At 36.5% G+C, this 72089-nt stretch overlaps 1 protein-coding gene across 1 annotated transcript; it reads right to left on the bottom strand.

Annotated features, from left to right (window-relative positions):
• Positions 1 to 27260: 27260 nt before the first annotated feature.
• LOC138310925 (uncharacterized) lies at positions 27261 to 45010 on the bottom strand. Its single transcript, XM_069252250.1, has 9 exons — positions 44783 to 45010; positions 44521 to 44690; positions 43154 to 43621; positions 40964 to 41190; positions 37213 to 37444; positions 35271 to 35390; positions 29826 to 29940; positions 28578 to 28816; positions 27261 to 28267 (listed from the first exon to the last, which is right to left on the bottom strand). Exons 1-9 carry the CDS (start codon positions 44877 to 44879, stop codon positions 28052 to 28054), a joined length of 1884 nt encoding a protein of 627 aa, XP_069108351.1. The 5' UTR covers positions 44880 to 45010; the 3' UTR covers positions 27261 to 28051.
• Positions 45011 to 72089: the final 27079 nt, after the last annotated feature.

Here is a 72089-nt window from a genome sequence, read left to right as displayed (position 1 = left end):
CTTTTGTAGACAATAAACTTTTTGTGTACCTGATTGACTAGTATAACACCTGTAATTAGACCATCATCTATAGTCTTTGCCCAAGAATTGACAATATTTAGCAGTGCAGTTTCACAGAAGTGACTATAAAAAAGGGAAAAAGTTCCACTATAAATAACGCAATATACCACAGTCTCCCAAAAAACGCACATCGCATACATGGGAGGCCGTCCTTACATGACCCTGACTATAGGTCATGGTGACATATATATGTATTGCGATAACCTTTTGTCCGTCGTCGTGCGTCGTGTTAACATTTCCTTCTGAACGCGATAAGTTGAGTAAATATAATTAATGAAACTTTGTATGAAGACTAACATTGGAAATATCTCGGACGTGTTTTAAAATCAGCTTGATTCGACGGTTATTTACGGAATAATTGCCCTTTGTACCAATAATTATTATTGTGAACGCGATAACTTGAGTAAATACAAGAATTCCACGGAAGTGGATGTGTCGCCTGCACATCATCACAAAAAATAGTTATTTACAGTTGAAAATATTGTTAATGATTAGGTGAAGTTATCAAATCACGTAACTCTTGCAAATAATGATGGATTTTGACCAGTATCGAACCATCTTAGTTCTTAAAACTTTGCATGTAGAACTATTAGATATATGTTCCTGATTCGTGAGCAAAAGACAACCATTGGCCAGTAAATGACATAACTAATTTGTATAAAATATAAGGAGACCGTTAATGCCGACAGGCATCCATCTTTGATTTTAATTTTTGAAGTGTAAATGCGTTATTTCTCAGAACAAAATATATGATTCTGAATAAAAATGTTTTAGTGGTTTATTCTATATTGACGTTATTGAAACGTAGAACTAATGATGGTAATAAAAAATGGTTTTAAACTTATTTTTCCATTCATCAGAATAAATCCATTGGTCAATGATTCCATTGATTTTGAATCGTTACTTAAAACGGTATATATTGAGCTCCTTTTTTAAAAGTAAAATCTAACTTAAGATTTATTAATATGTTAAGGAATCTGCTCGATACCCGTCTGAAAACATTTATGGATGGCTTCCCCGTCATATTGTATTGTGTGTTGTTTATGTAGCAGGGATGAAATTTATAAACTATAAATTGTATTTTGTTTTTAATATTAATGCCGTCATTCGCGCCGACCGTCCCGCGTTTTTGCATCGTGCTCGCATAAAAGAATTGTCCGTGTATCGTATCCCATATTGTGATCGTAGTGTACAGGTGTATTGCGTTGTGATGCTCGTTAGTTTCAGTGTCCTATGGTGTGATTTGTATCGGTCATAATTATGCAAGTTGTTTTGTTGGATTTCATTGTTCCGTTTCGGGTTGTCAGTTTTGGCGCGTGTTTGTTTGTCCCTAGTTATCTAGTCAGTTCCCTTTGTGGACTCATAGAAGACGGACGACTTTTATGCCAGTAAGTGTCTTATTCATTTTATGTACCATGTATCTTATATTCGAGACTTTATCTATTAGTCTCATTAAGTTTATATTGAAACTAGACTTATGTAATGTGTAATTCGTAATGTATGTATTTTAATAATTATATTTGAGTAAGATTTTGAATAACTTCAATATCATGTAATAGAATTAATTGTATTTTTGAAGTCTATGCGATATTCTCATCTGGGTAATGAGATTGTATCTATAAGTCTATTTATTATAATTTGCAGTCCCTACAATATTTGGATGGTCAGGATCATTCTACAGTTCATATCTAGATCTGTTATACGGCTCTGTGCCACACACAGGTATGCCATGTTCTATTTTATGTCTTTGTAATTTGTAAAATATGTTGAATCCAAATATTATATTCAATAGAATGTGGTAATTGTAATTGTTAAAACTCGAATGTTAAAAGTTATATGTACATGTGAATCTAGCCGATAGAAAGTTAAGTTTGTAAGAGTTGTCTCCCTTATCATGAATATTGTATGAAAGAGCTATATATACGGCTTTACTTATATTCGTTTGTATATGTTACAGGGTTTGTTGCCTCAGACAGATCTCTGATAGATCTGTGGGTAATAAAGGCAGTAGAACTCATCTGAGGAGTTGTTTGATTATTTTGAACACGATCCACCTCTACCACATTTACGTGTGTGTATTAAAAGACGACCGATAAATGGGCGCATTTTAATTCAAAATGCAAGGTATCCACACAAGGTTTCTTTTATAAAAGTAAAATAAAAAATATCTACATCATCAGAGCAAGTCCCATTGTCGCCGGGTATCCGTTCTTTTCCGGGTTTTTACGTACAATCTATGATTACGAATTCATATTCTCTACTTGTATCCCAGTAGTAAACACAATTAAACACATAATATGTCTAGTCAAAATATTCAAAATGGTTGCGTTAATAATAAATATGTAATATAAAATCAACATTTACAATCATGTTGTTTTAGTTCGTGTGTGCCTATGTCTTATCTTGATCGATGCAACCATTGTTTACATTCTATTTGGATTTTAAAGCTAATGTATGACTTGTAGTTTAGTCCTAAATGACTTTAGTTGTCGATGGGCCGTAAAATTCAAACAAACTATTAGGCAATGCCAATGAGATATTGTTCTTTTTTTTCATTGTGTTTGGAAAACATTTGCACGTCGTTATAAAGGTGTTGATGTTGGTAACATCAGAGTATTTTCGAATGACCATCTAAACGTCCATATACTTTTACAGAGAATTGAGATATAATGAACATATTTTAATGGCTGAAATAATTCAGATGTTTGTGAAGTCACAATAAATCACGTGCCGATCAAACTGATCAAAAGGCAGCATTCGAACACTACGAACATCTATCTTCTGCTAAGAATGCCTAAGTTATTCCGATTTAAACATGTTTTTTTTTGTCTCCCAGGAGAATGCATTACATAATAACATGGATGTACATTGTACACAAACAACAAACAAAAAAAAATGTCATTAGTTCGTCAATTGAAGAATCCACTAATAAAAAGTTTCTGCGAGTGCATTGATCGGATCGGGTCCTATTTGAGTGCATTATATTAATAAGGAATGAGCCCTAAGAGAACTCAACCTTTGTTAATTCCACATGTTCGGCTAAATATAGAAATCTAATATCAGGGGAGACACCGCACAGCCAGTGACTTGCCTTTTTTATATGTGTGAATGTAACTATTGGATGCATTGTTTGAAAACAAATTCTAAATGACAAATTATCTCTAAATCAAAAGTGCTATTTTAATTCTTGACTCTAATCGACAATGTGAAAGCTAAATGCAAGTATAACTTTGTTGTATAACATTCAATCGCTAACAATAGTGAAAATCGCGAAAATAATTTGGCTTTGATAGAGTCGTGATGCCTAGGAAACCTCGTGTCTAAACTCCACTAAGCTCCGTTTATACCCTATCTGATTAAAATAAAAATCCTTATTATCACTATGTTGATAAGTGCATCTGACAATATCCCATTAGGGGTCGCGTCAAGATGACCTTTGGAAATGGCCAATCAAATTCCCCCTAAGAGCACAATAAGGCTAAATGTAAATGTATACTTGGACGAAATGGCATTATCAATTGACGTAGCAATGTGTAGAAAATGTATGTGATCTGAAAAAACACGTGGTAGAAAGGTCATCCGAATATGACCCTTTATGGGATGTTCCCAGATACTCATATTTAACGTAGTGGTTATAAGAATCTATATTTTAATCAGACTGCGTTTATATCAAGGGTCAAAAGAGAGGGGAATCGGCGTTTTATGTCTAAATATATCAACCAATCACAGTAATTCACACATGTGCCGTTATAGAACTCGATGAAGGAACGGAGCAGACAGTCTTCACTAACATGCTGAAGTATTGGATGATGCGATTCATATGCAATTACATAATCAGGAGTTCGAAGTGCGCAGGCGTTATACAGTAAGCATTGTAATTTTATTCACATTTTATCAATGTATTTCAATTATAATGAAATCTGAAACTTAACAGTCACAAAATCAAATAATATACCTTGTACATTAATACGAAATAAGTTTCAACGCTACAGTAAGTTCAGTACCTTGACTAGTAGTTCCAATACCCTATGAAAGCTTCATTTTGATTTCGTTATGCATGATAACGAGAACGTTTACGGTACATTACCAAAAAGACTGAACACTTCATGCATGTGTGACCTTGATGTATAACATTCAATCGCGATGTTATTGGAAAATGACTTTTGTTCTAAGCATAAACAAGAGGTCCAAGGGCCTTAACGATCATCTGGCATTCATGGCAACAGTAAGAATTTCATTAGAATAGATATTATTTTATGGTGGCCAGATTTGATTAGGTATTGACCCAAACAATACTTGGTCTGGACCATGTCGGGATCATTTTTGACATATGTCAGCTAAACCGTAATGGTAGAACTTGAGAATCTCAAAATGCTTTTTCAGGATGGCGTCTGTGACGGCCATCTTTGATTTTGGATATACCCAAAACAAAAACACTTGGTCGAGACCATATCAGGATGATTTCAGGCAAGTTCCATCTAAATCTGAGCCCGCTCCTTTGTACTGACCATAGATGTTAATAGGACGTTAATAAATCAAACAAACAAACAAACAAACTTGGGAGTCGAACCTAGTTCATTTATATGAAATATGACTGTCTTTCCCCAATGATGTTTCACACCAAATATGGATGTAATTCACTGAAGGTTTAAGGAGGAGTAAGATTTTAAAGGCAAATTTCATCAATTTCCCCCTCTAAGCCCCGCTCCTCTTTCCCTGGTGTCGGACCTAACTCATTTATATAGAAAATAAATGATTGTCCTTCACACTAAATATGGATAAAATCAATTTAAGGGTTAAGGAGGAGTAGGATTTTAAATTTAAAATTTTCCTTTTGGGGCCTCACCTCAGCCCCTAGGGGTCGGACGACGTCGGACAAAGCATGATGACTATATGTCAACCGGACCAAATTATGTCCTTTTGTGTCTCATTTATGATGTTTGTCATTATTTGTATGTATCCATGCCATCAAATATCTTTTATAGAGAGCTCACACAACCGCCTGTGGTCTCCGTCGGCACTAGCCATTATGATATGAATAATTGAACATGGCAAATCTCCACAAACACATTGATTGTCACAGTAAGTCATGTTACCAATTGTGTTCTTGGAGGTCAGTTTGCAGAATGAAATATCCGCCTCCTGGCTACAGGTCTCCTCACTTGTGGGCGACGAGGTTCCAACCTAAAATACATTGTTTTATTAGATAATCATCCGGTTTTAGGAAAAAGTGGTCAGATAAAAAAACCTCTTAACTGACGGATGATTTTCAAGCACTTGAATGAGAATGACATTATTATGATTGTATATTTGTTTGATTCAATTAATGCCAGGGTCATGTAAGGAGGGCCTTCCATATATGCGGTGATTTGCATGTATGTAGTGTGGGTGTGTTTTATAAGACTGGAAAGACTGGAAAATAGTGTGTTTTTGGGGTGGTTAATGATTTTTTTATACTGAAAATAGCTTCTTATCCTTTTTAGTATATATATCATAATATATATTTAGTTATTGTTCGAAATTCACTTACTATTTATCTATTTCATTAATCCCATAGTAAGACTAATAGTGGGAGATTGAATAAGAATGAATGGTTATGTCCTGAGAGAGTGAGAGAAGATTTAATATTATAACAAGTTTGAAATAGCATTTTTTTATTAGCGGTATGTGTAGTGAAGTGAGAAAGAGAACGAAAGAGTATATAAATGAGAACAATACAATTCCATACTAAGATGAAAATGTATAAAATGAATATGAAAAATATTAACAATTTATGATGATGAAATGGCTGTGCCTGGGGCACGAAATAAACGACATAAACAGATGAATATTAGACATTAACAGCCACAATTTTAAAAAAAAATGCTAGTTTCACTACACTTCAGATTAAACTCCTTGCTTATTTTTTAAATTTCAAAATTCTCTTTTTTCAGTGACTTCTTTATGCTTCATGTACGTTTTGATTATGATATATACTGTATAGATACATGACGAGCCAATGCGGAGTGCAAAAAAATAATGACCCCAAATAATAACGAGAAACCATATAGTAGTATTAGACACCTCTCTGATTTATCAAGGCCAATTTGTCGCTAGTTTTAGGAAACATGTAGATGCAAAAACGCCTCTTAAAGGCCCACTGCAAGAAAACACAACACGATTATACCACAACCTTACAAACGCGCACAACGCAATTCACACACACAATACACCACATGCACGAGAGGCTACCCTTAAATGACTCTGTTAATATGACGTTAATATATGAACCAAACCAAACAATCGAGAAATTTTATAAAGTCACACATTACATAGTCTTACTGTAAGGATTGAAGTGACCAAATAAACACATTATTCCCTGAATTGATTTATGTAATAAAACTGAAGGTTCATTTCAATGTTTGGGCACGTTCGCGTTGATATTGTCAACAACTGTGTGGTATTAAGAACGACCTGCGTTATGGCAATACACATTTAATTCGTTGACGATAACTAACATTATTTGGTAAGCTAACAACATTGAGGACTCTACACACAACTATCATAATACTTCTGCCCTGCAGGTAGGGCGTTAGAATTGTACCTGCTGCCCCTATTGCATGATCGTATAAGGCGACTAAATTTAGGATCTTATCTTTTCTATTCTTCCTAACTGACTTTATCCTTCCTAATGCCTCCCTTGGCACCGCCTCACTTTTGGCCTTTAGTTGAGCGTTCGCCCCTGTGAGGAAGGCTCTGGGTTCTGTCCCCTGGCCGAGACACACCAAAGTCTATAAAAGTGGTAGTTTCTGCTCCTGCTTAGCGCTCAGCAAAAAGGGAGTGGGACGACTGGTTCGCCCGTTGTCAGTATAATGTGACCGGGTGGGGTGTGTTGCTTGGTGTCTTCGGCGGCATGCTCCAGTGATATAGCACTATAAAAAGGGCAACAGTTCCACTATACAAGAAGACACAACATGAATATACCGCAGTCCCCCGAAACACGCACCTCGCACAACATACACGCAGCACACCGCATACATGGGAGGCCGTCCTTACATGACCATAGCTGTTAATAGGACGTTAATTAAACAAACAAACAAACAAAATCATAATACTTATACAGTTCAAATTGAACAAATTTAAATATATTTTGCATTTATTTTTTATTAGATCGATTATGGGGGAAGAGTATGTTTTGTTCTGCATTACGCAGAAATTCGTCTTACCCTAGTATGTCGGTAGGTAGTACGTTGACACTCGATGTTCTCGCCGATGGTGCTAACCTGAATTCTATTTGACGTCACATTAAACAGTGTTGTGTTTTGGATGACCATCCATAACATTGACGGTGAATCCCCCGGTACAGGTAAGTCAATACAGGTGTTCAGGGTTCCGTCCAATACAAACGGTATAGTTCCTAAAATAAGACTGCCTTCATCTCTTAAAATGGTGATATGGTTTTCAACTGCAAAATGAGAAAGTAAAATTAAATTTCAATATCGATAATGTTCTCACAATCTTACAATGTATCGTTATGGTATTTATATAGCTGCAACAATTTCATAGTACATATAGATGTACATCGTTATAGTTATATATACATTATTGCATGATTTTAAAAGGCGACTAAATTTGGGATCTTATCTTTTCTCTTCTTCCTAATAACTTGCTCTTTCCTAGTGCCTCCCTTGGCACCGCCTCACTTTTGGCCTTGAGTTGAGCGTTCGCCCCTGTGGGGAAGGCTCTGGGTTCTGTCCGCTGGCCGAGACACACCAAAGACTATAAAAGTGGTAGTTTCTGCTCATGCTACGCGCTCAGCAAAAAGGGAGTGGGACGACTGGTTCGCCCGTTGTCAGTATAATGTGTCTTCGGCGGCATGCTTCAGTGATATAGCACTATAAAAAGGCAACAGTTCCACTATACAAGAAGACACAACATGAATATACCGCAGTCTCCCAAAATATGCACCTCGCACAACATACACGCAACACACTGCATACATGGGAGGCCGTCCTTACATGACCATAGCTGTTAATAGGAAGATAATTATTTAAACAAACAAAACAAATCGTTTGTTTGCTTAAGCTTAACGGCCATCGACAGCCAGGGTCATTTAGGGCTAAATTCAAAATCAAAACAATTTTAAAAACAAAAAAGATATAATTTCAAAATGTATGTTCTCATGGGTTTTAATGGTTGTATGAATTGTAAAATAAGTTAACAGATCATGTTGTTGTAGCTGTTACGGGTGAAATATGGAGATAAAACAACTTTTGATTTTGATTACCCTGGGAATTTAAAAAAGAAAGAGATTTTATGGATCATTGTTTTGCAGGAGGTTATTGTATTGATCCTTATCCGTGCCGTATGCCTTTTCAAGGTCAAAGAATACGGCCACACGATGTTCTTTTTTGGCAAATGCTTCGCGTATAAATGTTTCTAACTAGGACTAAAACTATTGTTTGATACAAGGAACCAAACTAATTATGTTAACCATACGTTCATACTAGCATATTTTAGTGCACTGTATTGATTTTAAACCTTTATGCGATGAGTATTATGATGTCTCCCACATGTACACTTTGGTCCAAGTCGTGAGATATAATCGTATTTTAAACAACGAAACCGGAATTTAAACAAAATACGAACCTTTTCTCATCTTATCACATCATGTCTCTTATCCCATGCTCTCTTTTATTAGTCAACATTGACAACATACACGCAACACATCGCATACATGGGAGGCCGTCCTTACATGACCATAGCTGTTAATAGGACGTTAATTAATCAAACAAACAAACAAATTGCCCTTATCCTGATCTTTTAAATGTAATCATTGTTTATAACCTGTGGATAATGCCTAACTTGTAGTTTGGCCCTAAATGACCTTAGTTGTCAATGGGTCGTAAAGTTCAAAGAAACAAACTTATCTGTAACTGTATATTTGTTTGTTTGATTAATTGACGTCGTATGAACAGCCAAAGTAGTGTAAGGACGGCCTTCCAATGAGCGTGTGTGTGTATGGGTGTGGGAGGGGGTAATACTGCGGTATATTGTTGTTCTGTCCTTGTATAATGCCATTTTTACAATGTGATAACGAGTTTTACACATTTACTACGTTTGTTATTTGAATGGAGTGGTTATAAGGATCTGTATATTATTATATTAATGAAACTAGCCACCAAGCAACACAGCCCACCTGGTCACCATATACTGACAACGGACGAACCAGTCGACCTACTCCCTGTATGCTGTACGCTTAGCAGGGGCAGAAAGTACCTTGTTTTAGAGTCTTTGGTGAGTCTCGGCCAGGGGACAAATCCCAGAGTCTACCTCACCGGCGAGAGCGCTCAAGAGAAGTGGTGTCAAAGGAGAACGCGTTTGGAAAAAAATATCGTCATAAAGAAGAGAAAGAGTATTATCCCTAGTTTAGTCACTCTTTACGATCATGCAATAGGAGCAGCGGGTAATATCCTAACCAGCAGGACAGGAATACTTAGCAAGAACACAAATAGAAAGAACACAAATAGAACATTTTAAAAGTCCCACTAAAAACATAATCTTCAACGAAATTCGTGTAAATTTACTTACCTGCAGACATACTTATCAGTATGTATACTATTGGATTCAGATACAATGCTATCATACTCCTTGATTCCATGCTGATCCGACTGGTAGGAATAGTGTTGACTATAGGTAGGACTATGACGCTGTGTATTCCTTTAAATACTCTATATCTGATCGAATTCCGGTCGATTAATACATGTTCTAACACGCTTAGTAAGGTAATGATAGTTTAACTTCACTTTCGTTGCTTAAAATACATCAAACTAAGGATGTACTCCTCTGAGAAGTCAAAATTTTCTTGTATTTAACTTTTTTTCTCATAGATTTTTGGAAATACGAGTTCATACCATGAAAGAAAATGGAAGAAAAATATATGTCCGTGTGTTCGTTTTTGAGCTATTGTCATTCAAAGACGCCAAAATGACAAAATAGTGGATTTGATGGGAGTTTTGCCGTTTTGACCACATACACTAGAATTTAAAGCCATAATTCCCCAATGAAGTATTTGATATGTATGGATGTTTGTTGAATTTATTTTCAAGTAGTCTTCTTTGAAAATAATTCAGTTATGATTAATACGAGTCATATTTTTCTCAGAATAACATATGCTACCCCTACCCCTTAATTTTGAGCTCCAAAACGCACCATTTTCAGCCATTGTTGTCAAGTTTAACCCTTTATAGAAAAAGTTCTGGTAATAAACTTTTGTCAGTAGTTTGCATATCAATAGGGAAAGGGTTGTTCTTTCTGAATTAGGCAGAAAAATGGGAGGTCCCTGTGCTTACTTTTTGGCCCCATTTAAATATTTATTTTTCAATATTTTTGAGTAAAAAATAAAAGTGCCCAAATTACCATTGAATGTAAAAATAAAGTGACAAAAGTGAATCATTTCACACATTAATGCTCAATATTTTAATTTATATGAACCTAGTAAAGATTTACAGCAAAAAATAACTCGATATAGCTGAAAATGCTGAGGCTGTGATGATTTAACTTAATACAATTTAAGTAAAACAAGAGGCCCAAGAGGTCTTGACGGTCACCTGAGTGCTGATACAGAAAGAGCATTGCAAAGTTGGTTTAAGTCTGTAAAAAGTATTTACCAATTAGAATTAACTTTAAAGTTGAACCTTCGTATTAGTATTTTTCTTTTTGATAGTTAGTGTATTATATTACCAAACCTTATGCTTTAAATTCCAATTTGCTTTGTCTATGTTAAACAACAAAACCAAACTAGAAGTCAGTCAGTGTCCGTGTTTTTATACATTTCACTTTTTAATCAATGAAGATTATTTGGTTCCATCAAACCTGTGAATTCGGAAGAAGATTTTTGAAATTTAAGCCATTTTGACCCATTTTGTCCCCCTCCCCTCTGGTCCCTGGGGGTCAGCCAGGACCAAAATGGATATGGTGTTTAAATTTAATTTCAGGCTAATAATTCTAACCCAGTTTGACTCATTTCCTATTAAAACTAAGCAATAATGTTCATAAATGTGTTTTCTTATATAAACTATAGTAAATTTGACTTCCTCCCCAGGGGAAAATCAGAGATCCCAGGGCCATGAAATTCACTCATTTTGTAAAAGGCCTCAAGATCTTTCAATCTATGAAGAGTATTTGGTTCCATCGAATCTGTGAATTCAGAAAAAAGATTTTTGAGGTGAGTTATCGAGCCTGACTACGGTATGGAACGATGATTTGAGCTCCGAAGAATATTCTGGATTGTGATAGAATTACCGCATATTTTGATGCAAGATTTGAAGTGCTGTTTAGGAAGCATATCTACAAAAGGCCGAGAGGTTTGATAGAAATCAACAGCGTTGAATATTTGAGATATTTGATTGAAAATGAACAGTGAACAGGTAAGAGCTAATCAAGCGGAACGGGTAGGTTACACTATGGACAGTGGTGTGTCAGATTTACCTGAGTCCGTGCGTGAGTTCCTCGAGACAGGTGAGTGGGAGCTTACGCCAAAACAAAGATCGAACATAAATGAGATGGTGAGTAACAAAAACAATGAACATACTTTGTCTGAATCTGTTTCTAAACAAAATGATATCACAAATACTGTGTACCCTGTTGGATACGGGAAAGCTAAACCCGTGTTCCTTAGTGAGCAGGAGGTCTTTGGGTTACGACATGTTGAAAAAAATATGTGGTTGAAACATGAAGAACTTTATATCTCTCTTGGAAACGTCGTATCTCCTGATCATATCAGTGGAATACAGCGAACGGGGAGATTTTGGAGGTTATATGTCGATAATATGTCTGACAGAACAAAACTTTTAACTGATGGGGTTGTAGTTCGAGGGAAAGAGATTATGTTATTACCAGAGAATCCTAACAGTCCCAAATATGATATTGAAACGACCACAAAATTACGCGTTTCAAGCGTCCCGTTGTCCGCTGACGACGGTCAAATACGCCGTGCTCTAACGCTCAAAAACTGTAAAATCCTCGACTTGTACCGCGAAAAGCTAAGGGTGAATAATAAACTGACAAACTGTGACACTGGTGACAGAATAGTGATTGTCGAAAAGTTGACCACTCATCTACCTAAATTTATCAAAGTTGGTAAGTACAATGCCGGACTCTGGTACTATGGCCAACCCAAAGATATGTACAACACAACCTCTGAAACTAAAAAAAACAATTTGTGTAAAATGTAAAGAAGAGGGTCATTCCTCTTTTGAGTGTAAAAAGGGATGGGTCTGCAACTTCTGTCATGAAGTCGGACACCGACAGAACGAATGTGTAAATGATGGTCTTGCTACATCATCTGACAGCCAGGATGAGGAAGACGCATACATTGACAGTGACGTTGTGGAAAAGAAGAAAACAAAGCGCAAAGAAAAGCAGAAAAAGGACACCACACCAACACCATGTAAGGAGACAAATAACAACAGATAGGAAAGACGGAAAAGGTACCGTTGGACCCATGGAACGTTTCCTTAAGTCAGCGGTACAGCAAAAGGACCAGACGCCAAATAGGGCAAGGGATAGAAGTAAATCTAAACATCGATCCCCACCTACACCTACTGAAGGGAAAGACAACAAGTAAACGAAAAAATAACAACATAAAATTAAACTTTTGCCATGAATGTACTACATGTACTGACATTAAATGTACAGGGACTACGTAACAAAGAAAAACGATTTAGACTATACGAATGGTTAAAACATCAAAATTTTGGAGTAGCTTTTTTACAAGAGACACATTTCTCTGACGATTTATTTAAACAAATCAACAGTGAAATACAAGATTTCGCAAAGATTTTTCATAGTCTTGGGAAAACAAATAGTAGAGGAGTATGTATTATGATTAGTAAAAAATCACCAATATCTATAATAGACAGTAAGTCAGATAATGAAGGTAGATATGTCATGCTCAATTTAGAACTAGAAGACAATTTCTATACTTTATTAAATCTGTACGCTCCAAATGATGAAAAGAATAGAAATGTATTTTTTAAAAAACTTAACAACGAACTTAATGCTTTTAAACAAGGTATGATAATTGCAGGTGGAGACTTTAATGAAACAAATGATAAAACTGATAGAATATCAAAAAATCAGAACAGGGTGTTTAGAAACACGTACGGATTTAAGCACTTAGCTAAACATAACAGCTTAATTGACATATGGAGGATACGTAACACTCATAAAAAACAATTTACATGGAGAAGAAAATATGTTGGAGAAGCTAGTAGGCTCGATTTCTTTCTGATCGAAAATTGTATAAATGATATTAAAAGTTGTGATATCAGACCGGCACAAATACAACATACAGATCATATGGCAGTGTCCTTAAAAATTCAATACAATAGTTCAAAGGGTAAGGGACGTGGAATTTGGAAACTTAATAACAGTTATCTAGAAAATGATGAATATATAGATCTTATCAACAAAGTTATCGATGATGTTGTAAAAGGCAATGAAAATTTGAATCCTTCTGATTTATGGGATTACTGTAAAGTTATGATTAAATATAAAACTGTTGAATTTTGTAAAGAAAAAAGCAAGAAAAAGAAAGACGATATAACTTGCTTGGAAAACGCATTGGTTGTGGAAAATATTAATTTCGATGAGAATCCCTGTAACGAAACACAAGATAATATAAATGAGCTTCAAAATCAGTTAAACGTTCTCTACCAAGAACGAGCTAAAGGGGCCCAAATAAGAGCACGAGTAGATTGGGTAGAAAATGGAGAGAAAAATACTAAGTATTTTTTGGGTATGGAAAAAAATAGACAAGTGAAAAATACGATTACACAATTAAGAACTGATGATGGGGAAATTGAAAAAGATCCGGAAAAAATCCTTACTGGAATTGAAGATTTTTACTCAAACTTATACAAATCGAATAATCCTGATAAAGACAAAGTAAATGCTTATATTAAAAATTGTAAAGTGAATTACATACTTAATGAAGAAGAGAAAATGTGTTGTGAGGGAAAATTAACAATGAAGGAATGTGAAAATGCCGTAATCAATATGAAATCAAATAAAAGTCCAGGCAGTGATGGATTAACAGCCGAATTCTACAAAAAGTTTTGGAAAAAAATTGGTGAAATTGTAATAGGATCCTTGAATAATTGTTATAGAAGAGGTGAGCTAAGTAGCTCACAAAAAAGAGGAATTGTCTCACTTATATATAAGAAAAATGACCCCTTAAATTTACGTAACTGGAGACCGATTTCTCTTTTGAATACAGATTATAAGATAGCTGCCTATGTTTTGGCATCTCGAATTAAACCTCTTATGTCAAAAATTATCAGTACTGACCAAAATGGGTACATAAAGAACAGGTTCATTGGGTATAATATCAGATTAATTCAAGATGTAATTGACTTTTCGGAAAAAAATAACTATGATGCTTGTATTTTATTCTTAGATTTTTCTAAGGCCTTTGATACGATTGAGTGGGAATTCATGTTCAAAAGTTTAGAAAAATTTGGTTTCGGAGTATCTTTTATTAATTGGGTGAAAACATTATATAACGATATTAGGGGAAGTGTGAAAAACAATAATTGGTTAACCGGAAGTTACAAGATATCTCGTGGTATAAGGCAAGGTTGTCCTTTGTCTTGTCTATTATTTGTGATATCTGCAGAGCTTCTAGCCTGTAAAATACGAAATGAAAAAGATTTGCACGGCATCAAAATAAATAAAAAGATGATAAAGGTATCTCAATTAGCAGATGACACAACATTGTTTATGAAATATAATGACATTGAAAAGGCGTTGAAGTTGGTGGAGGAGTTCGGCGATGTGTCAGGTTTGAAATTAAACAAGGACAAAACAGAAGGGATATTTGTTGGGAGAAACAAGAATAAAGATGAAGGTCATGCGGGTATTAAATGGGTCACAATGGTTAAATCTCTTGGGGTTTATTTTGGCAGAAATAACAAGGCGTGTTCAAATTTGTGTTGGAAAGAAAAAATAATGAGTATAGACCTTCTACTAAAGAATTGGAAAAAAAGAAAACTCACTTTACTTGGCAAATCTATTATCATACAAAGTTTGATGATACCTAAGATAACTTTCCTTGTAAATACGATTGGGATTGATAGTAATACAATAACATCTCTAGAAAAAATGATATATCAATTCATATGGGAGGGAAAACCCGATAAGGTTAAGCGAAATATAATGATTGGCGATTTTGAAAAGGGTGGGCTTAATGTAAGAGATATTGAATGCCACGTTAATGTTTTACGTATATCATGGATAAAACGTTTTTTAGGTAAAGATGATGCTAATTGGAAACTTATTCCTCGTTTGTATTTTGATAGAGTTGGGGAGAATGATTTACTTTTCAAAATGAACACTGGATCCATTAAGCTTTTGCCAAAACAACATTGCATTACTGATTTTTATTTGGATCTGCTTATTGCTTGGTATAAAACACAATCCGATACAAAAGTTAAAAAAAACTTCAGAGAAATCAAACAGCAAGTAATATGGGGTAATAAGTATATAACCTTTAATGGCAAAGCTTTATATTTTAAAAATTGGTGTGATTCCGGTTTAATTTATATAAATGATATAATTGGAAAGAACGGAAGTATCGATGAAAATCTTATATATCAGAAATTAAAAAGTAAAAGAAACTGGATCGCGGAATTATCAATTATTAAACGTGCCATACCTAGAATTTGGTTGCAGGAGCTAAATACAGAAAAATCTAAGTCAGTAGTTCAAATCTTATGGAAAGACGTTTGCCTATATAATTCTATTAAACACTGTGTAATATCTTTAACAAAAATAAATAACCGTCACATTTATGATATATTAAGACGAAAAAAAGGTGTTTTTAGTCGTAATCTTACTATATGGAAAGATATGTTAAATATTGTAGAAGAGACTTACTATTTACCTAACCTATTTCGTTTTGTTTTTAATGTAATACTTGAAAATGATGAAAAATGTTTTCGTTGGAAATTATTTCATAACATTGTTCCTAATGGTGTCTTATTAAAAAGATGGCGCATTAAAGAGTGCGAAAACTGTCATATTTGCAATATAAGGGATGACTACAATCATTATTTTATCGAGTGTTGTTGTGTAGATCCACTTTGGCACCATATAAAACAATCGATGAATAAACTTGGATACACCATTGACTTAAAAAAATTGAAATATTTAGTTTTGGGTTATAAAATGGCTTATGATGCTTATTATGATATTAACATTCTTTTATCATTGATTGGCTTCGTAATATACAAATGGTATCATCTCAGTGAATCAAGAACGAAACACGTAGATATACTTCAATTATTTAGGTATGAATTGAAAAGGAATTTTTTACCAAGATATGTCACTATTACATAACTTTCTGTAAGATATGCAATATTTAGCAAATAAGATATCTGCTGATATCTATTGAATTGAATATAGAAAAGCCTGATCAATTGTACCGATTGTCAAATCGATGTGGCAAGAGTTGATACGACCAACACTGAAATTTGACTATCGGTAGGATTGATCAGACTGTTAGTGAACTTATTGATTGTAACGTATAAAATACTTATAAGGAAACTATTTTTTAAATTAGTGAAATAATTTGTACTATACACAATATGTATAAAAATGGATGAAAAAATGAAAGATATTTTTGCAATATACTGAATGCTGTATGAGAACGCAAAAAAAAAGATATTTAAATGTAATGAAATGTAAAAAAATAAATATAAAACCACTATGATGAAATGAGAATATAAACAATGAGCAAATGCAAAATCATCAGATGGTAAGTATACAAGATGTTAAAAAAAAAAAAAAAAAAAGATAACGGTACTACTTGATATGATTGAATGAATTGTTGGATGATGTATGGATCTGTGTCCGCTTGCGTGGCGCGTGTTTTGTACGTAGATATATATGTTAGTATGTATGTGTGTGTATGTATGTACAATGTATGTATGTATGTATGTACATATGTATGTATGTATGTATGTATGTATGTATGTATGTATGTATGTGTGTGTGTGTGTGTGTGTGTGTGTGTGTGTGTGTGTGTGTGTGTGTGTGTGTGTGTGTGTGTGTGTGTGTGTGTGTGAGGGTGCGTATGTTTGTTTGTATGTATGTATGTGTATGTATGTAAGGGTGTATGTATGTGTGTGTGATTGTGTGTGTGTGTGTGTGTGTGTGTGTGTGTGTGTGTGTATGAGGGTGCGCATGTTTGTTTGTATGTATGTATCTATGTAAGGGTGTATGTATATGAGTGTATGTATTTGGTTGTGTGGTTTTTTTTGTTTTTTTTTTAAGTATGTTTTGTGTTAGAATGAAGAGATATATTGAGAAAACAACAGTAAGTTAGAAAAAAAATAATTGAGAATGATAAGCAACTTGCTCATAAAAGTGAATATTCTCTTATCTGAGTGAAAAAAAAAAAAAAAAAAAAAAATTTTTGAAAAATTAGCCAATTTGACCCCTTTTAGCCCCACCCCTGGGGGTCGGCCAGGACCATTATGTTTATGATGTTAAAATGCTTTCTCAGGCTAATAATTCTAACAAAGTTTGACTAATTTCCTATGAAAACAAAGCAGCAAATAATGTTCATAAATGTGCTTTTCCTACATAAACTATAGTAAATTTGACCCCCTCCCCAGGGTAAAGTCCGAGATGCCAGGGCCATGAAATTCACAATTTTTGTAAAGGGCCATAAAAAGACCTTCTAATATATGAAGAGTACTTGGTTCCATCAAATTTGTGAATTCAGAAGGAGACTTTTGAAATGTTAGCCATTTTGATCAATTTTGTCCCCGTCATCCATATTGGCCCCTGATGGATGGCCAGGACCAATATGGATATGATGTTAAAATACTATCTTAGGCTTATAATTCTAAGTTTGACTCATTTGCTATTAAAATGACCAAATAATGCTCAAAAATGTGTTTTCCATATATTTAACCCCACCCCTCAGGCCCCTGGGCGTCAGTCGTGGAAAAATTGCTAGTAGGATTCAATGGCCATCTCATACTGATAATTCTGACAACTTTTGACTTACTTCTTATTACAAAATGACCAAATAATGCTACAAAATGTCTTTTCCCTATATGAACTATATTAAACTTGACCCCCTCCCCAGGGTGGGGGGGGGAGAACGCAAGACCCCAGGGTCATATAATTCACATTTTTTGTAAAGGACCTCAAGACCTTTCAATCTATGAAAAGTATTTGATTTTACCATTCTCGAATTTCAGAAGATTTTTGAAGTTTTAACCTATTTGACCCCTTTTAGACCCACCCCTCAGGCCCCTGGGGGCTGAGACCATATAATTCATTAATTTCGTTGACCTTTGGTTATGGAAGGTTTCTGCAAAATTTCAAGAATTTTGGCTGAGTAGTTTTGGAGAAGAAGTCGAATAAATAAATTGTTAATCGCCATACGACGGACGACGCATGACGACGGACAAAAGGCGATTAGAATAGGTCACTTGAGACTTCGTCTCGGGTGAACTAAAAATGGTAAAACGATGGTTCTACTCAAAGCCAAAAAAGACACGATTTCAAAATGGCCGCCAAATGGGCCATTTCTCAAAATTGCTTTATAAAAAATCTACTAAAAATAGAAATTTTATTTTTGACAAAACTGGGGTAACTGGTCATATGCTACAGATATTGATAAATCGTATTTGAAAATCTCATAACGTTTTTTATCTATGTCGAAACGAGACTTCAAAGGGACTGAAACCACAGAAGAATACATTTTTAACTTCACTATCGTTGCTTAAAATACATCAAGCTAAAACTATTATATATCAAGATGTGCTAACGCGCACTATTGGTTACATATATGCTAGAACACCCAATGCATGTCAACAATATGACAACCGATATTAATCGGTTGCGATGTATTTTTACACCACGCATAGGTGAGATCAAAGAATTGAATAAAATATGACAATTACCTATTTTAAAACATATCATGGTAAAAGTAGACGATTGCGTTCTAAAAACACGATGTTTACATGGGCGTATACAAGGTGGTGTATTGTGAAATCACATGAGAAATGGAGATTTAAAGTCTTTTAAACGGACTGCTCTCTTTTCCAACAAGTTCACATAACATGAAATCCCATGAGCAAACTCTAATGTACACCTTGCATACATGAGGGACTGAAATGGCGTTGATATATATGAGGATAAATGTATAACATGCCTAATCAGGTAACCAATCTCGTCCCCATACGATAATATTGTGATATGTGTCTGAGTTTCTATTTCGGCATTTCGTTTGTTGACACTGGAGACCAAAAAACCAGGTTTTTTGAAAGTCGCTAATGGCTTTATATAGGGAACAACAAACTGCTGAGACAAGCGGCTTATTGATATTAAAACATGTGCATGTTGGGTCCGGTAGATGCGTGCACATCTGCTGGCTTCCGCTATTGGCTGAGAGAAGCGGCATTATTAAGATATGAGCTTGTTGGACCCATCTCCGGTAGAGGCGTGCACATCTGCTAACTTCCGCTATTGACAGTTCGCCACTTAACATGCGATAATCATGACACCAACCTGTTCATATTATTATAATCATTAATTTACTTTTAGCTCACCTGGTCCGTCAACAATCCACTTCTTTTCATCTACTGGTCGGAATTTAACAAAATGTGACTGGGAGCTTCCTTTTTTACAAAAAAAAAACATTTAATATTCCAGACATGCTATACATCTGAAAGCTGCCAAGGTTGGGGCCTTATTATAATAGCTCATCACATTTATCCTATAACCATAGACATTTATACCAACAACAAAAAACACCCAACATCACTTTCGCTGTCATATTAATCAGTTCTACTAGAAAAAATAATAACTATGATAATCTGTTGTAATTTGGGAGAGAAAAAAAATATTTTCATTTCATATATACATATTTAACTAAACCATTTTCATACACACCGTCAGTTACATATATACATATGGGTCAATGAAGTAATATCAACAGTTATTTTCCATATAACAATGCATCCTTATAGACATATGTCTGTAGGATACGAATTACTTACAGTAGTAAATATATGCCCCGTACATACATACACACATACATACATATGGGTCAATGAAGTAATATCAACAGCTATTCTCTATATAACACTGCATCCTTATAGACATATGTTTGAAGGATAAGAATTACTTAAAGAAGTAAATATATGCCCCATACATACATACACACATACATACAAAATGCACATACATATCTACATAAACACACATGCATACATACAAAACATATACAAAACATAAACAAATGCTGACATATGTCTTTCACACGTGTGTGGCAAATGAACACAAACAAAAAATATTACGGATATGAACCAAAAAAAAAAAAAAAACAAAGCACAAAACATTTGATTACTTGTATAGTCTTGGCCTCTTCTCATATAAAAAAACATGTATTTATTTAAATGTATAATAATATTTAGTACATGTATTGCCATAATTTTTTCAGGGGTAATTCTTCGAAGGTGAAATTTAGCTGAAGTGTCATTATTACTTTAAAAATACCTAATATGAATAATTTGTAGATATTCTCTAGTGTCATTCAGCCCAGGTTTTTATATTGGATTACAGACTTTTTGAAATTATACAAATGGTTAGGCTGACCCCCTTGGGGCCTAAGGGGATGACCCAAAATGGTCAATTTGGCTATTTCAATACAAACGACTTCCTTGAAACTAAGCATGAGATAGCACTCATAATGCAGTGGTAGCAATAGGGTTGGGATTCGAAATTATACAATAATGGGGCCGACCCCAAGGATTATGAGGAACGGGGCCAAAGGGGTCAATATGATGACATTTATATAGGTAACTTCTTCTCTGAGACTTCAGTATTCAGACACTAATAGTCATTGAAGTATTGATACCATCGTTATATGGTTGGGATTCAAAATTTAACAAATCGTGAGGTCACTTTGGCTGTATTAAATCGTAAGTGTTTGTGATAATAACCTAAAACGGGGAGCGATACAGGCCCCTTTGGGCCTCTAGTTTGCAGTTTACAAATAGAAATAGGATATTTGTGAGGCATTTTTCTGCATTATTACAGCATTTTACTATTGAATATTATATAGTGATACTGTTGTCATTTAAAGATGTCCACCGCTGACAAATGGAATTTTTTACTATCTAAAACGCGAGCAGACGTTTTAGTATTTTTCTTCAGTTACAAAAGTTACTTACTTCACACCATTACCACTGTTATAATAAAAAATGATAGTTATTTGAGTCATGTGGTTGTACCACATATATTTTTTTAAATCACCTATGATGTAGAATAGCTAATAATGAATGGTACCACGTAATTGGAGCATCAGTGAGGAAAGAGGAATAACTCGCAAGGTTGCGGCAGCAAAATATTATCGATCGGTTTTGGTTTGCACGTGACTTAGTATCCGGACGCCATTTAAAGTGAAAGAATGCTGATTGCTGTTTTCCTGTATATTTCAGGTTAATATATGTTTAAACTAATGCTGGAAACTAAGCCTTGACACTAATATGCATGAATACATTGTTGATCTTTAGAAATGTGTAATTATTGTTGATATTTAGAAATATGTAATTATTGTGGACAAACTGTAGAAAGGTTATATTTTTATGTTCCGAAGGGTAGATCAGCTTCGCTATGTGAAAACATGAGGTTTTGAGTTTCAACTTACTTTTTCAGAAGTATCTGATCTGCAAATGCATGTAAATGGCCACTAAACATTATATTTTGGTATTTAGTTCAAGTTTTTGAAATTGTTAAATTTGAAAACTTTATCAATTTTATCTGGAAATATAACCCAGAATCCATTTGGTCTCCCGGTCTGCGACCATGATTTAACCGGAAGTGACTATCGGTCATGTAACCATACGATCATTACAATAAAAGCTAAGAGTATATGTGCAATGGGAATAACATTGGTTGAATGATTTATATCAAGAATAGAGAACTTTCAGGATATACATTTTATAATATTATAATTTTATAAAATATTTCTAACTGGATGATCCAAAGTTACTTTGTAAAATATTTATATATTAAACAATATTTCTGAAAATTCAATAAAAGTAACAAGTCAGTTGAATTTTGAACTGAGTCTTAGTGATACACCTTTGTTGTAATTTATACTATTTTATATTGGTATTTTTGTATCAATTCATTACTACTAGTCATGTCTAGTTGAAATTGTATTAGTGTCATTTTTACATGTGGTATGTCAGGAGTTAAATATTATTTCATGTAAAATCCTAGTCATGACAGGTCGGATCAATTTTAAAGTCATATTTCTGTTAATTACTCTGTATAAGGGTAAAGCGAGATGAGTTAATTGTCCGTCGTTGGTCATTAGTCACTCTAAAATGAGTACTGCAATTCTAGTCACGATAAAGTGTCAATTGTTTTGAATTTGGATGCATTACCAATGTTTGCATGCCCTAGACAAACAGGAGGCCCAGAGGGCCTGTATCGCTCACATGGTTTGTAATGCATAGGAATGTTCTGAATACAGGTTCATTGTTTCTTTTCTGAAGGGATTTGAATATTACCCTCTAATTCCCCTATTGGGCCCCACTCTTTCTGTTCCAGGGGGTCAAAGCCAAACTAAATACGAATTCTGTTAACCCCAAGGATGTTTCTGGCCATATTTAGTTAAAATCCAAGCAGAACTATATGACTATTAGCGATTTATAGGATCTACCGCTATTTCCTATATTGGGCCCTGCCCTTTCTGCCGTCGCGTATCAGAGCCAAAATTTATACAAACCCTATTCCCCTTCCCCAAGGATGCTTGTAGCCAAATTTGGTTTCAATCCATGCAGAACTCTAGGACAAGTGCGATTTATAGGATCTACCGCTATTTCCCCTATTGGGCCCCGCCCCTCCTATCCCAGGGGGGATGTCAAGTTCTCTTCCCCTTCCCTCAAGGATGTTTCTGGCCATATTTGGTAACAATTCCTACAGAACTCTAGTTCAAGTAGCGATTTACAGGATTTACCTCTATTTGGCCCCGCCCCTCCTGCCCCCGGGGGTTAGAGCGAAATTTATACAAGTTCTGTTCCCCTTCCCCCAAGGATATTTCTGGCCAAATTTGGTTACAATTCATGCAGAACTCTAGGACACCTAGCGATTGATAGGATTTACCTCTATTTCCTCTACTGGGCTCCGCCCCACCTGCCTTTGGGGGGTCAAAGCCAAAATTTATACAACTTCTGTTCCCCTTCCCCAAGGATATTTCTGGCCAAATGTGGTTACAATCCACGCAGAACTCTAGGACAAGTAGCGATTTATAGGATTTACCTCTATTTCCCCAATTTAGCCCCGCCCCTCCTGCCCCCGGGGGGTCAAAGCCAAAATTTATACAATTTCTGTTTCCCTTCCCCAAAGGATATTTCTGGCCAAATTTGGTTACAATCCATGCAGAACTCTAAGACAAGTAGCGATTTATAGGATTTACCTCTATTTCCCCTACTGGGAACTGCCCCCGGGGGGTCAGAGCCAAAATTTATATAAGTCATGTTCCCCTTCCCTCAAGGATGTTTCTGGCCATATTTGGTAACAATTCCTACAGAACTCTAGGACAAGAAGCGAATTGCATGGATTTACCTCTATTTCCCCTATTTGGCCCCGCCCCTCCTGCCTCCGGGGATTAGGGCCAAATTTTATACAAGTTCTGTTTCCCTTCCCTCAAGGATATTTCTGGCCAAATTTGGTTACAATCCATGCAGAACTCTAGGACAAGTAGCGATTTATAGGATTTACCTCTATTTCCTCTACTGGGCTCCGCCCCACCTGCCTTTGGGGGGTCAAAGCCAAAATTTATACAACTTCTGTTCCCCTTCCCCAAGGATATTTCTGGCCAAATGTGGTTACAATCCACGCAGAACTCTAGGACAAGTAGCGATTTATAGGATTTACCTCTATTTCCCCAATTTAGCCCCGCCCCTCCTGCCCCCGGGGGGTCAAAGCCAAAATTTATACAATTTCTGTTTCCCTTCCCCAAAGGATATTTCTGGCCAAATTTGGTTACAATCCATGCAGAACTCTAAGACAAGTAGCGATTTATAGGATTTACCTCTATTTCCCCTACTGGGAACTGCCCCCGGGGGGTCAGAGCCAAAATTTATATAAGTCATGTTCCCCTTCCCTCAAGGATGTTTCTGGCCATATTTGGTAACAATTCCTACAGAACTCTAGGACAAGAAGCGAATTACATGGATTTACCTCTATTTCCCCTATTTGGCCCCGCCCCTCCTGCCTCCGGGGATTAGGGCCAAATTTTATACAAGTTCTGTTTCCCTTCCCTCAAGGATATTTCTGGCCAAATTTGGTTACAATCCATGCAGAACTCTAGGACAAGTAGCGATTTATAGGATTTACCTCTATTTCCTCTACTGGGCTACGCCCCACCTGCCTTTAGGGGGGGGGGGGGTCAAAGCCAAAATTTATACAATTTCTGTTCCCCTTCCCCCAAGGATATTTCTGGCCAAAATTGGTTACAATCCATGCAGAACTCTAGGACAAGTAGCGATTTATAGGATTTACCTCTATTTCCCCTACTGGGCCCTGCCCCCGGTGGGTCAGAGCCAAAATTTATACAAGGTATGTTCCCCTTCCCCCAAGGATGTTTGTGGCCAAATTTGGTTACAATCCATGCAGAACTCTATGACTAGTAGCGATTTAAAGGAAATGTTGACGGACGGACAGACGGATGACGCGTCATGACATAAGCTTACCGGCCCTTCGGGCCAGGTGAGCTAACAAGTTGAGTATTTGTAAAATAATGCTATATTATGTGAGTTTGTATCCGGACGCCATTAAAAGTGAAAGACTGCTGATTGTTGTTCTCTTGTATATTCCGCACTCTAACAACACTTATAACGCCACCATTGAAAATATTGAGCTTTTAATTTTACTTCAAGTTAAAAACATAAAAACTAATTAATTGCATCCCGAAAAAAAATCCGTAGCACAATACCCTATATATCTGATATACCGGATCCTCCTGTTTCAGCGGTAAGCTTCTTGACCACCTTGACATTTTCTTCATCAATGCATTCAGGGTTGCGCATGCGCAATGATTTCAAATCACTAAGGTATTTAACATGGTTCCACATCGACTCATTGTAGTAGTGATTTGTTTGTTTGTTTGATTAATTAACGTCCTATTAACAGCTATGGTCATGTAAGGACGGCCTCCCATGTATGCGATGTGTTGCGTGTATGTTGTGCGAGGTGCGTGTTTCGGGAGACTGCGGTATATTCATGTTGTGTCTTCTTGTATAGTGGAACTCCTGCCCTTTTTATAGTGCTATATCACTGGAGCATGCCGCCGAAGACACCAAGCAACACACCCCACCCGGTCACATTATACTGACAACGGGCGAACCAGTCGTCCCACTCCCTTTTTGCTCAGCGCTAATCAGGAGCAGAAACTACCATTATTATAGACTTTGGTGTGTCTCGGCCAGGGGACAGAACCCAGAGCCTACCTCACAGGGGCGAACGCTCAACTAAATGCCAAAAGTGAGGCGGTGCCAAGCTTAAGGGAGGCGTTAGGAAGGATAAAGTCAGGTAGGAAGAGTCGCCTTTTACGATCATGCAATAGGGGCAGCAGGTACAATTCTAACGCCCTACCTGCAAGGCTGTTGTAGTAGTAGTGAAAGTTCACATTTCCACTTATAACTCTGAATTGTTTCTGTTGAACTTCTCCATTTAAAAAATGTCACTTGTTCTGTATCAACAGCAGTTAGGGTTGAATTTGATATCTATTCCTCTCCAGTGATTGTTAAGCCTTGACTTGAAGATGTTCAATGATTGTGCATTTGACACATCATTTGGTAATGTATTTCAGTCTTTAATAACTCGGACACCAAAGAATTTTTTTCCCTGCAGTTCAATCTAGAGTGTTGCTGCCTGATTTTGGAGGTGTGTTTCCCCTTGTCCTGTTGTTTTCCACAATATCGAATATATCCTTCCCTGAATTGTCAATATCTTGAGAATCCTATACACTTGAATGACGTCGTACCTTTTTCGTCTGTATTGAAGTGACCGAAGTCCCAGCTAATGTAGACGTTCCGGGTAAGAATAATCCTTAATTGATCTTACAATTTTCGTTGCCGGCGTTGCACATTTTCTGTTGCTCTTAAAACTTCTTGAATTCCGGAAATGGTAGAATCAAATACTCTTTATAGATGGAAAGTTAAGGTCTTAAGGTGTTTTATGAAAATTGTGATTTATATGACCCTGCGGTTTCACGTTTCTCCCTGGGGAGGGGGCAAGTTTACTTCTGTTTACATATGAAAAACACATATATGAACATTATTTGCTCAATTTTCATAGGAAATGATCCAAATTTGATTAAAATTCTTCGCCTGAGATATAGTATTTTAACATCAATATCAGTCCTCGCTGACCCCCTGGGAACCAGAGGGGCGGGGCGAAACAGGGTCAAAGTGACTTAAAATTTCAAAAATTCTTCTGAGTTCACAGGTTTGATGGAAGCAAATACTCATCATAAGATTAAAAAAGTCAAATTTATAAAATCACTGACCGATTTAAAGGGCCAGTATATTAGTGTTATGTCTGTTTCATTCTAAACGAAGTCAGGTAACCGTTTAGGCCCCCGGGCCTCTTGTTTAGACTTTGATGTCTCTCGGCCAGCGGACGGAACACAGAGTCTTCCTCACAGGGGCGTGAGCTCAACAGAAGGCCAAAAGTGAGGCGCTGTCAAGGGAGACGTTGGGAAGAATAAGTCAGTTAGGCAGAGGAGAAAATTTAATATCCTAAATGAAGTCGCCTTTTACGTTATGCAATAGGGGCAGCAGGTATAATTTGAACATACGGCAGGTTCTACAATGACCTAACACGTGACGCATACAGAAGTTCCTATGTTTCAAGAGATATAACAATAAATATAAGCACACGTGTGTGTTTAAAAATACCACGTTTAAACATACCCAAGTAATCATGTAGATCTGGTCGACTGAGGGAAATTTATTAGATTCCGATTTATTCCATGTTTTAAAGGTTTCATACTCACAATACAGATCATATTTTAAATGAATATAACAACATACTACCTCATCTGATCATTGTGCTTCATTGTGACGGCTTCAAACACACATTTGAACGTATGAAATAAACACAAAGGAAAGTACAGATCAAGCAGTAGAAAATTTCTCTCTGGTGCGACTAGAATGGATTTTAATTTCAATGTTACCTGTATGCGTTGTTCATTGTATATGTGGCCGCATGCACGACACTTGTCTTTACTTAATACAAATACATATACAAGAGATTAGCTTTACATACACATACATCCTACGATGTTTACAAACAATCAACAAATCAAGTGAAACAAGTCCTTTTCTTTTGTCTTTGAAACACCACTAATAAGCTGTGGTGGCGATGACTTATTTCATTAGGTTATGAGTGTCAAGACGTAAAATGTGGTTATAATCAAGACTGTCAGTCTAAAGATAGAAACCGAGTGTTATGGGGGACAACCGCTTAGCCAATGGCGTAACAAAGACGTGTCATTAAAGTCTCCTTTTATATATGTGAATATAAATATCTGATATATTGTTTGAAAACAAATTCTCAATGAAAATGTAAAAAAGGAGAAACATATTTTTTACAATTGCGCAACTGGACAACAGCGGGCACTATGAAATATTGAACACTACCAGACAAACTGAAAGCTACAAGCCAGTAGAGCTTTGTGGTATCAATCGCTAATAGTTATGTAAATTGCGAAAATAAAATGCCTTGAAAAAGTTATGCGTGTAAACGCGATGAAAGTTTATAGTACTGCACTAGACACACTGAAAACTACATCCATTTATAACATTCAATTACGATGTTATTTTTCATTTATATCATTAACGATTCGACTAAATTAGGTCCTTTTGTGTCACCTTTATGATGTTTGTCATCATCTGTGCGTATCCAGTCATTACACATCGTGTATAGAAAGCTCACATAGCCGCCAGTGGTCTATATCGGCACTACCCATTATGACATGAATAATTGAACACTGCAAATCTCCACAATCACATTGATAGTCACAGTAAGTCATGTTACCAATTGTGTTCTGGGAGGTCGTTTTGCAGAATGTAATATTCGCCTCATGGTTACAGGTATCTTCACTTGTGGGCGACGAGATTCCAACCTAAAATACATACATACGATCATATAACTTTACGAAAATGCGGACACCTGAAACATAGCTCAAGATCTTAAGTATGTAAATAACAACGTTATGAAGAGAATGTTATCTTTTAATTATGTAATGTTTATTGGTTTATTATGAAATTTACAATGCTAAATAATAATAAAAACAAAGGACAATGCCAAACGATTAAACTCGAGGGTTTATTAATAGTTGGAACATTTATACAATAAAAGGATATTTATCAATAAATAGGAATGTTTGGACTATTGTTTATAACTTCATAACCATAACAAGAAAATAGCCCAACCCTGGTATATCTGTAGGCGGTTCGTTGACACTCGATGTTGTCGCCGATGATGCTAACTCGAATTCTATTTGAGGTCAGATTAAACAACGCTATGTTTGTGATGACCATCCAGAGCATTGGCGGTGAATCACCCGGTATAGGTAAATCAATACATATGTTCAGATTTCCGTCCAACACAAATGGTATAGTTCTTAAAATAAGGTTGGCTTCGTCTCTTAAAATTGTGATGTGTTTTTCAACTGAAAAAATATGATCAAATAAAATTCCAATCGATTAAAGCACAGATCCTTATTTTCTTTTATGTATCTTTATGATATTTTTAACGTCTGCAACAATTTCATGATTATACAAAATTGCACATCATTTTTGAAGATGCGTATGCCAAATTTTGTTTGTTTGTTTTAGTTTTCATCGACAGCCAGTGCTATTTAGGTCATTAAAAGAAAAGAAAAAAACCAACACGATATAATTTTAAAACGTATAGATTAACGGTAAAAGGTAAAATAAAGACGATATTCCCATGGGCGTTTAGAATTTTATTGTAAAAATGACAAAATAATATAAACACTATGGGTGAAATGGAAAAGGCGATAAAAAGATCATAACGTCATATATTTCAGATACCATGAAACAAGCAAATTTCCTTTAGGTGAATACAATTCAGTTAGTACACGTATTGGTCGTGGGGCTTGATTTTTTTGTAGCAGAAATCTATTTTAATCATATTGGTTTTGGGCTATTATATCGCTGTTATAGTTAAAATGTGGAGATAAAGAATCTATGATTACTCTAGGCAGCTAAAAAAGAAAATACATTTCATTGCTCCCCACTGAATCGTGTTTATGGGGAGGGGGGCATGGAAATGGGCCCTTCCGCGCGTATTTCTTGGATGCCTTTTTCGTAAACTGTCCAATTTAAAGTAATTTACTTTACATTCATATAAGGTATATTAAACCAGATGATCTGTATTATGTCACTAGGTGTCGTTTTCTATTAATATTGACAGATAGCACATGCGCTTTTCCCAAAATATTATAGGATGTTGGCGGATTTTCTACCTGATTTCCAGTCAGGATTTCATTTGTTTGTTGGGTTTAATCAATGTCCAATGAACAGCCAGGGTTATATGTGCTTTAACAACGTAACTCACATAATAATTTCGTACGAATGAAATAGAATATAACTGATTCAATCAACTCTAATACCAATGCCTGATAGGTATCTTTTAACTAACCGTTAGGTACTTACGTGGGTCCAGTTCAACTGAGACATTACAGATGACGGAGCAGGAAAAGGCCGAAAAATAATAGTAAGATATTATCTTCGGTACTTCGAATAGGTAAGTGTCATTGTTTGGCTCCCACTACAAAATATGAAAGTAAGACGATAATTTGATTTTACTAGTATGTATTCTTCCGTAATGTTCTTGCATTATGTCTAAGGGAGACTTCTACATTCGTAGTTATAATGAAAACCGCAATTTTAAAACACTGGCAAAATATTCAGAATTTCACTTCTGTTATGCAAATGTGTTAATATTGAAATTATAACCCCTGGGATATATAAATGTGTGTGTGTGGATTTAAAATGCTAGGCAGCATTTGATCAATCACAATTAAACGAACATTTATTTTGGGCCTTTTCATTATATTTATGTTGAAATTGTACTTCTATGAAATACTTCTAAATTCACTTACATAATGTTTGTACGTCGGTATATATTGTAATCCGTATACACATGTATAAAAGATACAGTTGGCCTAGAAGCTTATACAATTTACGCTATGAATCGCTCTACAATGCATCGAATCAATACTAAATTATATATAAAGTGTATATTTAATCGAAATATCAGAAAGATTCACTACAATCTATGTACAAATTCAAATTCTTTCATGAAATGATATTATTTTTTATTACATAACATTTTTGTGATCAATCGGGAGACATCGGCAATTTCCGAGAACTCGTTCACGGAGGGTGCCGACGGCCCCCGACTACATTTGTAGTTTCCGGAAGAATTGTTTCGTGTCGAGCAATGTGTACAGTATATGTTTTGTATGCATATGGAATTTTTAGATAAGTTTTTTTTACCTGCTAACTAAGCATTTTTTCTCATGAGTGGTTGTGAATGTATGGATAAGTCCCTGAACTCAGAAATTAAAATCGCTTGATATTATAAATAATGTTTCCGGAAATACTACTCCAGTATGTGTCTTATTTTAGTTTTTCATTACTTCCGGAAGTTAAGTTCATACTGCTGTGTATGGTTGTCGCTACCGATTTGACCTCTTTTCATGTCATTTAGATACTGCAACTATCTTGTTATCTATCTATCGCTGGCAGGTAAGCAGAGCTGAATACATTCTAACACATGGAAGAAGTTAAAATTCATAGTGCTAACTGTCAGGGTTTGGATGACAAGTATAAGAGAAAAGACGTGTTCTCATATTTTAAAAGCTTGAATTTTAATATAGACTGCATCCAAAATACGCATTTTACTCCAGAAATTGAAACCATTATAAAATCAGAATTGGGATACACTTGCTATTTTAGCTCTTTAGTTCAAACTCCAGGGGAGTGGCAGTTTTAATCAATAATAATTTCGAGATAAAAATTTTAAAGGTGAAAAATGATTTGGATGGAAATTTTATTGTTCTAGATGTCTCTATCGATAACATACGTTTTACACTTATTAATCTGTATGGTCCAAATTCGGATACCCCGTCTTTTTATAGTAAATTACTAGATGTTGCATATGAATTTGGAAATGACTCGTTCATCATTTGCGGAGATTTTAATTTAGTGTTAGACCCAAGTCTAGATTGTTCTAATTATGTACATGTGAATAATCCTAGGGCAAGGGAAAAAGTTTTTGATATGATACATGACCTAGGATTAATCGATATATATAGAAACAACCATCCAGATAGTAAACGATTTACTTGGAGGAGAACAAGGCCAGTAAAGCAGGCAAGATTAGATTACTTTTTAATTTCAGATAATCTTACTTCAAGTATACAAAAAACAAATATTGAACCAGGATATCGATCTGATCATTCCATACCAAACATAGCTTTAGTTTTTAATGAATTTAGACGATCAATTATTTCTAAAAACTCACTTATTTGAGATCAGGGGGGGGAATCTATATCATACTCATCTTATAAGAAAAAACAAAGAATGAGCCAAGAAATATCATTAAGGGAAAAGATTAAAGAATTAGAAGACCAAGAAAATGTTAACTTAAAAGACTTGTCACAAGCACAGAAAGAACAAGAGTCCTTAAGGAAATATAATTTGAAAGGCAGTATATTAAGATCTAAAGTAAAATGGGTTGATGAGGGGGAGAAACCATCTAGAAATTTTTTAAGTTTGGAAAACAGAAACTTCACCACAAAAATTATATCAGTAATTGAAAAAGACAATGGGAGCATAATTAGAGACCAAGATGAAATATTAAGTGAAGTAAAAAGAATTTTATGAAAACTTGTATTCAGAGGATGAAGATTTCCTCAATACCAACTTAAACGAATATCTTGATTATGACAATATACCAAAATTAAATTATTCAGAATCCAAAAGTTTAGAGCGCAATATAACCTATGAAGAAGCAGGTATAACCTTAAACAAAATGAAAAATAATAAAAGCCCATGCTCAGATGGCTTCACTGTGGAATTTTAAAAATGTTTTTGGAAACAGCTAGGTCACTTTGTAGTTCGGTCAATTCAACATGGGTTTAACATAAACAAACTTTCAATCACTCAAAGGCAGGGAATCATAACTTGTTTATCAAAGGGAGATAAACCCAGGCAGTACTTGAAAAATTGGAGACCTATTTCACATTTAAATACTATATATAAAATCGCTTCAGGCACTATCGTAAATAGAATAAGAAAAGTATTAGACACCATAATCAATACTGATCAGTCTGGATTTATATCAGATAGGTATATTGGGGAAAATACTAGAATCATTTATGATATTATGAATTATGCAAGTGAAAATTACATTCCAGGCATGTTGATAAATGTTGATTTTGAAAAAGCCTTTGAATCAGTCAGCTGGGATTGTATTGACAAAGTACTTAAATTTTTCAATTTTGGAAATGATATACGTAAATGGGTTAATATTTTTCAAAATGGTTTTAACTCTGCAGTTAATCAGGGAGGAAATTTGTCTTCATTTATTCTTATAAATCGAGGTTGTCGTCAAGGAGATCCTGCCTCCCCATATTTATTTATACTTTGTGCAGAAGTGTTAGAAATTAGAATTCAAAATAATGTAAATATTAAGGGTATTAATATTGAAAACACCGCTATATTACTATCCCAGTACGCCGATGACACTGCAATTATTCTAGATTGGTCAAAACAATCATTGAATGAATCATTGAGTGAATTGAAAAAATATGCAGAAATATCTGGCTTGAAAATAAACAAAAATAAGACTGAAGTAATATGGATAGGGAGTAAAAATATAGTGAGGAACAATTTTGTTCGGAGTGGAACTTGAATTGGGGAAAAACAACATTTACAATGTTGGGTATTGATTTCAATGTAGATCTGCATAAAATAGTTAAAATGAATTATGACAAAAAACTAGTCAAAATTAAATCACTTTTGAATAATTGGAATAAAAGAATACTTACACCTATTGGTAAAGTACAAGTTGTCAAATCACTACTTATTTCGCAACTTAATCACCTATTCATTGCATTACCAAATCCGGAAATTTCATTTTTAAAAGCACTTAACTCGAAAATATACATGTATCATTTTCTCTGGAACAGTAAAGTGGACAAAATTAAGAGAGATATTGTTATAAAAGAATATAGTGATGGTGGTCTTAAAATGATAGATATATTGTCTTTTATCAAAGCTCTAAAGTTAACATGGATAAAAAGATTATATACAAGGTCAAGTAAATGGCAAAGTATTTTAGGTAAAAATATTGACATAGGCAACCTGGCTAGTTGTGGAGAAGGATATATTAAAGAATGTGAATCTAAATGTAACAATCAATTTTGGAAAGATGTTTTATTTCTTTGAACTGCTTTATGGAGAAAAAAACAAAGTTAAATGATACTCCTGAAATATTGAAAACACCAATTTGGTACAATAATGATATACTAATTAACAGGAAAATGGTATTCTATAAAGACTGGTATCAGAAAGGTGGTATTTTTCTTAATGACCTTTTGAAATATCCATACTCGTTAAGTTTTTAGAATTTTCAAGAATTCACTGATACATTTAATGTAAATACTAACTTTATAACCTACCAGGGAATTATCAACTCATGTAGAGAATACCTAACACCCAATCAACATGATAATGTCAATTTGACATATCCAATTATACCAAACAATTTAGAAATTTTTATTAAACATAAAAAAGGATATAAAGAATTCTACCGTATACTTTATCAAAATAACGCTATGTCCGCGGGCAAAAGAAAATAGAATAACTTATTTGAAAATAATGATGAAACTTGGAAAAAATATATTCTACTCCTTTCCGAGTTACTACAAGTTCAAAACTGCAATGGCTGCAACACAGAGTCAACCAACATATCCTTACAACAAACTCATATTTATTTAAAATTGGTTTATCTGAAAATCCACACTGCTTTTTCTGTAAGACAGAGATAGAAACAATAACACATTTATTTTGGGAATGCAGTTAAGTACAACTTTTTCTTGAACACTTTGAATTTTTACTTATTGCATTACTTATTCTTTTTCCTTCAATAAAGAAACAATTCTTTTCGGGGTAACAAACAATAAAAACATGTATTATATAATTGATAATCTGATTTTACTAATCATGAAACAGTACATTTATAGATCTAGGTGTCTTCAACAAAACCTGTTTGTTGCATCATTAAAATATATTATAAAGGAAAATTATGATATACAGAAATATATTAGTATTGGTAAAGGTAATAAATACATAGAAAAAATTAACCGTAATTGGAAAAAATGGATTAAATTTATAGAAACTTCACTAAATCCATGACAGCATTAAGTATTTATACAAAAGTTTACATAACTGCAACCTCCAGCTATAGAATCTATAATATAACCATTAATCTCTCTCTCTCTCTCTCTCTCTCCCTCTCTCTCTTGTATATATATTATTGAATGTATGTTTTTGAATGGTGTGTGGATGTGGTAGTATAGAGTTGTGTATGTCAAATAAAAAAACGAGACATGACAATAATATGGCTGATGATGATGAAGATGATGATTGATTATGATGATGTTGTTTATGTAGATGAAGATAATGTGACTAATTTTTTAGTATAACTACATATAGTTGATGATGATGTTCTTTTTGGTGATTATGATCATGACAATAATGAGGATGAAGATAATGATGTTTGATGAATTATGATGATGAGGATGATGATGATGATGATGATGATAACAAGGATGATGATGATATTTCATGTTGTTGATGATGATTATGACGATGATGAATGTTGTTGTTGTTGATGATGATGATGATGATGATTAAGATGAGGGAAATAATGAGTTAAATGACTATGCTGTTGACGGTGGTGGTGATGATGACAATGGTGATGATGATGTAATACCACATTATTATATGAACATGTCTTTTTGAAAAATAAAAAATTACAAAAAAAAAACAACAAAAAACAAAAACAAAAAGTAAACGAACACTTACCGACATAGCCTTGCGTTCGTAGTAAGATCCATTGGAACTATAGTGAAGCCACAGTGATGAATGATCTGTACCTGCAGCCTTTGTAAATCCCTTTAGAACGATAAACTCGGGGAAGTGTTGCTGAAATGGAAAGTTATAGTTAAATGTCTTAATTATCGTTCATGTGCAATGAAATAGAATTGCCAGAAGTGTCTGCGTGTCGTAGGACTCGGCGGCATGTTCATTTTGATTGTTTGTGTATTCAACTAACGTCCCATTAACAGCCATGACCATGTAAGGACGGACGGTCCAAGTATGTGTTATGTTGCAGGTATGAAGTGCGTGATGCTTGTTTGTTTGTTTGTTTGAGTAAAGGGACAATTCAGTCTAAGAGAACATTAAAATTTGTACACATATCGGAAAAAATCCAGTTCTACTGGAAATTAGATCAGCCAGTTTTACTGTGATATGCCAGAAAAGCCCGTGGTGGTGAAATGCGTATGAAACGTTCAAACTCGCTCGCTGTCCGCCATTACACGTTGTGGGCGAACATCCTGTATGCCGAACCCTGTCCCTTGTACTTTGAGCAATGCAACTTTCGTCTAGAATTGCTCAAATCGCTCTGACAGGTGAATTGTCTTGCCTAAAAAAATTGATTTATCACCTCCTCAGTGGTTATGTAGTTCATTTGTTTGACGTGCGTGACAATGACGTGGAATTTGTCAATATATTGTGTTAAATGTTTCATAAGAAATGTAGAACAATACATTTATGCCTTATTTTGCTTCTTGGTTATGTAAAATATTTAGCCTGAATGAAATGTCCCTTTAAATAACGTCCTATTAACAGCTATGGTCATGTAAGGACGGCCTCTCATGTATGCGGTGTGTTGCGTGTATGTTGTGCTGGGTGCATGTTTTGGGAGACTGTGGTATATTCATGTTGTGTCTTCTAGTATAATGGAACTGTTCCCCTTTTTATAGAGCTATATCACTGAAACATGCCGCCGAAGACACTAAGAAACACACCCTATCCGGTCACATTATACTGACAACGGACGAACCAGTCGTCCCACTCCTTGGCGTGATGCGTGTTTTGGAAGACTATAAAAGTGGTAGTTTCTGCTGCTGCTTAGCGCTCAGCATAAAGGATGTAGGATGACTAGTTTGACCGAGTGACGTGTGTTTTTTGGTGTTTTCTCAATAAAATGTGACAGAGTGACGCGTGTTTATTGGTGTTTTGTCAGTATAATGTGACCGAGTGACGTGTGTTTATTGGTGTTTTGTCAGTATAATGTGACCGAGTGACGCGTGTTTATTGGTGTTTTGGCAGTATAATGTGACGGAGTGAAGTGTGTTTATTGGTGTTTTGTCAGTATGATGTGACCGAGTGACGTGTGATTATTGGTGTTTTGTCAGTATAATGTGACCGAGTGACGCGTGTTTATTGGTGTTTTGTCAGTATAATGTGACCGAGTGACGCGTGTTTATTGGTGTTTTGTCAGTATAATGTGACCGAGTGACGCGTGTTTATTGGTGTTTTGTCAGTATAATGTGACCGAGTGACGCGTGTTTATTGGTGTTTTGTCAGTATAATGTGACCGAGTGACGTGTGTTTATTGGTGTTTTGTCAGTATAATGTGACCGAGTGACGGGTGTCTATTGGTGTTTTGTCAGTATAATGTGACCGAGTGACGCGTGTCTATTGGTGTCTTGTTAGTATAATGTGACCGAGTGACGCGTGTTTATTTCGCAGCATTCGTCAGTGATACAGCACCATAATCCTGACAATGAATCTGTATTCAGAGCATTATTTAGCATTACAAACCAGATGAGCGATACAGGCCATCTGGGCCTCTAGTTTATTATTGCATTAATAATTTTTTTTCCGTTTTCAGTAAAATATGTCCGTTTTCAGTAAATTAATATGGATTTTTAAATTGTTATATCCAGTTAACACTTACAATGTTCGGTTTCTCTATCATCAATACCTCCGTGACAAGAGCTGTGTTGTTACTTAGTATGGTAGCTGTAACAGTATCGGAAACGTTTCCGATTGTCGGGCTGTCATCAGTAAATCCTAATGTGAATTTTATAGCAACAGCCTGGTCTACGGGCCAGTAAGAAGTTGCTAAGAATGTTCTCGTTATTGATATTAAGTCAACAACCAATTTTTCAACCGTACCATCAGTTTTTCTGTAAAATAAAAAAAGATTATAATTTGCTACATTTTGCTTTTTGCCCTTTCTTAACATTACTATTGGAACTTTGAAACCCTTAACAATATTTACAACCTCACCTGATAATTACTAGGTATGCGATTGAATAAAAGTCATGATATATTTTACGACAGTTCCCTGTTCTTCTTGATTACGGGAGATTATACCTGACTACGGGAACTATACCAAAGTAAATTCCTCCAGGAATGAGCACGCGACCAAATATATATGCTTTGGGAACAAAACAGTTCCCTCTGGACTTTCCCTTTGCAATGTTTCTTGGCCGAATGAACATGAATATTTTCTGACATATTTGACCTTTGTAATGATTATTTTATTGGACACGTTTGACAACATACTTCTTATGAATAATCAAGAGGTCTCTAGACCCGATATTTGACCTAAAAGGCCTTGAGATCCGATATGTTTGTTTTTCAAGCTTTTACCTACTTTTCCAGTAAAAGTTGAAATATATCGGATCTAACAGCTTTTATTGCTTTAAGTGTTAGACACTAGTGTATATTAGGCCATGGGCTAGGAGGGTCCCATGCACCCCCCCCCAAACCTCCGAACAATATTTTTCTTTTAAGTGTTAGACACTAGTGTATATTGTGACTTAAAGATTTTGTGTCGATAGCCACTTGTTGTGTTAGCTCACTGGGCCGGTGAGTTTACATATGTCACGGCGTTCGTTGTCTGTCCATTAATGTTTCTCTTTCGTCGCTACTAGTCAGAGAGTTATACATGTAATATAACCAGATTCGTCAATAAATATCCCTGAGGAGAAGGGAGTTTGTATCAGACTTGGCTTTAACCCACTGTTTTACAACGATGTTGTCGTAGCGTTTGGTATGGATTGAAACCAAATTTGACCATTCTATGTAATAGGGGAATGGAGTTTGTATGGACCGTCAATTGTAATCTTGAAGCTAACTTGACCCCTTTTAACCCCGCCCCTCTGTCTCTGGGGATCAGCTAGGGCAATTTAGATAATTATGTTAAAAATGCTAATCAAGTTTGATTTATTTTTGAAAATTGTGTAAATAATGCTCATAAATGTGTTTTCCCTATGAAACTATGTGAGACCCCTGGACCATGAATTTCACATTTTTGTAGAGGTCCATAATACATTTCAATTTATACACAGTACATCTGCGAGTGAATGTCAATGTTACCCCCTTTTGTAAGCCCCCTCCCCCGTCGGTATGTCACAAGACCCTCCCCCAAGGGTATGTCACAAGCCCCCTCCCCCGAAGTTATGTCACAAGCCCTCACCTTCGACGGCATGTCACAAGCCCCCTCCACTGAGGGCATGTCAGAACCCCTCACTTTCGACGGTATGTCACAAGCCCCCTCCCCGACGGTATGCCACAAGCCCCTTCCTCCGACGGTATGTCACAAGCCCTCTCCCCCGACGGTATATCACAAGCCCTCTCCCACGATGGTATGTGACAAGCCCCCTCCTCCAACGGTATGTGACAAGCCCTCTCCCACGACGGTATGTCACAAGCCCTCTCCCCCGGCGGTATGTCACAAGCCCTCTCCCACGACGGTATGTGACAAGCCCCCTCCTCCAATGATATGTAACAAGTCCTCTTCCCCGACGGTATGTCACAAGCCCTCTCCCACGACGGTATGTCACAAGCCCCCTCCTCAAACGGTATATGACAAGCCCTCTCCCCCGACGGTATGTCACAAGCCCCCTCCCCCGACGGTATGTCACAAGCCCTCTCCAACGACGGTATGTCACAAGCCCTCTCCAACGACGGTATGGCACAAGCCCCCTCCTCCAACGGTATGTGACAAGCCCTCTCCCACGACGGTATGTGACAAGCCCTCTCCCTCGACGGTATGTCACAAGCCTTTTACCTCTGGGTTTCCAGATCAAATATTACGTTGGACAGTAGTCGGTAACTCAAATGTGCTTCAACTTGATATTCATAAATGACTGGTTGTTACAAGGACAAATCAAATCAATCCCAAATATTAACTTGAATTAACTTCTAATCAACATAAAAGATATAAGTAGAACTCCGAGTGGCAGACTAATACCCGGGCTAATTACACCTCTCAATTTGTAATACCTCCATTAACAAGGGACACTCCCAATTATGTCGGGGTCTGTGTAAAACAAAAATATCAAAATATTTTAGAAGGAGTTCACCGGACAAATTTGAGTGTAGAGACATACAGATATTTTAGTTTAAACATATTTTATTGTCAAAACAAAAGACAAGGGGGTAAGGCAAAGTCATAACAACTAAAAAAAGCCTTTCCCTTACATACAATGACGAGACAAGAGACAATAAACCTAGACAATATTAATAATATTAAATACAAAATTTATGTTTTTATAAAATTTTATGAATTGATGCACGCCTCTGAAAAATACTTTGGTTTATATGATCAGCACTGCCACAAACTTTCAAATTTACACCAACATTCAAGTTTTTTAAGTTATCTAGTAAAATAATTCTGCCATTCACATACTAATTACTTTGGAAGACAAGAGGCCCAGAGGGCCTGTATCGCTCACCTGGTTTGTAATACCAAGTAATGTTCTAAATACAGGTTCATTATTTCTTTTCTGAAGGAATTCGAATATTTACCTCTAATTCTCCTATTGGGCGCCACTTTTCCTGCCCCCCGGGGGGGGCAGAACCAAAATTTATACAAGTTCTTTTCCCCTTCCTCCATGGATGTTTGTGGTCAAATTTGGTTACATTCCATGCAGAACTCTAAGACAAGTAGCGATTTATAGAATTTACCTCTATTTCTCCTATTGGGCCCCGCCCCTCCTGCCCCCGGGGGGTCAGAGCCAAACTTTATAAAAGTTCTGTTCCCCTTCCCCCAACAATGTTTGTGGCTTAATTTGGTTACAATCCATGCAGAACTTTAGGACAAGTAGCGATTTATAGCATTTACCTCTATTTCCCTATTGGGCCCCGCTCCTCCTGTCCCCGGGGGTCAGATCCAAAATTTATACAAGTTCTGTTCCCCTTTCCCCAAGAACAATCCATTCAGAACTCTATGACTAGTAGCGATTAAAAGGAAATGTTGACGGACGGACGGACGGGCCAGGTGAGCTAAAAAATGATAGGCACTCTCACACCACAGATAATTTTTTGACTATTGAATAGGTTTACACGAAATAAATCGAAATTTAACTGGTTACATCGATGTCTTTCTTAACTGTCACCAGAATTTAATAGGCTGGATATTTTTCATGAGAATTTTGTTTTTTTAAAGTAGCTAATGAAGGTGATGATTTAGTCGCTGCATCCAAGTCATTCCATATATAAACAGAAGAAGATAGAAAAGAAGATTTAGTAAAGAAGTCTGTAAAAAGGAATTCTATAATTACTGTTAGTCCTTAAAGCATAGTTTAGACAGATGGACAACCGATTCTAGTATACCCCCTTGACTTAATCGCGGAGGTAATTATATATCGTGAAATTGAAGTGAAATTGCTTTAGCTGAATGAGTAGTTACTTACGTAACAAAGTTGTAAGTGTAACGCATAAAGATGTTATATCCCTTCGTTATTCCACCAAAGTTACAGAAAGTAAAAGCCTGACCAAACGAAATCTCCAAAACAAGGAGTCCATAATCTCTGTCTTCGAGCATATCGAGCACAAGCTTGACATCAGTTGAATAGGTTAAAGGTGGGCATTCCTCATTCAGGGAGAGAGTCAGTGGAAGGGTGCCGTTAATACCGCGCATCTGAAGCAACACGAAGAAAACGCAATAAAGAAATAAGAAAACAAGAGGCCCATGGGCCTTAACGGTCACCTGAGTTAGAATATATAATGAAACAAATTAAAGACATATAAACACTATATGCTGGGCCTTGAAGTTGGTCAGTGATTTATAAATTTGACTTTTTAGACTATGAAGAGTATTTGCTTCCATCAACCCTGTGAACTTAGAGGTATTTTTTGAAATTTTAATCATTTTGACCCTGTTTGGTCCTACCCCTCTGGTCCCCCAGGGAGTCATCGAGGACGGATAGGATGCTAAAATGCTATATCTTAGGTTAATAATTTTAACCAAGTTTGACTCATTTCCAATGAAAATTGGGCAAATAATGTTCACAAACATGTTTTTCCTATATAAACTAAAGTAAACTTGACCCCTATCCAGGGTGTAACGTGAGACCCCAAGGTCATATAATTCACAATTTTTATAAACACCTTAAGACCTTTCCATCTATAACGATTTGATTTTACTATTTCCAGAATTTTAGAAGATTTTTGAAGTTTAAGCCTATTTGACCCCTTTTTAGCCCCGCCCCTCTGCCCCCAGGGGGTCGGCCAGGACCAATGTGGATATGATATTAAAATGCTATCTCAGGCCAATAATTCTAAGCACGTTTGACTCATTTCCAATGAAAATTGAGCAAAAAATGCTCATTAATGTGTTTTACCTGTATAAACTATAGTAAACTTGACCACCTTCCCGAGGGGAAATACGAGACCCCAGGGTCATATAATTTACTATTTTTATAAAACAAACTTTAAGATCTTTCGTTTATAAAGTGTATTTGATACTACCATTTCCAAAATTTTAGAAGAATATTTTTGAAGTTTTAGCAAATTTGACCTTTTTTGGCCCAGCCCCACTGCCCCCAGGGGGTCGGCCAGGACCAATGTGGATATGATATTAAAATGCTATCTCAGGCTTATAATTCTAACCTCGTTTCCAATGAAAATTGAACAAAAAATGCTCATAAATGTGTTTTCCTATATAAACTATAGTAAACTTGACCCCCACCCCAGGGGGAAACGTGTGACCCCAAGGTCATATAATTCACAATTTTTGTAAAGGACCTTAAGACCTTTCTATCTATGAAGAGTATTTGATTCTACCACATCTCTGAGTAGAGAAGATTTTTGAAATTTTGCTCAATTTAACCCCTTTTGGCCCCTCCCACAGCCCCGTGTGAGGTGGGGACCATATCATTCACAATTTTGATTGGCCTTATGCCTTAGAAGGTTTGTGCAAAATTTCATTGAAATTGCTTCAGCAGTTTTGGAGAAGAAGTCGATAATGTAAATTGTTTACGGACATACGACGGACGACGCACGACGATGGACATAAGACGATTAGAATAGGTCACTTGAGACTTCGTCTGAAATCTAAAAATTGGTTTGTTTGTTTTATTAACGTCCTATTAATAGCTATGGTCATGTAAGGACGGCCTCCCATGTATGTGGTGTGTTGCGTGTATGTTATGCGAGGTGCGTGTATTGGGAGACTGTGGTATACACATGTAGTGTCTTCTTGTATAGTGGAACTTTTGCCCTTTTTATAGTGCTATATCACTGAAGCATGCCGCCGAAGCAACACACCCCACCCGGTCGCATTATACTGACAACGGGCAAACCAGTCGTCTAACTCCCTGTATGCTGAGCGCCAAGCAGGAGCGGAAACTACCACTTTTATAGACTTTGGTGTGTCTCGGCCAGGTGATAGAACCCAGAGCCTTCCAAGACTGACAAAATACACATGGCAAGACTGACGAGTAAACCACTATTTACTAGGTTTTTTCCAAAACAGTATTCTCGTCTAAATGCACACTAAAAGGAATATTAATTTTATATACACACTGATTTTGCTTGTATAATGCTTAACTATTATACAACTATGATTGATCGTTTTGTTAATATAGACTAAATGTTCTTACCGTAAAAATCTCTTCCCCTGAAATATTAACATAGAATTTATATAATTGCGGCGATCCTTCTCCAGGATAAGAGATTGTCACATTAAGCTCATGCGTCGAACCAATTTCTGTGGTGCCTGACTCCATTACAAACCTCACTTGTATACCAAATTCTGCAGCCACTGGGGTGTCTCCGGCATGATATGGTATGTTAGGCACAATCAGTGTCCCATGCGTGGTAACCAAATACCAAGATTCGAATGGACGAACGCATGGAAATTTCGATTGATTAAATGGCACGTCAGAAACCTTTACAGACGAAACCCTCATCCCGGCCCCACCGGGTCCAGCATAGAGTCTCGTGGACGTTTGCCATGAATACTGAGCAGACGAAAGTGGTGGGATTTTCCATCTAAGATACGCAATACCCGTTTGACTAACGGTTAGTGATGACGATGTTTGGTCCGAAATAATGTTCAACCTTTCCATCTGTAACATGAATACATATTCAACATTGACAAAATTATTTCAGTACCAATAATACTGTTTTAAATTTTTAAGCTTTCTTAGCTAGCGTTAAGGATACATTATAAAGCTTATTTAACTAGCATAAATGATTATGGTTAGAGAGGTGGTTATTCTATTTAATTAGTATAAAGGATTATGAGTAGTGAGGTGGTTATTCTATTGCGTATTCGCCTGTTTGTTGACGTCAATATTTACTTTTTTTCATATTACTTATAAAGCGTTAAACGAATAAGTAGTACCCAATGAATGAAGATGGTTCACATAAATATATTGTTTAAAGTGATCCTGCTTTGTACGTTGCTGGGTGCTGTTCGCAGCTGCAGGTCATTCTTAACATCCATAAGATCCACTGATAATGAGACTGTTTAATGAAGGGTTACCAAGTTTATTTTGATTTGAGGACATTATCTTTAAATTCACGGGATGGAAAACCTGTCAATCTCATTATAATACAGATCCTTATTATCACTACGTTTGATAAGAGCCTCTATTTAATGGAGTGGTTATATGGATCTGAGTTTTAATCAGATTGGAAAACCTGAATGCCCGTTGTTAGTATAGTGTGACCGGGTGAGGCTGCTCTAATTATTACTGTCTCATACTTAGTTTAAGATTTAACGTCCAATTAACAGTCGGTGTTATTTGTTGCGGCGTATGCATGCTATGTTTTGGGAAGCTATATTCATAACAACTTAATGGCATTCTGTGGTTACTTTACATTGATTTTCTTACTGCTTTTTTTTTTGCTTTCATGTTTTGTAGCTGAAGAAATGGAACATGTAAAGAAATTCGCCTTCTCTGTCACATCTTCGATTAAGTAACTTGTTTCAATCTTAATTATTAGAAACTTAGAAACTTACTGGAATCATTGCAGTAGCTATAAAGTGCAAGTCTGTGCTAGTCTGGACCACTGAATCGACCTCAAATTCAATTGACAAAGGGCACGTAAATCCAGCTTCAGCCTCTGGCATCATAGCCAACATTATTTCCATTTCTATGGAATCCGCATTAGCGTCATCCTCGAGGGTCCCTACAATGAACCAGCATTGAGCAATATAATTTAATTTTCAGGATGTAACATTTAAATATTATTTTAACGTAATATCAATCTAATTCACCTACCACGTGACACCCTATAACGTTTGTGCCTTACTAGTATCTCCAGTGGTGATGGAACGTAACTGTTTGTAATCTTCCCGGGGAAATGGCGTAATTCCATCACCAATAGAAACAATAGTCCCGCACAAACGTTATCATGTATCACATGATACGGGAATTAATCCCATTTGACGATGTCAAGCAGTGAAAGTTGACATGCGAAGCAAACTTCACGATAACATAAACCAGTGTAAATCTTGTATCATGTCCTGTTGACACACTTCCACCGTATCCGGAAAAAGGAAGTCACAACAAGGTTCTGAGTGTACAAGACCTTGTCTAAATTCACATTCCCGGTAGATTACACAAATATTATATAAAAGCTGATTAAAATACAGATCCTTTCAATCACCTCGTTTATGCATTTATCAAAAGAATGATCATCAGGATCTGTACTTTAATCAGATTGAACTCTTTGGAATAATTAAAGTGTTCGTTATAGCCATGAATTTGTTGTTTGTTTGAAATAGTTATGTTAAGAAGTTTATTTTCAAAGTTATTAAAATATAAAAGCACAACATTAAAATAGAGTCAAACAAACATACATTTTAGCACTGCAATCTTACCTGCATTTGGAAGATAACCAAAATCTCTTGTTCGAAATTGGTGACTTAAACAAAAATCATCATCATCTTGACTTCGGGATATAGTAACTGGGATGGTATTTTTAAAGTGATCACCGACAGCTGTGACACGCACTTTCGCAATTTTAAGTCCTGGATTAGTTGAATTAAACGAGATTTTGTACGAGGACAGAGGGTTTCCAAAGACCGCCACTAGACGGAATGTTTTCATACTGCCCGAAGGCATGTCGACCGCACCTTGAATGTCGGTGGTGAAGTTGGATTTGTTAGTAAAATTCTGCAAATGATTAACAAAAACCAAATCAAAATATGTTGAAAAGTCCATGTATTTCAATACATAAAGGAAAAAGGCCAACAGACAATTAGCATAACTAATAAAATCGTACAAGAGGATGTATGGGCGTTACAATTATACATGCAAAACCCATTGCATGATTGTATCTGGCGATTAAATTTGTGATCTTCTCTTTTCTCTTCTACCTCGCGTCTCCCTCGACACCGCATCGTGTGTTGGCAGTAGTGCCGGAGCGTTTTCAGAATGTAAGCTATAGGGGGCACCTACTTTTTAAACTAGAGTTTTGTTAGTTGATTTTAGTTTGTCTTCACAAATTGGGACCTGAACATTATTAGGGATTTCCAGTCAGGATTTACATTCAGGAAATCCTCTTTTGTTCTTTTTTTCCTTATTATTATTGTTATTACAAGCTAACCGATATTTACATAATATATAATTCATTTTTCGATTATGTGAACATGACGTACGAAGAAACTATTTTACATAATGAATAACTTGCATTGCATGTCCCTGTGTTTGGGCTGAGGTGACCAATATTACATTTTATGGTCCCGGAATAGCAGTTTAGGTGGGTTGTTTTTATCTTGTACACACGTTCTTTCCACATATTCATAGTTCTAAATATAACTGTCGATCAAATCATCGATGAAAAGTTACATACTATAAGACCACGGTCGAGTGCATCGTGGGTAGCAATAGGCCTAGGACGTCTCCTTACAGGCGGTGTATGGAATTTGCAAATGATATGTTTTAATGTCAAGACTGGTTTATGTAAATAATGAATATACAAACCCATATTTTTCAACGTTAGACATTTTTATTTTGCTGTAATCAATATCGATGCTGGTATCGTTTGTGCGATGAGAGGAGATGACGAAGTTTTGCCGAGTCATCTCGTCTTTCCGTGTCGACACCAAAATAAATTGTGTGATGTAAGATACTAACCGTGTATCCGATTTAAATCCTAAGATATATAATTATATATTTTGTTGTAATATGTACATGTAGCCCTCACCAGATTTTGTGAATAGTTGAATAGGCATGGTTGCATGATATACATGTATTAAAAAAACGAAAAAAATTGCTGTGGTTTTAGCATGAAGAAAAGTGAAAAAATGATAATAACACATTGATCACAAATAACAATTTTGTTGTTCATTAATGTAGGCTACCTGGTACAGTACTTAATGCGTCTAACATTCCCTCAAACGCGTTTTAGATTCGTTTTGCGTTTCTTTCGTTTAGTTTCGTTTGCGTTTTGTTTCGTCGAGCGTTTTTCGTTTGCGTTTCGCGTTTTCATTCGTTTGCGTTTTGATTCGATTTTCGTTTGCGTTCGTTTGCGTTTTGATTCGTTTTGGCTTTCGTTCGTTTGCGTGCGTTTACGTTCCAATTCGTTTACCGGATGTTATTCATTGATATTTGATTAGGAATGGTTGACTGCGCATGTGTTGGCTAAACTAAAAGTGGAGTCAAACGACGGTGTAGGCCGATAAATTTACGTGTTATGGACAATGTAGTAAACATACACAAATAAATCTTTAAAAAAATCCTTTTGTATCTAGACATTAATTACATTTGATACATGTAACCTTCACACATTGTTTGATAGTAAGGATCATTTGTATACCTTTCTGCAAGGTCTTATATAGTACTAGCTACATGATACACGTGTATGTGCTACAGGGGGACATGTACAATATACACTTGTAACACCCGCGGGGGCTCGATAAAAATGGACTGAAGGATTACAGACAGGTGTGAACTCACGCCACAGGACGCCGTACTGCTGGTCATAATATATATATAACTCACTGGTGCATACATTATAAAAAAATCCGACTCATCACTGTTAGCATTTGATCACATTATTTTCTAGTGATACACACTATTCTAATAATAAAATTAACACAATTAATAATATCTCAACCATAAAACGAATACTTTTTTTTACATATTTTATGTGAAATTAAGGTAGGTCCATACTTTTGAAAATCGCACCAATTCATATGACGCTATACCGGAAGTTGTGGAGGTTGTTTTGAATTCCAGAATGATTTCCGATACGCCACGACATCACACTTGGATATTTTTTCAATAGGTGAAAATTGTCTACATATAATATTGCATGTTTAAAATCATTAAATAAATCAAATAAAAGCAGTGAAGTGAAAATTATATGCTATCTCTGAGGTTTTTGCGGTCCCTGTCGTAAATGGGAATGGATTTTTAAACACCGGAAGTGCCGTTCGTCGCTATAAATCATAAGAGGGGGACCCGGCCCGACCGAAATTCCGGAATTCTAAAGATTTCCTTTAAACACACAATTTGGAGAAAATCATATAATATCACAAAAACGTATGACCTGATGTGGAATGTTTTTTGGTGGCATGATTTTCAAAAAATAATCAATTATAACCCATCTTAGCACTGGATGAAATGGGGGTAGGGTTGCGAGTTACAAACTTCAAGCTTACAAAATTGTGAAATTTTGATCGAGGACCTCGTGTTTTTATATGATATTTGAAAAACATATTACCTTGGGCATATCATATACAAATATTGTGAAATTGACATGGATTTTTATTTCCTTTTTGGCCTATTCATTGATTTTTTACTGGCGAAAATATGGCAAAACATGATAATTACGTATAGAAACGGTCCTGGGAAATAACAAAAAATTAGTTAGCATTTGTAAAAATAAAATAGTTTTTGTATATTGTTCTATCGTAAGAAAATTAGGACAAAAAATCAACAGGATCGAGACTACATTCACCCTAATATTACAAAAAACATAATTTTATGAATTTTTCTATTTTCGGTCAGCATATTTGCAGGGATGGTATATTTCAAGCTCAAATATCTCAAAAAGTAGTTCGAGAACACCCATTTATCTTTATAGATTTGAAATCTACATGAAAAATGCAAGAAAATAAGACCTGTTAGAAAAAAATGACATGGGTTTTCCCAAAAGTATGGAGCTACCTTAAGAACGTACCGAAGTCAATAGATATCAAATCATATTGACTTATATATATATACATAATAGTCCAACACGAACAAACAGTTGATACATGTACATTCAACTGTATCTCTGTATTTACACGTATTCGCCATTGATATAATTGATCATGTATTTTATTGGTATGTTGATGTAACAAAACACACGAGGAATAAAACACCATAGGGCTGGTTTTCTGTAATGACTAAAATAACACAACATTGTTGTTTTTTGTGGTATGCTTTGGTACATGTACATGCACGGGGTCACGTACGCGTATTATACATCGTAGTCTAAATAAACGTGTGAGGGGCCGTGCCCGTCTGAGGCTATCAGTGAGCCATTGTTCATGGGTGACTGCACTTGACCAGGTGTGACACAAGTTGACACAAAATCAAAATATGCCGTTGTCAAATAACAAATGGTATAAATGAAAGCAGGTAAACGAGAGTGGGTGGGGTGGGGTGGGAATGGAGAGGGTAGAGTGATGTACATGTGTTGTCCGTGAATTATAAAGCAAATTTATATAAGACCTTCAAATAGGTCGGGTAAATGCTACAGGTGAGTGTCCACATTAATATCTATATAACGAGTACGGGGACCTCCTCTGGAGTCATATATATACATGTAATATATAACTACCTAACCGCTAGACCTAGGGTTTATACTTGCAGTAGTCAAACGTACATGTTCACAATACCTACACTAAAATAAGAAGTTCTTCTGAAGTGTTTTCTTTTCTGAAACTGATAATTTCTATAAAACAGTTCTAGTATGTGTGACAAATTCAGAGCAGACTTATAGATACTAGCATTGATTGAAGACTATTTGTACACATGCATGTTTTATAATTATTTTTAAAATCTCGCTTTATAAGTTAAAAAAATGTATTAATGCTTGGATATATATACGTAATCACATACTTATTGGTAATATATTTATAACAAATGCATATTTTCTAAGACAAGATATATTTTTCATAATGATAAATCGTACTTAATCAAAATTGCGAACGTAAAATAGACATCGCTTTCAGAATCCGGATCACTAAGCTACCGGAGTCCCGATCGACATTTATGATTGCATTCTGGTCTTCCGGTCACGCTTTGACTTCGTTTACGTTTTTCGTTTTTCGTTTGCGTTTTTCGTTTTGCGTTTAGCGCTTGACGAAACGCGTTTTTCGTTTTACGCTATTCGTTTTTCGTTTGCGTTTTCGTTCGTTTTCGTTTAACATTTCGTTTGCGTTTTGCGTTTCGCGCTCGTTTCGAGGGAACGTTAGACGCATTTAGTACTGTATACCGTAATCTTTGTTTGTTTCCCGCTTTTTTGCCGAAATGCTCGAACGTCATTGAAGACACCCCTGAGGGGGATGTGTTGGATTTGGCCGAAAGGATGCAGGCCCGTGTTGATACGGAGAAAACGACAGCTTTTCTTTCATGGCGTTACCATATAGAATCAAAGTTATATGCTGTGAGGAATTGAAAATCACTATCTGTTTTTAGCTTCTATCTTTCGATCGAGCTTACTGCGTGTGCATCGTGAAATTCTACGAAGTTGAAAAATCACGATAACTTGATAGTCGATGTCGGGAACAGGTCCGATTTGATGGTTGCATTGTCTGCCAATATTTCGTATGATTTAACTGAAATGCTATTTCTGAAATTCCTTGGACTTACGATAGTTTATGTGAATTTTAAGTCTTCCAAGATTGCTAGTTGTTTGATACTGAATAATAAAAAAAAACACGCAAAAATCACGATAAGTGCATGGTCGCGTTCCAGTACTAGCTGTTTCTTTTTTCTTTTTGCCAAAGTGACGCTTAAAGATGCTCCACCGCTGACAAATGGTATTTTTTCACTATCAAAAACAGGAGCCGACGATTCAGTGTTTTTCTTCAGTTACAAAAGTTACTTACTTGACACTATTACCACCTTTGAAAAGTTTGAGCTTCTAATTTTACTTCAAGTTAAAAATATGAAAAATAGTTAATTGCATCCCGAAAAAATTCCGTGGCACTATATCTTATATGAAATGAAATACTGATTGCGCATGCACGAAAGGCAAAATGAATTATTTCATTTATTTTTTGTGTTAACTAGACATATATATATACACGATTATCGTTCAAATGATGAATACCATGCATTTATAATGCGACGGCGGTGAAGCATCTTTAAATAATTAATGTTTCAAGATGAACTTACACAATTGTTTTAAACTTGTTGCATACGAGTGTAAATTGCCACTATAATGCTAGGTCGAATCACCCGAGCTCAAGTAAGACTAAAACGTGACGTCACTGGAATGTTCGGGATCAAATTATCAAATTTAGAAATGGTCGTAAAAAATAAAGAAATTAAACATTTATTTACTCACATCGTGATATTTTCCTATCGCAACTGTTACGGGAAATTCTTATTATCCGTTATCGAATTATATCCCTGACTAATCTCGATATTAGTGCTGAAAAAAAAACATTTTTATTGATATTGTTCCGCTTCTTTTAATGAGTTTGAATTCGCAAATTCGAAGGGCGTCAGAACGCTTGTATTCAACGGGAATAAACACCGTAATGATAAGACCTTCCAAGTGAATATTTGTGTCGGGGGAACAGGGACACAAAAAATTGATTTTCTTTAAAAGTAAGTAAATTCAAATACATTGATTTTGCTGGAATACTAAAAAATCATTCTGATTTTAGAACAGTTGGAATTATGAAGATACCTCTTACAGTATTATTATTAGTAGTATTATTACAAGCTAACCGATACTTACATTATATATATCACTGGCCTTTTAGGTAAAATATGTGTTTTCGTTTAAATAGTGTATGTAATAATAATGACAATAAAAAAGCTAACCGAATTTTATAACATATTTGTATAATTCATTTTTCACAAAAAATAATACGGGCAGCCACTTGAAACGTCATGATATACATGTGCATATTAAAAGGTCTCCAATACTTTTTAATGACATACGTATCAAATTACTAGTAAACGTTTCTGTCATAATTTTAGTGCCCCTGTGATTTGGCTGAGGTGACCAAGATTGCATTTTACGGTCTCGGAATAGCAGTTGAGACTACTTGTTTTACACATGTTCATAGAAATTTAACTGTCGAAAACAGATATATCTAGATATATATATCCCATGAAAAGTTACATTATATAAGACCACGATCGAGAGCTTCGTGGGTAGCGATAGGCCAAGGACGTCTCCTTGCAGGCAGTGTATGGGATTTGCAAATTATTTAGTCTAGATAAAATAAATTATTATTCTAATTACTGGATTATGTAAATAATGAATGTACTTACAATATTTCCAACGTTGGGCATTTTTATTTTGCTATAATTAATATCGATGCTGATATCGTTTGTGCGATGAGATGAGATGAGGAGGTTTTGCCGAGTCATCTAATTTTCCCTGTCGACACCAAAATAAAACTTGTATTGTAAGATAGTGACAGTGTATTGTGTGTATCCTGCAACTATTTCATTATACATACAGAAGATGGTATTAAAAACGAAAGCAAATTGCCTGTTATTTACACGATTTCGCTCAAAGCGAAACGCTTCTTTGATGATCAAGAAAAGATACATTCACTAAACCGAATGAGTTTGTACTCTTTTAACTACCGTGGGAAATATGTAAGCGACGTCATTCCGGTGATTGTGACGTCACTGTTTGGCGGGACTGACTGTCGTTTCATTCACTCCTACTAAAAGTGACGTCACTGGAATGTTCTGGATCAAGTCATCAAATTTAGAAATTGAATCAAACGAAAGAAATTAAACATATATTTACTGACGTCGTAATATTTTCCTATTGCAACTGTTACAGGAAATTCTTATTATCTGGTATCGAGTTCTATGCCCGACTAATGTCGATATCAATGCTGAAAATGCATTGTTTCTTGATATTGTTCCGCTTCTTTTGTTGACTATAAATTCGTAAAATGAACGTAACCCTCGAAGGGCGTCAGAGCGCTTGTTTTCAAGGGGAATAAACACCGTAGTGATAAAGACCTTCCAAGTATGGCAACAGTGAATATTTGCATCAGGGAAATAGGGACACAAAAAGTAGATTTTCTCCAAAAGTAAGTAAGTTACACTACATTAGTTTTGCTGGAACACTTAAAAAATCGTTCTGATTTCAGAACAATTGGGATTATGAAGATATCTCTTACAGTATTTTTATTATTATTATTATATATAATGTAAGTTAATTATGTATTATGTAAATTTAACAAGCCAACCGATATTTACATTATATATTATTCATTTTTCGCAATTTTCAGTCATGTGGACATGACGTAAATAGCAATTATTTTACATGATGAATAATTTGCGTGTCCCTGTGCTTGGCCTGAGTTGACCAATATTACATTTCACGGTCCCGGAATAGCAGTTGAGATGGGTTGTTTTTATCTTGTACACACGTTCCTTTCACATATTCATAATTCTAAATATAACTGTCGAAGACAGATATATCTGGTTCAAATTATCGATAAAAAGTTACATAATACATATGTATATGACCACAACCGAGTGCATTGTGGGTAGCGATAGACGTAGGACGTCTCCTTACAGGCGGTATATGGAATTTTCAAATCATTATTTGCCTAGATGAAATAAATTATTTGTTTTAATGTCCAGGAGACAGGAGTCATCTCGTCTTTCCATGTCGACACCAAAATAAAACTAATAGGCCTATTCAAGGATACGTCCTTGGCCTACTGTAAGATACTGACCGTGTGTCCGATGTAAATCCTCAGATATAATTATTTATTTTGTAGTTATAGCTAGCTACATGTACATGAGCTCCCACCAAATTGTGTGAATACTTTGAATAGGCATCTTTGCATGATATATTAAAAAAAAAACGGGAACAAAAAATTGCCGCCGGTGGTGAGAATCGAAAGATTAGAAGAACTGCACATTAACACTAAGCCAGATTTCTGCTTTTTTATATACAAAGATTTTTTATAAGAAGCGGATGACATTGTTATTTGGTCTCCATGAAAGCTGGGTCCACGTCCCGAGACTGGGTGCACTGGTCTCTTGCGTATGCACACCACTTTTGGGGGTGTGATGTGCGTCTGCGTGATATCAGTGTAGCTGAAGGCTTTCACAGTAGCTCCAATTTGAGCCAACCTGTTTGCCGTGGGTTGCATCTCGTATCCGGGGGAAGAAGGTCCTGGTGGTTGAATAGGTTTTGCTCTTTTTTCTTCCTTTTTTTACTGCTACACACTACTTTGGCTTCAGACTCCGGTTAGACGAGAGGTAATATGGGCCCTGTATTATCAATCGGCTGGTCATGCCGAGCCCTTGGTTCTTAGATTTCCAAGAAGGCGGTGGCTTAGGGTCAATCGTGAGTTTAATTTGGATTGTCTTGATTCTGATCGAGCTTGTGGGTGTACAATCTTACGAGCGTGCTGTCGCAAGCTTGATTTGAATTATGTTCATTCGAAATATCCTTCCGAGTATACTATCTGTGTAACCCTGGCACTTTGACACTGGATATCCATGTCATCATGAGTGTCCCCCTGTTGGGCTCCGAGGTGGGTGGGGGCACAGCTAGCGAATAGTATAAACTCTTAAAGATGGCTTCCCAAAACAAACAAAAAGAACTACATCAAAAATCTCCCCAAAAGGAATCAACCACAAATCAACAAACAAAAAGCGGTACAACAAACACATTCCCACAGTTTCTGGTCATGTCCTCTACACAGAGCGGCAAGACCACTGCAGGTTTATCACCCTTAATATTGCGAAAGGGCATCAAAGGCATTGCCGGCGATGTCAAATCTGTTAAGCCTTTGGGATCGGGTGATCTCCTAATAGAGGTTTTCCGCAAGCAACAAGCGGAGAACCTCCTTGGAACCACCAGTTTTGCCGGCCTCACTGTGTGTGTAAAACCACACTCATCATTGAATTGCAGCAAGGGGGTAATCAGGTGCCCAGCCTTGCGCAATGACAATGAGGCCGACATACTGTCATACTTCCAAGAGGAGTGCATTCCGGTCACGTACGTGAAGAGAATCATGACCAGAAAGAGTGGGAACTTGGTCCCAACACACACTTTCATATTGACGTTCGCAACACCAACGTTACCGCAGAGCGTAACTGTTGGTTACCAGCGTTATGCTGTTACCGTCTACATTCCTAATCCATTGAGGTGCCGTAACTGCCAGAGGTACGGCCATCATGAGAACAATTGTAGACGGAAAATGGTATGTCAGTACTGTGGCCGTGAAGGTCACGATGAAAAAGACGAATGTGACATTGTCAACCGTCACTGCGTCAATTGCGGGGGTGACCATGCTGCGTCTGCTCGCACCTGTCCCGCCTGGACTCGGGAGAGGGAGATATTACGGGTCAAATATACCCAAGGTGTCTCTTTCCCCGAGGCTAGGAGGATAGTCGAGCGTTCAGACCTGAATGTGGCAACCTATGCTCAGATCACCCGCGCAAAGACGCCTGTTGACAGTGTCACCGTCAAACATGCGTCGGTCCAGGCCTTGGTTGACAAGCCTAACTGGGACAATGATGTCCCAGATATGGCTGATGCTAAGACCTGCAAAATAATCATGGGGGACCCGAACAGGTTCAAGTCTGGTCCATCTAAGCCCCAACACAAACCACAACAAAAACCACAACAAAAAAACACCTGGAGCTAAAACGCCAATCCCACCGGCGTCTCCAGGACTTACACAACACCAAACACCGAACATTAGAAAAAAAGTTACCGCCGCTCGTCATAGACGTGCTACATCTTCACCGTCTATTGACGTAAAAAAACTCCCTGAGAAAGCCAAGCGACCAGCAAATACACCACCGCAGGAGCAACGCCAGACAAAAACCACCAAGGTAAAGCTGGCGAGGCTCCCTGCACTAAACAACAAACCCAGTAAGGGATCAGATGACCCTATCCTTGGACGGAACATCTATGATGTTCTATCGGACGACAGCGAGTTTGGTGACAACACATTTATCGCCACCAAACAACCTACTTCAAGTAGTCCTGTCGGTCCAACAAACTATCCTCAGGGACCAACATAGAGACAAACACTATCATAACAATGGAACATACGTGGATTTAAAGCGAACATAGAAGAATTAAAACATCTTATACAAACAAAAAACCCATCCATATTCTGCTTTCAAGAAATAATGCTGAAAGACACCATCAATCTCCGACAATTTACACTATACACCAAAACTCCAACAACAGGTGGCCGCCCATCAGGTGGTGTGGCGGTGGCGGTGCATAAAAACGTTCCTCACAGACACATTCAGCTAAATACCACCTTACAAGCTGTTGCTATAAGCGCAACTCTTCACCGAAAAATAACAGTCTGTTCTATATATTTACCTCCAAATACTCCATTTAGTTGTGATGAACTGAGTAACATCGTATCACAACTACCAGTGCCATATATTATCATGGGTGACTTTAACGGTCATAATAGCCTCTGGGGCTCCACAGGCACTGACGATAGAGGTAGACGTATCGAAGATATTATTAATAAAAACAGCTTATGTCTTTATAACACCAATGCCCCAACATATTTACACCCTGCCTCTGGCTCGCTTACCCACATTGATTTATCGTTGTGCCATCCATCAATTCTTCTGGATTATGATTGGATGGTCAACGGTGATCTCTGTGGGAGCGATCACTTTCCAATTATACTTAAAAACATAGGGTCACCAAAACTTGAGGAGCCTATTCCTCGTTGGAATCTACATAAGGCGGACTGGGTTCAATTTAAAAATTTGTGCGCAGAGGAGCTCATTGAGGATAAATTTTTGAACCTCGATGACCCCATTAAAATTTTCACAGAAGCGCTCACTTCTATCGCTACAAAAACCATACCAAAATCCGTGCCAAAACCTACAAAGTTTCGTCTCTCAAATGATTCATTTATCAATAGATCTGGTAGAAATTCCGCTCTGAGGCGGTACTTGGCTTCGCCAACCGTCTCAAACTATAATAATTTTAAAATTTGGAGAGCAAAAGCTCGAAGGTCTATCAAATCCGACAAGAAAAGTACTTGGAAAGAGTACGTCTCAAAAATTAATTCCAATACATCTTCGAAGAAAGTTTGGGAAATGATTGGAAAAATCAGTGGGAAAAGAAAAGCAACACCATCCTCCCATCTCATTAACAACAATAAAATATTTTCTTCAAAATCCGAAATAGCTGACGCCTTTGCCAAAAATTTTGCTAAAAATTCATCCATCAAAAATCATTCCAAAAAATTTCAAAAATTTAAAAAGGAAAAGGAAAAGAGACGTCTTCATTTTAAATCCTCCAATAGTGAAAGTTACAATAGGCCTTTCGAGATACCAGAATTGCTCGAGTCCCTTGAGAAATCAAAGGACTCGGCAGCTGGACCAGACGATATTCCATATATGTTTTTAAAACAATTACCAGACTCTTCACTAAAATGTCTTTTAACTATATTTAATCAAGTTTACTCTTCTGGCAAAATTCCCGAGTCTTGGAAGGAATCTACTATTATACCCCTTCCGAAGCCCGGGAAAGATGCTACTGATGCCAATAACTATCGTCCTATTTCATTGACGAGTTGTATTTGTAAAACTCTAGAACGTATGATAAATACCAGATTAGTTTGGTTCCTGGAATCAAACAATATTTTAAGTCCTTTGCAAAGCGGCTTTAGAAACCGCAGGGGAACGGTAGACCACTTAGTTAGACTAGAAACATTTATACGAGAAGCATTTGCCAAGAAAGAACATCTTGTGGCCGTATTCTTTGACCTTGAAAAGGCATACGACACAACTTGGCAATATGGAATCATGAACGATCTCCATGATATCGGTATACGTGGTAATTTGCCAAAGTTTATATCAAATTTTATATCTGACAGGCATTTCAAAGTTCGAACGGGTTCAACTTATTCAGAAACAGAAACACAGGAGATGGGCGTACCTCAGGGTGGTATCTTGTCCGTCACACTTTTTGGACTAAAAATTAACAGCATAACCAAATGTCTTGGCCAATCTACGGAAGGGTCTCTATTTGTGGATGATTTCTTGATCTGTTACAGATCAAAAAACATGCACACTATAGAACGGCAACTACAACAATGTTTAGGCAAATTACAAAATTGGGCTGACGAAAATGGCTTTAGATTTTCAAGATCAAAAACTGTCTGTATGCACTTCTGTCAAAAACGAAAACCACACAATGATCCTGACCTCACACTCAATGGAATTAAAATTCCAGTAGTTGAACAAACTAAATTTCTTGGACTAATATTTGATTCGAAACTGTCCTTTGTTCCACATATCAAACATCTGAAGGATAAGTGCTCGAAGGCGCTGAACATTCTACGAGTTCTTTCCCATTCTGATTGGGGTGCAGACCGTGAAATGCTTCTACGTATCTATCGGGCACTTATTAGATCAAAACTTGACTACGGCTCTATTGTCTATGGATCGGCTCGCAGCTCCTATCTACAGATGCTTGACCCTATACAGAATCAGGGACTGCGTCTCGCACTTGGAGCTTTTCGAACAACACCTGTGAAGAGTCTCCATGTGGAAGCTAATGAGCCATCTCTAGACGATCGACGAAAGAAATTATCTTTACAGTATGTTGCTCAACTGAAATCCAACCCCAAAAATCCTGCATTTAACCTTGTATTCAATCCACAACATCAAGAAATATTTACACAAAATCAAAAGCTCATACCAACATTTGGCATCAGAATTTCAAAATTTTTGCTGGAACTTAATATACCATTCGACACCATTGACGAGTACACCGTATCGGATGTACCACCATGGCTCATTCAAACACCTGATATCAATTTATCTCTACATGAGAGGGCAAAATCCAGTGCATTACCCGAAGAACACAAATCCTCCTTTCGGGAGTGCATTAGGGCTTTCCCTGACCATGTTCAGATCTACACTGACGGATCAAAAGATGGTGATAATGTTGCGGCAGCATGCTGTACATCTAATCACTGCTCCTCTATCCGACTCCCGGATATTGCCTCCATTTTCTCTGCGGAAGCATGTGCTATCGGTCTGGCGCTTGACCATATCGAAGAACACCGCATTGAAAAGGCAATCATCTGTTCAGACTCTCTTTCGGTTCTTCAGGCTTTGAAATCAAGAAGCCCTAGAAATACTCTAATCCAAAATCTTTTAATCCGAACATTTCGATTATCTTCTAAAACTCAAATTACTTATCTCTGGATTCCCAGTCATGTGGGTATAAAGGGGAATGAACAGGCCGATAAAGCAGCTAAGACTGCTCTTCGCCTAGCACAAACAGATTTAAAACTACCATACACCGACATCAAACCTTCAATTCAGTCAGCCATCAAACACCATTGGCAACAAAGGTGGTCTACAGAAACAAACAATAAACTGTTTAAAATTCAACCTACACTTAATCCTAAACTGTCCAGTCGGAGAGACCGCAGAGAGGAAGTTGTTCTCTCTCGGCTCCGAACTGGACACACACATATTTTACACATTCCTATCTATTGAGAGGGGAGGATCCTCCTACATGCCATGCATGTGATTCTCCTCTCACAGTGGAGCATATTTTATTGCATTGTATTGATTTTAAACACATTCGAGATAAATACTACGATGTCTCCAACATGTACACTTTGTTTCATGCCGTGAGACATAATCGTATTTTTAATTATCTCAAAGAGATCGGTATTTTAAGCAAAATATGAACGTTTTCTCATCATACATCGTATCAACTCAACATTTCATCGTTTCAACATTGTGCATGAGTTTTCTCATGTGTTTTAGCCAAATTTATTTTATCCCATACAAACCTTTTTTTTATCAAATTAACGTTTACAATCTGTGTTTTAGTCCTTACTTGCTTTTTCTTACCCTGAACTTTTATCCTGATATTAATGCATGACTTGTAGTTTGGCCCTAAATGACCTTAGTTGTCGATGGGCCGTAAAACTCAAACAAACAAACAAACAAACAAACATTGTTATTTTAATCACCTATCTTTAAAGATGCTCCACCGCCGACAGAGCGTAAATGATATTCATCATTTGAACAATTATTAGTGTTTAATCGTGTAAATATGTCTAATTAACACAAAAAAATAATATAAAATATTTGTTTTTTGATTTTGGTGCATGCGCAATCAGTACTTCATTCAATATATGATATAGTGCCACAGATTTTTTTCGGGATGCAATAAATTATTTTACATATTCCTAATAGGAAAAAAACTTTTGTAAATGTAGTGTGCATGTAGCTGTTGTTTCAACATGAAGAAAAGTAAAAATGATAATTACACTTTGATCACAAAGTTTTGTGTTGTTCTTTAATATACCTGGTATACGATAATCTTTGTTTGTTAGTTATTTTATTGATTTTTTTTCCGAAATGCTCGAACGCCGGTGAAGACACCCCTGGGAGGAATGAGTTAGATTTCGCCGAGACGAAGCACAGGCTCGTGTTACGTTGTTACGGAGAAAACGACAGTTTTTATTTTATAACTTTACCATGGAATATCAAAGTTATATGCAGTGAGAAATTGTACAATACAATCTTTTTTAGATTACATCTTTCGATCGAGCCTACTGCGTATGCATCGTAAAATTCTATTAAGTTGCATGAAAAATCACGATAACTGCAGGTAGGCCTATATGTACAGTCGATGTCGGAAACAGATCCGATTTGATGTATTCAACTCAAATATAAAAAAATGAATGCTATTGCCGAAACTTTTTGTACCAAAGATAGTTCGTGTGAATGTTTAAGTCTTCAAAGATCTCTTTTTTTAATGAATAAGAAAAAACCACACGATAAAATTAGGATAGCTGCTTGCAACCCAGCTCCGCGTTTTCATCGGTTTTCGACGGCGAAAGACCAAAAAAAATTTAAACAAAATGTCAAACATATTCAATTCAAATCATTAATTATATGTTTCAGAAGTACATGTATGTTAATGATGATATTGTGCAACATTTCATGAATTTCATCTACTAAACGAATCATTGTATCCACAAACGCTGTAAGATTTACATTGTAGCCTAGGCCTACTGTTTCTTTTTGTCAAAGTGACGTTTAAATAATGAAATGTTTCAAGATAAACTTACACTATTATTCTAAACTATGTTATGCTGTATATAAGTACAAATTGCCATTATAATACCACAAATGAATGCTTATTCCTTCAAAACGCCAGCTTACAGGGTCGAATCACCCGGGCTCATGAGGACTAAAAAGTGACGTCATTGGAATGTTCGGGATCAAATCGTCAAATTTAGAAACGGTTTTCAGAATAAAGAAATTAAACATTTATTTACTCACATCGCAACTTTTTCCTATCGCAACTGTTCCAGGAAATTCTTATTATTAATTCGTATTGACTGATTTATCTCGATATTAATGCTGCAAATATCTGATTTGTTGATATTGTTCCGATACTTTTCTTGAGTTTGAATTCGCAAATTCGAAGGGCGTCAGAACGATTATTTTCAACCGGAATCAACACCGTAGTGATAAGACCTTCCAAGTGAAATTTTGCATTGGGGGAACAGGGACATAAAAAGTTGATTTTTTTCAAAAGTAAGAAAAATGAAATACATTAATACGTACGTTCGATTTTGTACGATAACGTTCAAGGTCAAGGTCACAGACGTAAAAAAACTACTTTTTGAACGAACTTTTAAACGCTCATAACTTCATAAGTAAGAAATTTGTCACAGAATGGTTTTGAAGTGCGCATATGACAGAGCATGCTCTCATGCACATAAAATGACCAATTTCAAGGTCATATAATTCAAAATTGCGGAGATATAGGACATCAAAAACCGAAATTTAAGTCATATTTGGCCTTGCGACAGGCGTTTCAGCGCCTTTAAACCTTTATGTACAGTGTTGATTTTTTAAACCTATGTTGTTTGAACTTTTGTCTTCAAAATTTATGGATTTTCAAGGGGCTATATAGAAAAATAGCGGAAATACAGCTCTCCAATTATGTCAATTTGTTCCATTTTCCTTATTTTTTTACGTAAATTCTGAGCTCGTAGCGCCTTTGTTATTTATTGTAGGGTGTTGAATTTTCGTAAATATAGACATTGACATATTCTCTGTACAGAGCTTTAATTTCAGAGAAATTAATTTGAAAATGGCGAAAATATAGCCCTCTGAATATGGCATTTCGTTCATTCTTTAACGTAAATTTTACCGTAATTTATGAAATTTCAAAGAAAATCTTTTAAATTGGATGTTAAAGAGCACGATCTCAGACACAGAAAAGCGGTGCTATTTTGGAAAACTGCCCGGCCGGTTTGAGTTCACAGAACCAAAAAAAAAATCCCATAGAGGACCGTGTTAACATTTGCTACTATTCAGGTTAAATGAAGTTGTCAAAATTCTTTACAACATTTTACATCTATTAATACATGAATTGCCCAACCCACACATTAACCATTAACTGTTGTACCCTGAATATATCCAATCAGCAGGCTCCGATCTATGAAATCTTGATTCCCCTAAATCCAGACAACTTTCGTAAGAAACGCTTTCTGATTAATATTGAATGATCGTCCGTTCGTTCATTAATTCGATTTGAAGCGAATGAAAAAATGTATTAAAGCGATCGTTTGTTCGATAACATTACTTGTATAATTATCTGGGTGGAAATCCCGTGTTTTGATCGCGATCAAATCTAGTTTCTCAGGTCCCCGAATGTTTTAGATGGCCGTCCATCATACTGAACACGTCTCTGCTTAAAACAAGTGTTTCTCGTTTATATGCAAGTGTCTTATGCTCTTCCTAACGTTTTGGTGATCATAATTCACTATAATACACTCAACTCGCTGTCGAATATGCAATAAATACTAAGGAGGAATACATGAAGGGAGATGTTACGCCATTGTCTCCATTTCCGTACGCTTTGAGTAGGATGGTTTTTAGAATAAAACGAATAAATCATTTGCATATGTATCAAAAGATACACAAACTAAAATTTTGTAAATGGTAATTTGAATGTAAAATACCTGCGATGTTTTCAATACAAGCTTTGACGATACCGTTCCAATCATAGTACCGTCTGATAGTAAAGTTATGGTTCCATCTATTGCGGTGTTATTGGACACTCCCGCGACGTTAGCCATCATGTACTGTACTGCCAGCTGAATTAAGCAGTTGGGGCAGTGATCGCCAGTCACCGACGATGACGTAGGGGGGCGCGTGGGTCCAGTCACATTGTCAGTACCATTACATGTGATGTCTCCGAAATGATACAACGCGCGAGTGGAATAACTGAAAAGCTGAAAGTAAATAAAACTCACCAATGTATATATTGTTTGTACTTGATGTTAAAGACAAATATAATATATAAAAAAATCTTACACCGCATATCTGAGTAAAGCGGGTATCCATATATCGCCGTTTTTTACTTGATTTTCGCGTAGTATATTTCTATTGTTTGTATAAGAGATATAATTCACAGTCTAAATGACCGTTTCCTCGTACAATGTAATCTTACAAAAATTAATAACTTAAACAAGTAAGAATACCATATTTTTATATGAATGAGGTAACAATACCTAACGATTTCAGGTATCATTTTAACTTAGAGGGTTCATATTTCGCCATTTTGGTAAATAAAGACGTTTGCATTTAAATATTAAACTAATGTTCAAAATTATGTCTGTTCACTGTCATTTCATTATTATATAAGCGAATGTGTGTAATCAATTTTACATTCTATTCTTTTGTTGTTGACTGGGTCAATGACCCATCAGTACAAAAGTATATACATGTATACAAGAAGACACAACATGAATATACCGCAATCTCCCAAAACACGCACCCCGCACAACAAACACGCAACACATCGCATGCATGGGAGGCCATCCAAACATGACCATAGCTGTTAATAGGACGTAAATTAATAAAAAAAAAAACAAACAAACAAGTATACATATTGTGTATAACATGCAATTTCATTTAGATTGCAAAAAAACCCAGTGAAAACTTATTACTTATAAGCTTTGTTTCAAGAGAATATAACTTACTTTTATGAGCAATTTGCTTATCATTCAATTTTATTAACTCAAAGTTGTTGTCTAAGTATTTCCCTTGATTCAGACATAAACATACACAATGCACACACACACACACACACGCGCGCACGCGCACGCACGCACGCACGCACATCAATCCTACCGATAGTCAAATTTCAGTGTTGGTAACATCGACTGTCTGATCAATCTTACCGATAGTCAAATTTCAGTGTTGGTATCATCGACTGTCTGATCAATCCTACCGATAGTCAAATTTCAGTGTTGGTAACATCGACTGTCTGATCAATCCTACCGATAGTCAAATTTCAGTGTTGGTAACATCGACTGTCTGATCAATCTTACCGATAGTCAAATTTCAGTGTTGGTATCATCGACTGTCTGATCAATCCTACCGATAGTCAAATTTCAGTGTTGGTAACATCGACTGTCTGATCAATCCTACCGATAGTCAAATTTCAGTGTTGGTAACATCGACTGTGTGATCAATCCTACCGATAGTCAAATTTCAGTGTTGGTAACATCGACTGTCTGATCAATCCTACCGATAGTCAAATTTCAGTGTTGGTAACATCGACTGTCTGATCAATCTTACCGATAGTCAAATTTCAGTGTTGGTAACATCGACTGTCTGATCAATCTTACCGATAGTCAAATTTCAGTGTTGGTAACATCGACTGTCTGATCAATCTTACCGATAGTCAAATTTCAGTGTTGGTAACATCGAATGTCTGATCAATCCTACCGATAGTCAAATTTCAGTGTTGGTATCATCGACTGTCTGATCAATCCTACCGATAGTCAAATTTCAGTGTTGGTAACATCGACTGACTGATCAATCCTACCGATAGTCAAATTTCAGTGTTGGTAACATCGACTGTCTGATCAATCCTACCGATAGTCAAATTTCAGTGTTGGTAACATCGACTGTCTGATCAATCCTACCGATAGTCAAATTTCAGTGTTGGTAACATCGACTGTCTGATCAATCCTACCGATAGTCAAATTTCAGTGTTGGTATCATCGACTGTCTGATCAATCCTACCGATAGTCAAATTTCAGTGTTGGTATCATCGACTGTCTGATCAATCCTACCGATAGTCAAATTTCAGTGTTGGTAACATCGACTGTCTGATCAATCCTACCGATAGTCAAATTTCAGTGTTGGTATCATCGACTGTCTGATCAATCCTACCGATAGTCAAATTTCAGTGTTGGTAACATCGACTGTCTGATCAATCCTACATGTACCGATAGTCAAATTTCAGTGTTGGTAACATCGACTGTCTGATCAATCCTACCGATAGTCAAATTTCAGTGTTGGTAACATCGACTGTCTGATCAATCCTACCGATAGTCAAATTTCAGTGTTGGTAACATCGACTGTCTGATCAATCCTACCGATAGTCAAATTTCAGTGTTGGTAACATCGACTGTCTGATCAATCCTACCGATAGTCAAATTTCAGTGTTGGTATCATCGACTGTCTGATCAATCCTACCGATAGTCAAATTTCAGTGTTGGTAACATCGACTGTCTGATCAATCCTACCGATAGTCAAATTTCAGTGTTGGTATCATCGACTGTCTGATCAATCCTACCGATAGTCAAATTTCAGTGTTGGTAACATCGACTGTCTGATCAATCCTACCGATAGTCAAATTTCAGTGTTGGTAACATCGACTGTCTGATCAATCCTACCGATAGTCAAATTTCAGTGTTGGTAACATCGACTGTCTGATCAATCCTACCGATAGCCAAATTTCAGTGTTGGTAACATCGACTGTGTGATCAATCCTACCGATAGTCAAATTTCAGTGTTGGTAACATCGACTGTCTGATCAATCCTACCGATAGTCAAATTTCAGTGTTGGTAACATCGACTGTCTGATCAATCCTACCGATAGTCAAATTTCAGTGTTGGTAACATCGACTGTCTGATCAATCCTACCGATAGTCAAATTTCAGTGTTGGTAACATCGACTGTCTGATCAATCCTACCGATAGTCAAATTTCAGTGTTGGTAACATCGACTGTCTGATCAATCCTACCGATAGTCAAATTTCAGTGTTGGTATCATCGACTGTCTGATCAATCCTACCGATAGTCAAATTTCAGTGTTGGTAACATCGACTGTCTGATCAATCCTACCGATAGTCAAATTTCAGTGTTGGTAACATCGACTGTCTGATCAATCCTACCGATAGTCAAATTTCAGTGTTGGTAACATCGACTGTCTGATCAATCCTACCGATAGTCAAATTTCAGTGTTGGTAACATCGACTGTCTGATCAATCCTACCGATAGTCAAATTTCAGTGTTGGTAACATCGACTGTCTGATCAATCCTACCGATAGTCAAATTTCAGTGTTGGTAACATCGACTGTCTGATCAATCCTACCGATAGTCAAATTTCAGTGTTGGTAACATCGACTGTCTGATCAATCCTACCGATAGTCAAATTTCAGTGTTGGTAACATCGACTGTCTGATCAATCCTACCGATAGTCAAATTTCAGTGTTGGTAACATCGACTGTCTGATTAATCCTACCGATAGTCAAATTTCAGTGTTCGTAACATCGACTGTCTGATCAATCCTACCGATAGTCAAATTTCAGTGTTGGTAACATCGACTGTCTGATCAATCCTACCGATAGTCAAATTTCAGTGTTGGTAACATCGACTGTCTGATCAATCCTACCGATAGTCAAATTTCAGTGTTGGTAACATCGACTGTCTGATCAATCCTACCGATAGTCAAATTTCAGTGTTGGTAACATCGACTGTCTGATCAATCCTACCGATAGTCAAATTTCAGTGTTGGTAACATCGACTGTCTGATCAATCCTACCGATAGTCAAATTTCAGTGTTGGTAACATCGACTGTCTGATCAATCCTACCGATAGTCAAATTTCAGTGTTGGTAACATCGACTGTCTGATCAATCCTACCGATAGTCAAATTTCAGTGTTGGTATCATCGACTGTCTGATCAATCCTACCGATAGTCAAATTTCAGTGTTGGTAACATCGACTGTCTGATCAATCCTACCGATAGTCAAATTTCAGTGTTGGTAACATCGACTGTCTGATCAATCCTACCGATAGTCAAATTTCAGTGTTGGTAACATCGACTGTCTGATCAATCCTACCGATAGTCAAATTTCAGTGTTGGTAACATCGACTGTCTGATCAATCCTACCGATAGTCAAATTTCAGTGTTGGTAACATCGACTGTCTGATCAATCCTACCGATAGTCAAATTTCAGTGTTGGTAACATCGACTGTCTGATCAATCCTACCGATAGTCAAATTTCAGTGTTGGTAACATCGACTGTCTGATCAATCCTACCGATAGTCAAATTTCAGTGTTGGTAACATCGACTGTCTGATCAATCCTACCGATAGTCAAATTTCAGTGTTGGTAACATCGACTGTCTGATCAATCCTACCGATAGTCAAATTTCAGTGTTGGTAACATCGACTGTCTGATCAATCCTACCGATAGTCAAATTTCAGTGTTGGTAACATCGACTGTCTGATCAATCCTACCGATAGTCAAATTTCAGTGTTGGTAACATCGACTGTCTGATCAATCCTACCGATAGTCAAATTTCAGTGTTGGTAACATCGACTGTCTGATCAATCCTACCGATAGTCAAATTTCAGTGTTGGTAACATCGACTGTCTGATCAATCCTACCGATAGTCAAATTTCAGTGTTGGTATCATCGACTGTCTGATCAATCCTACCGATAGTCAAATTTCAGTGTTGGTAACATCGACTGTCTGATCAATCCTACACGATAGTCAAATTTCAGTGTTGGTAACATCGACTGTCTGATCAATCCTACCGATAGTCAAATTTCAGTGTTGGTAACATCGACTGTCTGATCAATCCTACCGATAGTCAAATTTCAGTGTTGGTAACATCGACTGTCTGATCAATCCTACCGATAGTCAAATTTCAGTGTTGGTAACATCGACTGTCTGATCAATCCTACCGATAGTCAAATTTCAGTGTTGGTAACATCGACTGTCTGATCAATCCTACCGATAGTCAAATTTTCAGTGTTGGTAACATCGACTGTCTGATCAATCCTACCGATAGTCAAATTTCAGTGTTGGTAACATCGACTGTCTGATCAATCCTACATGTACCGATAGTCAAATTTCAGTGTTGGTAACATCGACTGTCTGATCAATCCTACCGATAGTCAAATTTCAGTGTTGGTAACATCGACTGTGTGATTAATCCTACCGATAGTCAAATTTCAGTTTTGGTAACATCGACTGTCTGATTAATCCTACCGATGGTCAAATTTCAGTGTTGGTAACATCGACTGTCTGATCAATCCTACCGATAGTCAAATTTCAGTGTTGGTATCATCGACTGTCTGATCAATCCTACCGATAGTCAAATTTCAGTGTTGGTAACATCGACTGTCTGATCAATCCTACCGATAGTCAAATTTCAGTGTTGGTATCATCGACTGTCTGATCAATCCTACCGATAGTCAAATTTCAGTGTTGGTAACATCGACTGTCTGATCAATCCTACCGATAGTCAAATTTCAGTGTTGGTAACATCGACTGTCTGATCAATCCTACCGATAGTCAAATTTCAGTGTGGGTAACATCGACTGTGTGATCAATCCTACCGATAGTCAAATTTAAGTGTTGGTAACATCGACTGTCTGATCAATCCTACCGATAGTCAAATTTCAGTGTTGGTAACATCGACTGTCTGATCAATCCTACCGATAGTCAAATTTCAGTGTTGGTAACATCGACTGTCTGATCAATCTACCGATAGTCAAATTTCAGTGTTGGTAACATCGACTGTCTGATCAATCCTACCGATAGTCAAATTTCAGTGTTGGTAACATCGACTGTCTGATCAATCCTACCGATAGTCAAATTTCAGTGTTGGTATCATCGACTGTCTGATCAATCCTACCGATAGTCAAATTTCAGTGTTGGTAACATCGACTGTCTGATCAATCCTACCGATAGTCAAATTTCAGTGTTGGTAACATCGACTGTCTGATCAATCCTACCGATAGTCAAATTTCAGTGTTGGTAACATCGACTGTGTGATCAATCCTACCGATAGTCAAATTTCAGTGTTGGTAACATCGACTGTCTGATCAATCCTACCGATAGTCAAATTTCAGTGTTGGTATCATCGACTGTCTGATCAATCCTACCGATAGTCAAATTTCAGTGTTGGTAACATCGACTGTCTGATCAATCCTACCGATAGTCAAATTTCAGTGTTGGTAACATTCGACTGTCTGATCAATCCTACCGATAGTCAAATTTCAGTGTTGGTAACATCGACTGTCTGATCAATCCTACCGATAGTCAAATTTCAGTGTTGGTAACATCGACTGTCTGATCAATCCTACCGATAGTCAAATTTCAGTGTTGGTAACATCGACTGTCTGATCAATCCTACCGATAGTCAAATTTCAGTGTTGGTAACATCGACTGTCTGATCAATCCTACCGATAGTCAAATTTCAGTGTTGGTAACATCGACTGTCTGATCAATCCTACCGATAGTCAAATTTCAGTGTTGGTAACATCGACTGTCTGATCAATCCTACCGATATAGTGTCAAATTTCAGTGTTGGTAACATCGACTGTCTGATCAATCCTACCGATAGTCAAATTTCAGTGTTGGTAACATCGACTGTCTGATCAATCCTACCGATAGTCAAATTTCAGTGTTGGTAACATCGACTGTCTGATCAATCCTACCGATAGTCAAATTTCAGTGTTGGTATTCGACTGTCTGATCAATCCTACCGATAGTCAAATTTCAGTGTTGGTATCATCGACTGTCTGATCAATCCTACCGATAGTCAAATTTCAGTGTTGGTAACATCGACTGTCTGATCAAATCCTACCGATAGTCAAATTTCAGTGTTGGTAACATCGACTGTCTGATCAATCCTACCGATAGTCAAATTTCAGTGTTGGTAACATCGACTGTCTGATCAATCCTACCGATAGTCAAATTTCAGTGTTGGTAACATCGACTGTCTGATCAATCCTACCGATAGTCAAATTTCAGTGTTGGTAACATCGACTGTCTGATCAATCCTACCGATAGTCAAATTTCAGTGTTGGTAACATCGACTGTCTGATCAATCCTACCGATAGTCAAATTTCAGTGTTGGTAACATCGACTGTCTGATCAATCCTACCGATAGTCAAATTTCAGTGTTGGTAACATCGACTGTCTGATCAATCCTACCGATAGTCAAATTTCAGTGTTGGTAACATCGACTGTCTGATCAATCCTACCGATAGTCAAATTTCAGTGTTGGTAACATCGACTGTCTGATCAATCCTACCGATAGTCAAATTTCAGTGTTTGGTAACATCGACTGTCTGATCAATCCTACCGATAGTCAAATTTCAGTGTTGTAACATCGTACTGTCTGTTAATCCTACATGATAGTCAAATTTCAGTGTTGGTACATCTGTGCCATGTGTGTCATCCTACCATAGTCTATTTCAGTATTCAGGTTGGTAAACATCGACTGTCTGACATAGACAATACCATACATTCATGTAGTGCATAATTGATAGCAATTAGTGTTGGTAACTTATACATCTACCGATATCAAATTCATGTTGGTACATCGCTGTTGATTACAATCCTACCGATAGTCAAATTTCAGTGTTGGTACATCGACTGTCTGATCAATCCTACCGATAGTCAAATTTCAGTGTTGGTAACATCGACTGTCTGATCAATCCTACCGATAGTCAAATTTCAGTGTTGGTATCATCGACTGTCTGATCAATCCTATCGATAGTCAAATTTCAGTGTTGGTATCATCGACTGTCTGATCAATCTACCGATAGTCAAATTTCAGTGTTGGTACATCGACTGTCTGATCAATCCTACCGATAGTCAAATTTCAGTGTTGGTAACATCGACTGTCTGATTAATCCTACCGATAGTCAAATTTCAGTGTTGGTAACATCGACTGTCTGATCAATCCTACCGATAGTCAAATTTCAGTGTTCGTAACATCGACTGTCTGATTAATCCTACCGATAGTCAAATTTCAGTGTTGGTATCATCGACTGCTTATCAATCCTACCGATAGTCAAATTTCAGTGTTGGTATCATCGACTGTCTGATCAATCCTACCGATAGTCAAATTTCAGTGTTGGTAACATCGACTGTCTGATCAATCCTACCGATAGTCAAATTTCAGTGTTGGTAACATCGACTGTCTGATCAATCCTACCGATAGTCAAATTTCAGTGTTGGTAACATCGACTGTCTGATCAATCCTACCGATAGTCAAATTTCAGTGTTGGTAACATCGACTGTGTGATCAATCCTACCGATAGTCAAATTTCAGTGTTGGTAACATCGACTGTCTGATCAATCCTACCGATAGTCAAATTTCAGTGTTGGTATCATCGACTGTCTGATCAATCCTACCGATAGTCAAATTTCAGTGTTGGTAACATCGTCTGTCTGATCAATCCTACCGATAGTCAAATTTCAGTGTTGGTATCATCGGCTGTCTGATCAATCCTACCGATAGTCAAATTTCAGTGTTGGTAACATCGACTGTCTGATCAATCCTACCGATAGTCAAATTTCAGTGTTGGTAACATCGACTGTCTGATCAATCCTACCGATAGTCAAATTTCAGTGTTGGTAACATCGACTGTCTGATCAATCCTACCGATAGTCAAATTTCAGTGTTGGTAACATCGACTGTCTGATCAATCCTACCGATAGTCAAATTTCAGTGTTGGTATCATCGACTGTGTGATCAATCCTACCGATAGTCAAATTTCAGTGTTGGTAACATCGACTCTTGCCACATCAATCTGACAATTTGCACAATTGATTAGGCTTTTCTATATTCAAATCAATATATTAGATATCTGCTTATCATTGCATACTTTACAGAAAGTTATGTATTAGTGACATACTTTGGTAAAAAAATTAGTCAAATAACCTTTTAAATTCATACATTAATAATTGAAGTATATCCACGTATTTCGTTGTTGATTCACTGAGATAATACCATTTTTATATTACGAAGTCAATGAATGATAACCCAAAACAAAATATTTCAATTTTCTTAAGTCAATGGTGTATCCAAGTATATCCATCGATTGTTTTATATGGTTCGAAAACGGATATACACAACAACACCAAATAAAATAATGATTGTAGTCATCCCTTATATTGTAAATATAATAGTTTTCGCATACTTTAATGTGCCATCTTTTTAATAAAACACCTTTAGGAACAATGGTATGAATCATCTTGAATCTATCAAGAA

Source organism: Argopecten irradians, chromosome 16, assembly GCF_041381155.1.
Source record: "Argopecten irradians isolate NY chromosome 16, Ai_NY, whole genome shotgun sequence".
In the NCBI taxonomy this organism is placed as follows: Eukaryota; Metazoa; Mollusca; class Bivalvia; order Pectinida; family Pectinidae; genus Argopecten; species Argopecten irradians.
Note: the sequence above shows the minus strand (reverse complement) of the source record. Positions and strands in the feature narration are given on the sequence as shown.

Bases quoted from the DNA above. Each gene is read 5' to 3' on its own strand.
- LOC138310925 (XM_069252250.1), bottom strand. From the start codon at position 44,879: ATGGAATTACGCCATTTCCCCGGGAAGATTACAAACAGTTACGTTCCA. The intron at 37,445-40,963 runs GTAAGTAACTAC...TTTATTTTACAG, and splicing joins TACACTTACAACTTTGTTAC to AAAAACTGATGGTACGGTTG. The intron at 35,391-37,212 runs GTAAGTGTTAAC...TTTCCATTTCAG, and splicing joins TGATAGAGAAACCGAACATT to CAACACTTCCCCGAGTTTAT.